Source organism: Indicator indicator, chromosome 2 (assembly GCF_027791375.1).
Source record: "Indicator indicator isolate 239-I01 chromosome 2, UM_Iind_1.1, whole genome shotgun sequence".
Classification (NCBI taxonomy): domain Eukaryota; kingdom Metazoa; phylum Chordata; class Aves; order Piciformes; family Indicatoridae; genus Indicator; species Indicator indicator.
Window position 1 is genome coordinate 34,448,275 of NC_072011.1, and position 72,089 is coordinate 34,520,363.

Sequence of the window (72,089 nt, forward strand, 5' to 3'; positions counted from 1 at the left end):
TATCTAAGTTCTGATATATGCAGGATTAAAGAGTATAAAACCTCTTCTTGGAGTTTCAGTATAATATATGTAGGATTAGAAATACTTGTTGCCATAATTGTTTATCCTCATTTGATAAGGATGCATTGTTGGGATACAGCTCCACATTCTGGGCTTATTTTCAGGCTGCAGATTTAAAATGCAAAAGGATAAAACCTAAAGTGTTTAAATGTATTGAATGTAGATAAGGGGACATGACAAGGCAGATTAAATAAAAAAACGCAAACACACACTTGATTTCATGATGGAAAATTTGATTTATTTAGGAAAAAATGCTAGGTATTTGTCAAAGAAAGAAGTCAAAGCACGTAAAGGAAAGATCAATGTAGAAGCTGTTGCAACATTTTCATTTTTCTCATTTCTAAAGAGGATGACACTGGGAAGTAGAATAGTGAATATAAGGAGTATAAAATCACTTGGGGGTTTTTTAATATTCTAAGATTTGGTTGGAGTGAGGTGTATCTCACAACTCAGTATTTGGCTGTGTAAAACATTGTCTCAGGAGCATCTTATTTGCATTACAGACCGAAGACAAAAATCTCTATCTGTAAATAGGGCAGACAGAATGTATGTTCCTCTGCTTACCAATTCTGACCTTTCTAAAATTTTAAGGGTGATGAAATTTCACAAAAAGTATTTCTATGAACTAATTAGGTGGCATTTATATGAACTAAAGGTGACATTTGGATATAACATGCTAAATGATACTCTTACCATAATATCCTTAACTGACGTTGAAAACCTGTTAGTATTTCCCCTTGTGTCAGTGCAGGAAGATCCTGAAATAGGTTACGGTCTGTGTTATGTGGATATGTATTTATTCATTTGGCTTCTTCAGAATTTCCACAAATCTGACATTAGCCAGAGTGAATAGGTGGAACTCTAAAAGCTCTTCCATTTGAAGATGTAAACCCAGTGACTTCTCTCAAGTGGATATGAATTTATGTTGTCTTTTTGCCTTCTGAAATAATAAACTATTTTCATATATATGGGAATGTTAACATGTCATATTTAGCTGTTAGATGTAAGTATGCAATATATACTGCAGAGCCTTTCATGTTAATTCATTGTAGTCAGCAAGGTGTTACTAATATAAAGAGTCAAAGAGTAAACTGCATCGACTCCCCATGTGATTAATTTGATCTGGTGCAGAAGCAGCAGAAGTGGGGACAGATCTGGTATCTTGGGGCTCCTCATCTGTTAGTTCTTCCCCAGACCCATCTTTACCCTGCCAGCGCAATGCTGGTTTTGCTAAAAGAACATGAAATCCATATTTGTTAAGTTTTATTAGAGTGTACTTTATGGCTAATGGTAAGACAACTAAAGCAACTTAAAATGGGAGAAAATAGGAAGGAGCAAAGTACATTAAGTCATGTCATAAGAGAAGATCACTTCCTGAGGGCAATTCCTCTGTTTTGGAAAAGCATTGCTAGTATTAAAGATGACAAGTGATGACATCTGATTTATACCGTAACTTCTCTGGTATCCTTACTTCCCATGTTTGTTGTTAAAGGGAGAGATAAAATATATGAATTCTCTGCTCCAGTTCATCTAAAGTTCAGGAAGATAGAAAGAGCTGTCATTTCAAAGAAATTCTTCAGTCCAGAGGTGCACTGAGACCATGGTGTACATCCTGTCAAAGGGATAATCTCACATTCTCTTTTTTGTGTTTCTCAATTTCTTTCCAAATATATAATTGGTTTCTGTAGCTGTTCCCAAAACTTGCAGCTCTTCATGTCTTGTCTGATTTTCCTCTTGTGCAACCAACCAAGAACACTGCAGGGACATAGAGGGTCTAGTGACAGGTCAGTGGTAGTTGATCAGGTGTTTCATTTAGGAATGTGGGGAAAGATGTCAACAGGAAAACAACATCAAGGTGGGGAATGATGCTTTTTTGTCTTATCTGCTCTCACAGCTTCAGATTTTTTCCAGCTCTGACAAAATAGAAAAATTATTCTAGGGACCATTTTGAATGGTGATGATTTTTTGGTAATTCTCTTTTTCTGAGTTTTCTCTTTGCTGAGATTACTGTTGGGAAATTCTTCATATCTTGGAGTTTCTTCATCATTAATGGGAATTTGCACATTGTCAGAGATATGTAACCTTGCATGCCAATTACACATGAAGAATTGTTAGGGAAGCATTAAGAGCTTGAAATACAACTGCCACAGAGATGTGTGAAGAATAGAGTTAGTAAATTATTTACACATACAGAAATGTGTTTCAGTATTTAATAATGAGGCGTTTTCAAACTAAGTCTTAAATTTCTATTAGATATGAGAATGACATCACCTGCTTGGTTTTAAGGAGCTATTCTCTGTCACCTCTTGGTTACTGCACTCTGTTCCCACATACTTCTGCCAGCAAATTGAAAGTGGAAATCATTCAGTATGGTTTGGGGTTGTGGTTGGTGTTCTGTATTTATTATTTTTTTCATAGACCATTTCCTATTATCCATTTCAAAGAATTTTAGTCATGTGACTAAACGTTGTTCTGTATTTAATACCTAAGCAGTTGTGTAGTCTTGCCAAGGTAGAAGTTGCCACCAGTTCATAATGCCCAGATATCAACTTAGTTGAAGTATGAAATAGCTGGTAATGATAGCTTTTGGATTTGAGGAATTTATCAGATTGTTTTTAATGCTCCATGCTAATTTACAGAGTTTGCAGGTTAAGCGTCATTTCACAAAATCCAAAAGAAGACAGTAAAGTTAATTGAAATGCTTTTAGATTTGAATTTATACCCTTTTTAAAAAATGCACTGGAAATGAGAATGAATCATATTACCACTACAAAAAATTGCTGTGCTCTGACTTTCTTCTTACTAACATATCATTACAAAGTATATGATTATATGTGATTTACGGGCATTATACATATATATATACATATATATATATATATATATATATATAAAATATTTCACAGTTTTAGAAAAAACAAGGTGATAATTGAAGGCAACATAATCACTGAAGCATAATTAAGTTTTTATATAAAATAAACTTCAGTAGAACTGGAGGAATTTGCTGAACTGCAGTTTTTCCTAGCTGTTATTAATTATGAGTGCATTCATAACTACAGAATGTATTCTATTTCTTAGATAATGTATGCTGCTAAATACGCTATTCTGAAGGTAGTAGTATATTATTAAATATATGTGCCTAATACAATGTGATAGATTCAGATGACTAGCAACTGTATTGGTTTTGAAACTATTAGACAAATCATGTAGTTGATGGGTTTTAAAAGCTTAATCCAGAGACATATATGAGATTTGTTGGAATACTGAAGAGATGTACATAAGTACTTTCCATCTGTAGTTATGCTCAGAAGCAGCCAAGAATTGGCTCTTAGAACAAACCTGTGACTTGCTCTGATTTTTTCTGGCTGATGTAACAGTTACGCTGATTTCCAGTCCAAAGAGTGAAATATGAACTAGAAATTTCCCAACCAGCTTTTAATCTAAGTCTTGGGATATTTCTGCTTAGGGAAAGTAAAAATACAGTATTACTGTGATAGTAACTTTGTTACCTTTCATTCTCCTGAAAATGATGAAGCAGAGGCAAAGAAAATGGCTGTGAAATTTAAGGTAATGTAAAGATTGTAATTTCTTGTTTGATGTGATTCTCATCACTCCTGCAATATTTTTCCACTTGCAAGTGATGCAGTCCAATCTCATGGCAATGAAAGCTTTCAACACAAAATTATTATCATGACTCTTGGTGTTCATATGTGCAGGATAATTGTTAGATTAGTTTCTAACAGAGTAAGTGGGATTTTTTGTCCCCTCTTGGCTACAAGCTTCCTTGTCATTATCTGCATGAACACAACTCAAAGAAAAGCTTTTAAAACTTTTCTCAAAATGGTTATTTCCACGTATATGGCATTTGGTGCTTGAATTAGATGTTACAAATCAACAGAGCCAAGACTGGCATTTAGTGTCCAAAAAAGGTGGTTCAAATGCTCAGTCTAAGACAATCACTGAACAGATTCACTAGTTATTTGAGAAGTATCCTGGGTAAATTTTGAGAATTAGTGTTTGTGACAGTCTTCTCAGTTTCCACATGGCACTGTGCTTCACAATTTAACTCAAAAAATCTTTTCCCTTATGAGAAAGGTGTAAAGTTAGCATTGTTGCTTGATTAAAAATGAGAATTGGCTTCTTCCTTCTGGTTTGAAAGGAAAAGTTGGCTTACATTTCATTGATTGAGAAATTATCACACACAAATATTTTCCCAGATATAAAACCTGTCCTTCATGTTTCTTGTAGAAATTGTCTCAGTGAAGCTCACATAAAGTCTGATATTTAAGAATTCCAGTTAAATATAGTTTATTAACATAGAGATCTCTTGCGGCTGATGTTACTACAAGTCCCACTTTGAGTTTTAATTCTCTCCTGCACTTAATCATGAACAATAATTAGGCAATTGCTCACTGTTTCTTAGCAATTTCCATCTTCTGTAAGTGTAATTGTTTTGCAGTGTCAATATGAGTTATTAAGGATGGTTAACAATAGTTACTAAATATTAATACAGTAAACAAGGAATAGATCATCTGAGCAAGCAGGTTCTGCTTTGTTTCCTACTTGTGCAGTCTCAGTTTCTGCAGAGATAGATGGTGAACATTATAAATTCTGAATAATTCTTTTTTTTTTTCCCAGTAATGTCATGTGAAGGCAAGGATACTCTGTGGTCGCAGCAGCATCAGCAACTTCAAAGTAGTATTAATCCTGTATTTCAAAATACAGATACCCAGGTATGCTGAAGTCTTGCTACTTTCTGTCTGTCACGCATTCTTGTGTTACCACAAAACTATTTGTGCATCTATGTGGTGAAACAGACTGGAAAATGGATTAGTTTTTTTTTCATTCCAAGAGAGGTAGAAAAAGGAAGATACTGCCAAGAGATTGCCTAACATTTTATACCATAGTTTAAATCTTTCAATGCAGAGATTGCCTACTGATTATAACCTCAATTTGACAAAAGCAAAGTTACAAGGCTTAAAACATCATTCAGAATCATCTTGCAGAAAAATGTAAAGTTAAAAAGCAGTTAAATGCTATGGTACAAAAATGTAACAGTCACACTGTGAATAATTCTGCTTAATAGTAAAGCAGCTGTTGACTCAATGAACAGAAAACTGTCTTCAGATGTGAAATGTTACCAGCAAGAATGGAAGTGAATGACGCCGTTCAAAGCTTTGTAGTGCTCATAAAAATGTTAATATTTAGGTACCAGCAATTAGTACTTTCTTTTACAAATAAAAATAAATAAATAACAAAAATATTCTATTATTAAATAAAGATATTTCTCACTTCAGCATCCTCAGACTGTACTTCCATAGTCAGTAATAATCAATTTGTGCCCTACAGTATCACCCAGAAATACAGGTATAATTGCACCAAGAAAAGGCAAAACTCTTTTCTTTGTCTCTGATTGAATTTGTCAATGCATGTGACAGTACAGCCAGCATGTAGAAACAAAGAGAAACTCACAGAAGCAAAAGCAGAAGGTTAAAGATATTAATTCAGAAATGAGCATTTGTGGATTTGGTTGTAAAGCGAAAGTCAGCATTGAACACATAGCTCGGAGAAAGCCACATAAGATTGCTGCATGAAATGTGAAAAATAGTAAATGAGTGTTGCAGTGGAGTAAGGGCTGGGTGGTAAGGCAAGCTGCGTCAGTGCCATGTATTTCTTGGGTTCATTTCAATACTTTGCCATGATCTGTTGTAGCTGCCATTTGCCTGTTGATCCCACTTCAAAAAGCAAGTTACAGTCGTGCCTTTTTCCTGCAAAGTTCTAATGATGTTATTATTCTGTAAAAGATGGGGAAGCTGCTCCTTGTAGTTATGTTCTCCATTCTGGAGAACTTGGAATAATCCGAGACCAACAGTTCACTCTGGCAGAATATGTAGCAGAACAAGTATTTCACCTTCATAAAATCCTTACAAGGGAAGATGGTATTTTCTTAACATGCTCCTTGGCATGCACGGTGCTGTGAAACTTAAAGAGATTTAATATGAGCCAATAAGGCATATGAGGAATAAATCTTCTTTCTGTAATATTGTAAATGGATTGAAAAGCTGATGCTAAGAATTAAAAATCAATCATTTTCATAAAAAGCAACTATAGCAATAATATCAACTCATGCTGTCAGGTGAAAAGTAACACATAATTTTTCAATCTTCTGGTGCTTTAGTCTACTTTAACGCAAAAGGTTCAATACACTGATACCAGAAGTGGACTTGCTTGTGTCAAAACAACACTTCGAAGATAAACTTGTATGTCTTAATTTACATTTCCATTGAAATTTTCAGAATTTGAATGTCAATTTTTTTCTTCTGGAACTAGCATTCACAGAAAATGTGTAGAACAAGCGTTTTTGCACAGGATTTGCGTTGCTGATTACACTAGGTATGGTTGGGAAGAGAGTTGTTGGTTTGTTATGGCAGATATGATTGTTCATTTGTTTTTGAGGGTTTTTTTTGGTAAGAGTTTCAATTGCATGTAGTAGAAGAAAAATGTGTGAAAGTGAGGATAAGAGCACTGATGCTAATGTAGTTGAGATACCAAAAGGTCTTTGGGATGGACTCAGAAAGTCAGAAAGTTTTGTTTTGGCCTATCTGTTGATGAATTTTATTTTGCAGACATGAAAACATGAAGCCTACTGCGTTTAAGCTACGTGGAGTATTCATCATCTAGCTAGACCAGTTAAAGCAGGTCAGAGCACCTAAATCCTAAGTAAAATAGGAAAACAAACAAACAAAAAAAGGTTATCTCTGTGTGGAAGAAACGCTAAAGCTGCGTGTTTTTCATCTTAATATGTTTAACTATTTTCTTATACTTGATTGCCAGCAGTGCTACCACCCAAAAAGCTGGCAATAGCTAGAAAGAGCTCAGTGGGCTTACTATAATTTTCCAGTTTTCTGTATGGTCTAGCCCCTTAAATTCCCTGTGGCTGTTAGAAGTTAGTAAAGATGTTACCTTGCTATCCATGTATGCACTGTTCCTATCAGCAGATGTGCACTTCAGGATGGGATATAAAATAATCTCTATTTCCCCTCTGTTTAGAAGCCTTACATCTCAGGGTTCAAGCATTTTTTTCAATGATGTTTTTAATTCTGTGAATTCCTTAAAGTGTATTAGCTTAAATTTCCCAGACTAATGAAACAAGCCCCTCAAAGTCAGGGAGCTGGCTTTGTAAATGAGAAAACAGAAATAACGTTACCTTTTTATGTGTTGGATTGGCGCTTCTCTAGAGCTACAGGGCTGAGCTTTATTTTCATTTTTATGAATAAAAAATTGAAATATTTGCCCAAGGTCGTAAGTGTGTAAATCAGTGGCCTAAAACAAGAAGGGAAAAGTTAGAAGATTCTCAGAGAAATTGTCAGCTAGGTGACGGTCTGGTTGAAAGCTTTCTACTGTTTCTGCTTCTTCAGCAATTTTTTTGGTGTTTTTTTGTGGGTTTTTTCTGTGTTTTTTTTTTGTTTGTTTGTTTGTTTCTTTGGGGTTTTTTTTGCTTGTTTTTGGTTTTGGTTTTTTGTTTGTTTGTTTTTTTCATATCAACTCACCTGATTTTTATAGCTTCCTTTGGAAAGAAATCTTCTTAAACATCTAAGTGACCCTGGTACTTTCTTGTGATCCATTGGGATGTGTAGCTCTTGCTGAAGAGCCTTTACTTGCCAAGAGGCACTAATTTATAATTTCTGTCCTTCTGTGAATATAGAAGAATTCTTGGGAAGTTAAATATCTTGTTACGAATTATCATGCTATTATCTGAGAAAGTATGTGCACTCCCTGCAACTTGGATTATATCCCCTTGTCTTAATTATTAATTTTCCAAGCAGGATTGGGAAAAAAACTCCAAATCCCGGGGACTGAAACTTTGGGTTATTTTTTCTTTTTCTTTTTACTTTTTCTTTTTTTTAATAGGTGTGTGAAAGCAAATAGTGTATGTAGTTTTCTTTTGATGTGTTATATTATAAAATATTAGTAATCTGTAAATAGCCCTGAATCGATTCCACAATTCTTGGACTTCAACCAACACTGATTCCTATGTTTATTCTATAAAGGCTTTCATAGTTGTAGTTCACAACTTACAGTTCATCACCAGGTTCATGCCCTTTATAAGGGATACATGCAGAGATAAATAATTACACTCCATTCACTGGAAAAGTAAATGAGTAGAGGTAATGTATTTTTGCGCTTGCTCATGCTCTCTCTCTCTTTAAAGGCCAAGGCAAAGGAAGGCATCTTCTCTGTTCTTTGTACCTTGGACAGGTGGTTGTTGGTCTCTGTGTCCTGACAGTTAGAGGCGACCTGCTGCCCTTCTAATGGCACCTGGCAGTGGAAAGTGGGGATAAGAGCAATATATTTTGGTTTTCTTGGTTTGAGATTGGTGTTTGCAAACTGTCTCCATGTCTTTTATAGTGTTTACTTGCCTGTGCTTCCACCTTTGTGACAAAACATTTCAAAACACATCATTTAAATATTTTAAATTTCCACTTAAACTTGCTACAGATCAAGAAAAAGTAAAGGAAAATTCTGAAATCATGTTTACAGAATTGGAAGGGGAAACAAGGCAGAGAGATAAAGGATGAAAGAAAACACAGACTTTGTTACTGCATTTGTATTACTACGTCATAAGCTAATTTCTTTTTACAAATGTAGCATGAAATGTGATATTGTGGGGTTCAGATTGTTGCTTGCTTTTCTTTGCAGTGTTCTTGTACTATCATATCCTGCTTATTTTGTTGGAGGGCAAAGGGAGTATTCTTAACTACCTTGACTTACCACAGTGGGTTAGTGAGTAACCAGGTTGGTCTTGGGTTTGGTATGAACATCCTTATGGAAGAGACTGGCTAGATAAGAGTGCTACAAAGCATAATCAGAGAGAAGAGAAAGCAGAGAGTTTTAGAGAGAGAATGTGTCTGAAATCAAAGCACATTTCTCAGAAAACATCCAGGTAGCGCAGGTAGCCTGTAATACTGGAAGCAAGTGCCTGTAGTACCAAGGGTAGGGTGAGGGGAGTGTTGGGTTTTTTGAGGGGTGGTTGTAGTTTGTTTGGGAATAAAAAAAAAATTTTTTCATCACTTATCATACATGTAAAAGCTATGCTTTATGCTGACCCTTGTACAAAAATTAGGATTTTTCTATCTAATCAATTTTATAATATTCCTTTTTTTCTTACATCTAATGGACCATTTCAACTGTCTCTTTAGAAAATGCTGTCCTTTTCCATTTACTTGCATTGTTTTATGACTTCAGAGAAAGTAAAAGATGAGGAAAAAAGCCCCAATCCAAAAACCAAACACAACAACAAAAAAAGCCCACTCAAATTTATATTAGCAGAAAAGAAAAAAAAAATCTGTCATCAAGTAGAGTGCTCTGCCTTTTAGACTGCCATAACTTTTGAGCCTGGCTCATAACAGTATCCTTTCATCTTATCTTGTAAGAGCAAGAGCAAGGTTTGATATGTACATGAGGCAGTCTTTAAGCTGCCAGGGTTTAATGATCATCCCAGGGATGCTTGGAACAGGGAAAATTCCAGAAGTTGTCATCCTTTATAGGAAAATACTTTGTAAATCATCCTGCATGCTACTTTTTATTAGATTAAGTGTATAATCAAAAAACATTTTCAGATCCAAAACTTTGATTGCTTTGAAGTCACAATTCAGAGGGAAAGTTATCTGATTGTTTAGAGACGAGGAGTAAAATATTGATGGGAATGCTGGTTCAAGCAAAGTGCATGGGTTGTGGATCATCTTTTCCTTTAAGCTCCATGGATATCTCTTGGAACTTGTAACAAGACAAATTACCCAAAGCAAAGTGTGCTCAATCTGCCTTTTTTTTTTTTTTTTTCAAATTGCCTGTCTCAGTTTCTCCATTTATCTCTACTAGCTTTTGAGGAGATGACCTTCCTTCAACCTAGATCTGCTAGAGCTTATACACAGCTGATACTGTGTGAATGTAGCTAAGAAAGGGTGATTCTGTGCTAGTGATGCTCCTGTGACAGATAGGGCACTGTGCTTAGCTTGTCTGTGATTAGTCTTCCACTTGGTGATGTTCAGGGCAGTTACAGGGACAAATAAAGCAGAACAGAGGTTACAGCTGGAATACTGTTAAGAGTCATAAATGAGACTATGGAACAGTCTCCTATAGACATCAGATTTGGCTTAGTTTGTCAAGGACTGAAACACACTTGGTGGGAGGAGGAGTGGGGGTGTGAAAAAAGGGGAAATGTACCCATTTCCATACAGGGCTGACAATAATTTGTTCATTACTCTGGGATCTTTGCTTACTTCAGCTTGTGTTTTCTGCAATAGATGTTCCTGTCAGGAACATGAATGAATGAGTTTCTTATATAGTTAATGAATTTAAAGCAATTTTAAGCAAACTGCTTTTTCTTGATCTAAGAATTAGAGAAATCAGAAGTAATTCCCTTTCAAGAGATCTTGTGAAGTATTGGCAGGGGGAAAGAAAAAGATGAAAAAATATATTTTAAAAAGTGGGGTTTTTTTTAACTGTATCTACAGATTCTATTCTTTCTGATAGTTGAACAAAAGCTTGTCTTGAATTTTTTAAAAAATATTATGAACCTGTCCACTTCTTGCTAACCAGGTAAGCGATCTTGTGAACAGTATAGATATATATCCTCCAGCACAAGTGCAACAAAAACACCCAACCTTGTTAATTTTGTACAAGACTAATGCAAAGGAAAAATAAATTATTCCCATTGCATTTACCATCCCATCTCTTCATGGTGTTCCAGAATTAAGCTAATCTGTCTTGCTGTGGTAACAAGCAAGTTGCATTTATCTTGATGCCAAAATATGTAAGTGATTGGCAAGATTAAAAAAAAAAATCAGTCTGTATTTTCCTTGTTAAAAGATGTTTAGGCTTTGTCAGCAAACATGCTGTCTGTCATTAGTTATCTGGTGGTATTTATCTCTTATTTCAAACACTCTTGTAAATCATTTGATCAGGATACAACTCTGCAGGGATTATTAGCTATTCTGTCACACCAGATGGTTCCTCCTCCTTTTTTTCTTCTTGGATGACAATCACAGGATGAAAATGGCAGTTCTTGCAAGATGCCTTCTAATATGTAGGTTTTGATTGGCTTCTCAGGAGGTTGGGCTGGACATGCTGAAAGAATTTCTGAACCACTCTCATAATGGAAGTGACTTCCTGGTCTCTTAAATGCAGTGTCACCTCCAAGAGCCCTTCAGATGTGAAATGATCTGCATGTTATGTTTTGTCAGAGTCCAAAGATGCAGATTATTATACAGCCAGAAACTGCAAATGTGTGGTGTAAATTGAATGTGCTGCATCACCATGAGGCATGTGGACAGCTGGATAGTCTATTACGATGGCTGTTGTGTTTTACATCAACATGTGACGCTCGATTTGTACTAAACAACTTCAAGATTTTTTTTAATAACAAGATTCAAAGTAGAGGCAAAGGGAAAGAAGATGTAGGTATTTTGATTTTAAATTTGAAACAAAAATTTGCTTTATGTGACTTGTCTCTATGCTAATTTTCTCTAAATTTTTTCTAAATTTTGGTAGGTATACTTAGGCTATAGTTCTGTATTGCAAATAGACAATTAGGGGTTCTTTATAGCCTAGTAGGCTTTCAAAGGCATCCCAGAAGAAAAATGTTTATCTTCAAGTGAAACCTATTTTTGTTTGTTTGTTTTTTGTTACAGTATAGAGTTTCAACTTCAAGTAAATGTGATGTGTAATATTAAAGATTGTAAAGTGTGTGGTAGCTGAGCACGTTAACAATGGTAACAGGAAACCTAAACAGAGAGCATATCTCTTCGTCAATTAAATGAAATGTTGTTACCTAACCCTACAAGTGGACTTGACAGTCATTTGTAAAATACCTGCTTGCTGATTTTTGTCATTGATTATTGTCTTAGATAATCAACATCATTGTCTTGATCACTAATTGTAAGAAAACAAAACAAAACAAAACAAAACAATAAAAGAAAACAGAACCACCCAACCAAGCAAACTCAAAAAAAACCAAAACAAACCAACCAACCAAAACCTAAAACAATAAAACCAAACCAAGCAACTGCAAAAACCCAAACCAAACAAAAAATCAAACCAAACCAAAACCCAAACAAAACAGAGATAAAAAGAAAACCACATCTCACCTGCACAACTGTTTTCCAAAATATGTTTGATTGTATGTGTTTTTTTCCCCAAAATGATATAATTTTCTACATAAATTGATACCTGATTGTAACTAAAATGCTGAAAGCTCAAAAAATCATTTGAAAAGGTAACCTGCATCTGCCTGGATTCTTTGAATTCCTTTGACAATGAAAAGAATTTTAAGCAACCCTCAAAATGCAACATTACCAGTACACTGATGTAAGAATGTAAAGAGGAACTTGGGTTTTGGTGATGGAAAAATACGAAATCAGAGAAATTACAAATAATGCATTAGGAAGAATTATACCAATTTCTAATTGTCCTTTTATGCTTTCCTTGCTGAAATATTAGTGTTTGACTGTATGTCAATGTAAGGTAAAAATTGGCTATTTTTCTAATTTCTGAACAAGTGAAAGAATCTTTATATATTAACAAATGAAGTTTTTCATTATTAAAATTTTCAGAAGACTTCAGTTAGTCTTTCATCTGGTCAGATAGAAAAAAGCACTTATAATGATAAAAAGTTTAATTTTTTGATTCTTTTACTTTATTACTTTATCTATATTTTACTCTTGATATTAGCTATTTTGAAAATATTTTTTTGGCCCTTTTTATTTTAAATTCTTGCAGAATTCCCAAGTAGCTGATCTTCTGGTCCTGTGGGTGGAAAAATAAAGTTAGGAAATACAATTAATCTGGACATAAGAAATTTCAGCAGTTCCCTGCAGAAGAAAAGCTTGATTTCTTTTTAGAGAATGAGCTACAACTCAATATATTTGACTTGCAGTGCAATGTTGTGGAATATGACACTACCAAGTGTGTATCGACCTTCTCATTTTACCAATTCTTGTAGGAGAATTCAGCGAACTAGTTTTTTTAAACCAAGAGATAGAGGTGGATTGGAAAGTGTATAGATCGTACACTATGATTTATGGGGGGGGGGGATGTTGCTGTGTTTAAGAAAGGCAATGAAAGGGAAATAAAGAAAAAAGTAAAATTTCTTTGTGAGGCATTGTTTTGGAGCACCTGTGTGGTTCCTCGGTTGCTGTGGATCTAATCTTGGCATGAGATTTACTGGTTGGTGTGAGGAGCTCAAAGTAACTGCCATGCTGTACAGACCACCACCAAGGTTTGCAGAGTTCTTGGTGCAGCAGCATTATTTCAACAAAGCCTACAAATCCTTTCCATTGCCGTTCAATGCAAATTCAGGATCATCATAAACTGTATTCTTGGCAATATTTGGTTTATTTTTTTTTCTTTCATTAAAAAATTTAGCATCTTAGAGTGAATAAATACAAATATCAGGCAATAATCTGTCACTCCAGAGCAACAGAGTATGTTGGTGGTGAGCTATTTTTCTTGTAATCTCATGTGAATTTAAGTTTTTTTAATAATCTCAGATTTATGAGAAGAAACTAAGAGTAAAGCCCAGCAAATCTGCCCTGTCATTTAGTAAGAAGTCAGAGAGACTCTTAGAAAGGCCATAAACAAACTGAAAGATACTTTTTCGGAGAGTAATTTCTCCCTTCTCCCAAAGAAGAGGGAAATTCATTAAAGTATATAATGCTTCTTCTTTAAAGTATATGATGTTTCTTCATTAAAGTATATGATTTTAAGAGAAAAGGTTGTGTCTAAAGAGCCATGGATTGGTTGCACATTCTTTTACTGGAGAGAGTATCATGGGTTTGCCAAGTCATTTGAATGCTAGACAGTTGTGAAAAGATAGACTTCTTAAAAGCAATTGTCAAAGTCATGTCAATTATAAAATTCTGTTCAAAATGTACTAAAACAAATCTCTGTTGCTTTGAAACCCATTTCATTTAAATTTGCAAGTAAACAACCAGCAGCCACTCTGTGCCTGAAATAAGAAAACAGTTCCACCTGGTTGAAAGCTTATCCCACCTGGGAGCTTGCATTTTTGGACCCATCATGTTTCCTTACTCTGCTTTCTTTCACAGCACAGGGTGGTATCCTTTTAATATGTAAGATTTTTACATGTAATACATATGTAAGTGTTTGAGGCATCAGCACCCTTTCCATAATTTCAGACTTTCTTCATTTTAATTTACCAGCTTATTAAAATGTTCTCAGTTGTTCCTTTTGTTTGCTGGGCTGAGAAAGAGCTGTTCTTATACTGTGCAGCTGTACAAGTAACAGTGCCATGAAAAGGTCGGTAGTTTGAAGTCACATTGTAGGGGAAAAACGTCTGTAGGTGGAATTTATCTTCAGTAGGGTAGAAAGGCTGTCCTTGAAAATTGCTAGCTATTAAAATGGTACCACCTCGTAGTCTGAACTGATATTCTCATTAAATTGGCTTCCCAAAAGAAAGCTGTACTACTCAAAGGAATAGATAATAACAGAAGCAGTTTCCTTTGTACTTTGCCGGACTTTCTTCCAGAATAGGGTCAGTATGGATCAATGAGGAATGCTTACTTCTCATTTTACATTGTTTTTGCTTCATGGCAGTTGACAGTGGACTTCTTTCATTGACAGTGCAGAATGAGATTATGACTTGATTCCTAAACTGGAAAAAAGCACATACATAAATGGCTGTTTTAGAAAGATAAGTAACTATGAAAATACAACATTCAGAGTTGAAGCAGCTAGTACGATATATTCACTTGGCTTACAGCACTGTTTATAAAAGCAAGAGGGCATGAAATGCTTGATGGCTGTTGGAGCTGAGCTATGCCACACCAAGGTGTGCAGATGAGGGGAAGATGTCTACAGGACCACCAACACCCTTCTGCTGAAAGAAAGGTGGCATGAGTGGGGTTCAGTGGGTGGTATTGTAGGTTTGTGCTCTCAGAATAATCTGATCAATGCAAAGACAGTTTCTTTCCTATGGATAAGGATGATTAAGGAACAGAATATCTTTGGAATAAGGAGGGACTTGGGAGCACATGTGCAGAGCAATACCTTGCTCTCCACCCTGCTTCAGGGCTCAGTTCAACAATGTCCTGTCCGTGGCAGAGTTCACGACAAAGACACAGTTTAGTTATGAATCATGAAACCAACTGATTTCTCCACAGACATGCTTACAAAGGTTGGGTGTTTTATGATAGAAAACATTTCATTATACCTATATGTGACATAACCTTGTTTTCTTGTTATATGTTTCTAGTGTGGGCATTTCTACTCAGAAATGGTGCTAACTAAACAATAGCTAAACAAATCAGGTAGAAATACAAGAACTACTGAGTAAGCTGTATTGCTTTAGCAGACTTGATAGAAGCTTTAGAAGTTTCGCTTAGCAATCAATGAATTTCAGAGCATTTTCAGATGGCTGTAAAAAGGGTGATACTTGCTGACTTGGGAAATCGTCGTATCTTGACAGTATTACTGCTTTATAAGAAAGAAAAGGCCAAATTTTCATTCGAACTCTTGATTTAGTTTTGAGTGGAATCCAATTTGACTAAAGTTATCCGTCTGGATGTTGGATGTTTAATGTAAATTAGCCATTGGGCTTTTTCCTATGATCATGGAGAGGGGAAAGCTGCAAGGGATGATTTGCATCAGACCAAAATAGGTAGTTAAGTTATATGACATTCTGGTGGGTTGAAACTAACCCCCCCCCAACAAACTAGAGAATTACCCCCAAAATAAGTCACCAGCTCAGTTGGTTTGGAGACAGAATGAAGCTATATTTACAAAGCAAGCAAAATCTAGAAATAAAATGCAATGAATATGTACAAAATATATATACATATATTTACAATTAAGAAACAACACCTTGAATTGTAACCAGACCCCTCTGGATAGTCCAGGGGGCTGCTTGTAACCTCCCCTCTCCCTCCTCCTGCTTCTTCTCTTTTCCGGTACCTCACAGACACAATATAGACAGGCAGGTCAGGAAAGAGAGATCAGGGAGCAAGCCAGGCAAGCTGCAAAGAGAAATGAAGATGAGAACGGGATAGTTTGTGCAGCAAACTTTATCTTAGTGAATGAATGGAAGGATGTAGAGAAATCAGTTGTTATTCTTTTGTATCCAATGGCTAATTTTCTTTACCTTTTACTATTTTTCCATTTGAAGTCTCTGGAATTTTCTTATTCCTGTTTATAATTTAAGACACTAGGCTAAAGCATCAGCTTCAAGCCAAAACACGTATCAATAACACTCTTCACAATATTTCTTATGTCCTGTGAAACTGAGCCGTATGGATATTGCTAAAGAAGAAGTTGCAGTGTCTTTTAGAATTGATGCAGTTACCATTTTCATAACACTGGAGTGGCATTATTCTTCCTGAAGTCAGTTAATCCAGAAGTTACTCGTACAGACCCATTTTCTGTGAAGAAAACCCAGCACAGAAAATTCTGCTGGGTATTCTGCGCTGGCATTTCTTTGTATTAACACAAGATTACTATCTGAGCTAAGCCTTCGGGTTTTAACTCCAGCTTTGACATCATTCCTCTTACTCCATTTAGAAAAATAGCTGAGCCTTCTGTCTCATTTTCTGTAACATCAGCAAGATTCATAATTTCTGTAATTTCATTGTTAGCTTGTAATAAATCAGGACCTTACTTGACTCATCAACCCAATGAAGATGATCAGAATTTTTGTCTGTGAAGTCTTTATTAAGTAATTTAAAATCTTATACCAGTGAGAGCCATTGGTTGGGCTAATTGTATGCTAATGTTGTGTTGCCTTCCAGAGGCAGCAACTGTCATAAGGCAATGTTGCTGAAGGTCTTAATTGTCTCAATACATCTTGGTGTGCTTTAATGCCTTTAACTTAATTATGCAATTTAATACTGTTATTAAATCTTGAATTGCATTAGTTCAGCATAAACAAAGCTAATGTGGTTATGTGGCATAGGAATGAAAGCACCTGTATTTTTAAGGATTATCTCCTAGCACCGCAGTTACTCAGTAAATGTCTGGTTCAGAAGGTTCACAAAATGTTATGCTTATATGTTCCTGGGGGCCAGTAAAGACCTTACATATAATTTATTACTTACAATAAAAGGTCAAAAGCCACAATTACAAGATGCCTCAGAAAGAGAATATAAAAAATTAAGCCCATTGCCAATTGCCTGAGTGCCTTCAGAAGTGGAAAATATGTTAAATAAATCATATTGGTAGGAAATATGCTGTACTCTGTATTCCAGGGAAAGATAATAATAAACAAAATCAAAGCCATTAGTCCTTGCCAATTCAACTCGGGGACTTTTCTTCGTACCTTCATATTTGGTTATTGGCTTAAAGATGGTTTATTATTTTAATTTCTTTACAGAACCTAACTAGGTATTTCAAAAGTTTAGTATTGCTGGCAGCATTGGTTTAGATCACTTTGAGGTTTTTCTGATATGGTTAACCTTCCCTTGAAGAGGAAAATGAGGTTTTGGTGTACTTTCACCTTATCTTTCTTAAACATTTAAAAATGTAAGTTGCCTCAAGTCATCTTATAAAAAAAAAACATTGTTTTCTTTGCTTCCAAAAACATCGGTATGAAAACTGTATATCCAGGAAAAACAGAATCATTATGCTTTAGGGCACATCACTTCTACTGTGAATGTATAGAAACAATACTGCTGCTCTTTGATTGCAAAGAAAGAAGGAAATGTATATTAGCAAAAAGCATGGTTATCCCAGCTAGTAAACAAGGCTGGGGTTGCTATCAGTTCTCAAGGGAAATGTGTACTTCTATGTTTTGTCTAGATGACAGCACTTCCATTTACTATAATGACCTGTAAAATCACAGAATAGCGAATCAGCACTGCAACACAGGATTGATTATAGAGAATTGGCCAGAAGTGCCTGTTCTTGCCTATGGAAGTGAAAGCTTACATGGAGTGCACAGATCCTCTGGGCCACACCGATTCCCTGTCCTGGTGTAGGGTGTAGGTCATTCCGTTCCTGTCATAGGTACATCTCATTAGAGCTTAATCTCATATATCACCAACTGAGGTTTTATATTCCTGGAGTTATTTTTAGTATTTTTCTCACATTAACTTATCTGAGTAAACCTGTATCAACAGCAAATGTTGATTTCTACTGCCCTCAGTAGTAAGCAGTTGCAAGATTTTTTCAGTACTCAGTTAAATAAATCCTGTGCAAAGCCAGACCTGTGTTGTCTGAGCAGAAGAGTTAAACGGTGGTAGGAAAGCCATTAACTTATTTTCCCTTGGCTGTCTGTCTAGTTTTAGCAAATTATTGGCATCAGGATGACATAGTATACTTCGTAAATTTGGGAATCTGATTTGTTAATTGAATTGTGAATTTAATGACAGAATGTGGCATGATACAGGGGTTTCATGTCTTCTCATGTACTGTTCTTTCCTTTTTATTCTTCATCCCTTTTCCTCACCAGCTGAAAGCTGTTTAGTTTTTTAGTTTGTATAAACATTCAAACAAAATACAAGGTATTGTAGGGAGAAGAAAGGCTGAGCTGCTTTTTCCAGTACTGAAGTTCTGTGTACTCATCCAATACGAAATTAACAACACATCTTTAACTGTAGCTGTGCAGAAAGCCACACTGCAAGAGATTTGCAGAGGTTGACAGCTGCAGTCCCAAAGCTTACTTGTGATGTCCCCCATAGAGGGTTAGGGGTATGCCCCCACAGGGAGCACTTCTCTCTGGTTTTGGTCCTCAGCTCTGATGCCTGCGTGGCTGTTCACAACACCACAGAATCTAACTGTGCTAAATAAGTTACATTCTTAGCAATGAGAAACTTTAGGTAAAAATAAAAAAATCAGCTTTTCCTACACTACTTTATGCTATGCTGACATTGCTGTAGCTTGTAAATGGTGCATTAACTGTATGCATTCAGTCTGGGGTTTAAGTACAGTTAGGCTTTCATATAAAGTGCAGGTCTCTGTCTTACGCACTGAGACTCAAAATGGGCAACCTGTTTCTTTGAACACTGAGAGCAGCAACCGCCAGACCGTGCAGTGCTGCCTTTGCTGGATAGTGAATTATCTTCATAAAGCCTGGGGTTGTTGATCCTTGCCAGTTCGTTGTGTGTTTCATACCATTTGGAGCTGTAGCCTGTGGAAGTATTTAGAATATAGCCCACTCAAAGAGCAACGCTCTGGGGCACTGGTCTGTGGGCTGGAGCAGCTGAGCTGCTGCAGAGTCACTTGCATAGTGGTACAAGGGGACAGGGACAGGGTTTGTGGTTTTTCTATGCCAGCTCCTCTCTGCTGCTCTGTTACTTGTGCTGCTTCCTGCTCCAGCCTGCGACCTCCATGGGCTGCCATTCTTCAGGATGAACCTGCTTCAGCCTGCGCTCCCTGTAGACTGCAGGTCTTTCAGGCAATGTCCGCTTGCTGCTGCATGGACTGCCCGGAAGGGCTTTGTTCTTTTCTAAATGCACTTTCCCTGAGGCCCTTGCCTGTGGCTGCAAGGCTCTGCTGTGCCCTGGAGTGGGTACCTTGGAGCCGTCTGGTACTGGCTATGCCTGGCACATGGCAGCATCAACCTCTCCCCATGGAGGCTACTGTGCAGCTTCTCACACCCGCACCTGGGCACAGATCCTCCAAGACAGAGGCAAATTTAGGCCTGTTAATTGGTTTTATTTAGTTGTTTAAAGTGACTTTTGTACTGGAGGTCGCATCAGTGCTGCCATGTTTGCTGGTGTCCCTAGGGCATGCAGGAGCATCTCTCTCTCCTTTGCAGGGAAAGGGACCATTTGCAATGTAAGAATTTAAAATTACTCTTTAATTTAAATAAGAAAATTAAAAACTGATTTCTTCAGCTCCACAAATAGATTTAGTGAAACTTCTTGGATAAAGAGGTTTAGTTCCAGTAGATGCGATTACAACTGTTGTGTCAGAATCTCTTGGCTGTGGGTGGAATTGAGCATTTCATATTTCACCACTTTTTTTCTTTGCCCTGTAGTTGTTTTTCTTTGCCCAGATGCAGGTTTGTATGCTGGAATATGAAAGTTGCCCTTAAGTCACTTTCTGAGTTCATTTAGAGGGTTAGGGTCTGCATATACATACTGTTAACCTTCATTTGGTGAGTGAATTTTGATAGGAGAGTGAGGAGGATTATTGCACCACTTGCCAACAGTTTATCTCTTATCTCTGTTTACGAACATCTTCATTAACCCTGTCATTTCTCCTCAGAAGTTTCATTAAGACATTTGTTGGGAAGTTTTGTGTGTACTAGATATGAAATGTTTAGAAAGAGTTTAGAAGGAAATTCATGATTACTGAAATTTTCCTCTATTGCCTAACAGGCATAGTTAGGAAAGGTCAAATCATGGGACATTTCCTACCTACCTGGGTACCCCAGTAAACAGGCAGCACATTTCCATTAACAGACTTAGCATCCCTTTTAAGGAAAACTCTATCTGCTTCCAACCATTTCTGTCATACCTCAACTTTTCAGAACTCTTTCCTACTTCTGACTTGTGCTGACTGTGATTTGAGTCAACAGTTTTTGCTTGAAAACTAGATTGTTTCCTTTTGTCAACAGTACAAGAAAAATCTCTGTTTATAAACACTCATCCTGTAAGGTAAAAACACAGGCTCTAAGAATGTGAAAATAAATAATAACAAAAAAAAGCTATTCCCAGCAAGAATTTTTATTTTTTACTGGGTATATCATGTTTTCCCTTTGTATCAGTGCTGAGGTGCTTTTCAAGTATATAAACATTGCATTTGCAATCTCTTACCATCCAGCTCTGATCTTGTTCCATAATTCTTCTAATGAGATGTAGTGAAAGAAGTGCAAGGCAGAGACACTTCTTTCAGCTTGCAGATTTTTTTATACCTGTAGCTCAAGTCAAAATATTTCCTGCCCTTTAAAGCCCACTGGAAATAGAAGCTACAAAGCTGATACTATAATATGCGTTTGGGGTTTTTGTTTGTTGTTGGTTGTTTTGTTTTGTTTTGTTTTTTCAGATTTTGTAAAGTCATCACTTTGGCTGCCCAGGGAGATTGTGAAATTTCCTTCCTGTGCAACCTGTTTTATCAGGAAGGTTGGACAAGATGATCTCCAAAGGTCCCTTCTGACCTCTACCATTCTTTGATTCTCTGACCAGGATTATATGCATAAAACTATTAAAGGGCCTTCTATCTGCATAGGTACACTTATAGATATTTTCAAAGAAGATAAAGATGACGTATAGTAGTGTCAGTTTATTTTTTAATAGATTATTTTGATTTAGTAACCAAGTCTCCCAAATTCTTGAGAACTTTTCATTACTCACAGAAAGACAAAAATTCCTCAAAGTTCATTAAGAGGACCCATAAGATCATCTTAATCTGTTGTAAACAGTCAAGTGAAATACCCACCTTATTATGTATGAAATTTTACGTTTATTTCTGATAGTGAGTAACCCATTTCATGATATGCCTCTGTATAAACACAGGAGCTCAATTTGTCAGTGCAGAGTCAATGCATACAGATTCATGTTACCAAGTAAACAAAGCAGAAATTACTGTATACAGAGTTTGGCTTTCCACAGAAAGTGAAAAGCTTTATATAGTTCTCCTGTATAAAGGCCTTTCTCTAGTCTCAAGTGTTTTCTTATAAAAATAAATAAAAATATAAAGGTGGCACACAGGTGCATTTCTTGTTTTAAATAAGGATTCTTATTAATATACGAAAGGAATCATACTAGTCATAAAATCTGATTTTCAGTTCCGTACCTGCCTGTCCAGACAGGTATTTTAATCACAGATATATTTGTAATACTGTAAATCTCAGTCCACTTTATAATCTGCTCATGTGCACAGAGCCTAACTCAAGATCCTTGGTCATGCTGCTTCTCAAACCATGCCCAAGCTAAAATCCTGCTGGTCTCACAACATAGTAACAGAGATCAGGTGCTGATGATTTAGAATCACCCTGAACATTAAATTTTCTAGCATAGACATAGCAGTTGAGATCAGAAGTGCACTCATGCTGATAACTGGGGTGGGATTTTGAGGGGTTTGTTGTTTTGGTTTTGGGGTTTTTTTTGACAAGTGTCCCAGAAATAATAAAGGAAGAGCAATGCACTGTGTTGGCACAGGAAAATGGGTCAAACCACTGTTTCCCAGTTCAAAACACAAATCAACCAGGTTTGCATTTTACTTGATTTTATCCCATGTACTTAAGTAGTTAGTAGCTACAGTTTCCGATGTTTCTTGCAGGTCCACCCTCACATTAACTATGAACATCTACCTTCAAATTCTTTGTGTCAATTAACAGCCTTTCTCCCTTTTCTGAAGGAATCAGATTGGACTGAGGTGAAAAGATGTATGGGGATAAAACTTTGACATGGTTACTTCAAGTAGTGCTTGATATTCTGCACAAACTGAATTGTCAGCTGGGTTTAATTGCTTTTTGTAAAGAGTAGAGTTTACTAATTTTGCAGCCTGGTTTACAAACAGCACAAACTTATTTGAGGAGTCTTACTTTATCATAAATTAGGGCAATGAAAGCCAAAGGTCTCAGTCACAGCCTGTTAAGGAAGTAAAACTGGATTCTTTATAGTAATGGCATAAAATTAAAATATAGTAGAAAATTACTGGGATGAAATTTCTTTATCAAGAATAGCTTGAAAAGCTAATGTAATAATAAATTCATTTATTACTAACTAAAAACATTTTAACTTATTAAGAGGGAAATTATTAAGCATCATAAACATTCCTGGTTTAATTGTCAGAAACTAATTCCTCAACTGAAAGAAGGCTTAACTAATAAAAAGAGACTTCCTTTTCAATTGTTTTGCAGTCTTAAAATTTTTAAGTAGACTTAATACTGATTTTGGTCATGAAGGAGATTTTTTAAAATTATTTTTCAGTCTTGATAGTCTGTTTCAGAAATATTTTTAATCCTTCATACTTTCTGTATAAAAAAAATTAAATAGTTGATTTCTGAAGAGGTGTTTTTCAGTGTAATCATTGTTGATTCACAGATAAAAGTATGGAAGACTTCCACCAAGAACCTTTAAGGACATCAGCTAATAATTGGTACGTGCTGTGGAAATTGTAGTTTTAATAGATGTGACTGGATTACTGAGGTGTGGCTTCACTGTTGCATCGCTGGAGTAAAGTACTGAAACCTTGATGACTTGATGCTTGATCATGTGTGTGTTTCCTCCTGCTGTGCTTCCTGTGAGTTGTCTGTCTGGGAGGAGGAATGAGCATTTGAGTAGTGGTGTATGGGCATGCTAGAAATGCTTAAGGAAGTGGATTTGGAGTGATGGTCTCTCATCTAAGTGTTGATCTAGGTTGAGAGGGTATCAAAGCCTACTCTTATGAAAGGGTTTGCCACAACAATGTCTCCAGGCTCCTTTCAGTTAAGAACTGCATGACACTGTTTGTACAACAAATAATTGTGTATTCCTTTGTTCCTGGCTGCATTTCATCAGATCTGCACACAGTCTCACAAATACAGCCTCTCTTGTCATCATTTGATGTAAAGGCGTGTTCAGATTCACTTCCACCGTAATGCATTACTCTTGTTGGCTGTGCAGTTAGTGGAGGGAATGGCTGGCTTCCAGGAGAGACTTTTACCAGAGGAGAGAGTCGCCTTTGTGATTAATGGCATATCAGAGCCGTGTTAGAAGGGCTGTGTTGGTGTACAGCAACGTACATGGGTAGTAAATGTGTATGTTCTTCCATTCTGATAATGAATTGGAGTATAGTTTTAGGCTTGTTTTTTCATAATCTCGGTCTTGTTGTTGTTGTTCTGGGTTTATTTGGTGGGTTTGGGTTTTTTTTCACCTGAGGAACTGAGCATCCAGGATAGTCAGTGAGTTCTCTCTGTGGTCTGCTTGCCTCCCTTTTATAACACCTGGGAGCGAAATCCTTTGGCATCCTGAAAAAGACTGGGACACTGAATAAACACATGGAACATCTGTTATTCAAAATCACTCTACTGTGTTTAAATTATTCAAAGGGGTCTTGAGGCTTTAGGCTGCTATGACATGCAATAAATGGAGTAGTAACAGCACATGGATCCACTTGGCACTAATTATATATAATGAAATAGAAAATGGTTGTCAGTAGTTAATCCTCCTACATCTCTGAATTCAGAGAAGTGTGTTGTTCAGGTTTTTAATTTTTGGTATTTTTGCTTTGTCTGTAGTTTTGTCAGGTTTTAAAAGCAACAGTATATTAATTGCAGATGATAATATCATATATGGAATACATTAGGCAGATTATTATTCTAGCTTTTTACATTTTTTTTTACATGAAAATTAATATTCCAAACCAGCTTTCTATACTGTTAACTTTAGAGACTGCATAATCTGGAGAAGAAAAGGAAAGACCAGTTCTTGGTTCTACCCCTGTGTCAAGCTACTCTGGGTAGAGCTCCCTTGTTGACTCAGCTGACTCAGCTGCAGACTTATTTGTGCTGTCTTGGAGAAAGTATTCTCTTCACCTCCAATTTGATCACTTGAGTTTGAAAAATCATCTCAAAATACTGTGATCAAATATAGCCCTTTGGGGGTAGATGTGAGCAGCCCAAAGGCTTGTCAGTACCATTTTACTGCCACTGCTCCAGATCTCTGTGATGCTTAGGTTCTTGAGTAATTCTGTTTTCAGCTAGGTCTCTAAGATTTAAAAAGTAAAAATAAGAGAATACCATTCAGCAATAGAAAGTATTAGTAGTTTTTGTTTTCTCTTGGTCCAAAGGAGGCTTTTTGACAGTCATGTCTGTGCCTCCCCCATGTGTCTATAATCTAATTATTATTCTTCTGTTTTGTTCACAGCTTACATGCTGACACACTACCAGTTTTGTTTCCAGAAGAGGAGTTCACAGAACTACACAGTGCCTGATTCAACTCGCCGCTTTGATGTTACTCACTGGACCATGTAGGTAAAAGTCAAAGAAACGTATGTATTCATGTTATATCTTTCCACGTATTGTATATGTTGGGAAACAGCTGATTTTTGCTGACAGTGCTCACTTGGCAAAGTGAGAGTTTTTTGGAATTAATGGACTACAAAATCATTTATTAAGGCCCTCCAACTTTGTGATGTGTTTTATCATCAATGGACATGCAACTGTAGTGTCTGTCATTCCTGTAGGTGTACCTGTGCTAACTTAAATATCAGATACAGTGGTGCAAATTTCAGCTTGGGCACAAAACCCAGCAGAGAAGTTAAGTAAATTCTTAAGCGATTGGCAAACCTTGAGCTTCTTGTTATTACAACTGCACAGCTAACAGAATAAGAACTAGCCAGGGTAAGACCTTGGACGGACAGGATTATATGAAGGAACCTTTATACTTTCTTTAAAAAGGCTAGAAGAATATCATGGTATTTTTACTCAGGATAAAGATGTTTTCAGGATATTCCTATTGCTCATCTGCACAAATTTTCACATTTTTTATGGGTTTCAGAAAAAGTAAAAAACGTCCCTGATATTCCACCTCCAGAATTTCCCCACAGGATAATTCAGTCTTGCTACAGCAGAAATGAAAATCCAACAAGTTAGATTTAGTTCTTGAAAATTATATTTTCCCTTCTGGTTTTGATATGCTAACTGGATTTAGTTTCAAGTCATTCCCCTCTGTGAGAGTAAACCTAGGCAAAGAACTAATTGTTCTGATTAAATTGCCAGCATTCATTATCACTTGACTGCTTTCTCCCTTGTATGTTATGCTGTTTTGTGTCTCAGTAGCAGTAGCAGTTAAAATAATTTACATGAATTGGTAGGCTGCAGCTTTTATGTCTATGTTATAGTTGGTGTCTCTTTTGCATTCCTTGCATAGTTCTGTAAAACTTCCACCTTAGTTTGCATTTCTAGTCTTGTGGAAATGAACTGTAAACATGCATATGTAGCAGTGATTTAGATGGCTTGTATGTATACATGCTGGTACACTCTCCTTACATAGAAAAGAGCTCTTCTTATATACTTACTTAGAGGCTGTGGCACTGACAGTTTATTGTGATTGTTTCTGGAGTGTCTTTTGAGATTTCAGCCACTCAGTTCTGTCTGGAGAAAGTTCCTAACCAAATCACCCCAGGAAAGCATTTTCATAGCATACTGGCTGAATCTTTATGGCTTTAATAGTAAGAACAGCTGTCTCAGATTATTCCTGAAATGATGCTTACATTACACCCTTTCATACCCTGAAATTTGGCTATAGTATCTTACACACTCTTACACAATTGGCTATATTCAGTTGCAGTTGGTTTTGCCTTTCATGTTGCATTGGCCATATTCCAGCTTTACTTAGATGTTTATTGAGGTATTTTGTGTGAGGTGAAAAGTTGTGGGATTAGTTTTTGGGCTTGTGTTGCTATTTCTATACTGGAAAATAGAATCATAGAATGCTAGGGGTTTGAAGGACCCTCCAGAGATACCAAGTCTAACACCTCTGCAGAGCAGGACTGCTTAGGGCAGGTCACACAGGAACATATCCAGGCAGGTTTTGAAGATCTCTAGAGAAGGAAACGTCAGAACCTCTCTTGGCATCCTGTTCCAGTGTTCCACCGTCCTCACAGTAAAGAAAAATTTTCTCGTGTTGAGATGGAATTTCCTGTGATTGAGTTTACATTCATTGCCCCTCATCCTATCATTGGGTATCACTGAAAAGAGACTGGTTTCATCCTCCTGACCGCCACCCTTCAGATATTTGTAGACATTGATACGGTCCCCTCTCAGCCTTTTCTTCTCCAGACTAAACAGTCCCAAGTCTCTCAGTCTTTTCCTCGTAGGAGAGATGCTTCTGTCCCTTAATCATCCCAAGTAACAAGTGCTAGGACGAGAGGAAATGGCCTCAAGTTGCACCTGGGGGAGTTTAGATTGGATATTAGAAGAAACTTCACTGAAAGGATTGTCAGACACTGGCAGGTGGTTGAATTACCCATCCCTGGAGGTGTTTAAGAGGCAGAAATGTGGTGCTAAGGGACGTGGTTTAGCACCAGAGTTGGTAAAGTTAAATAATGTCTGGTCTCAATGATCTTAAACAATTTGTCCTAGTTTAGAGCAGGACAGATTGCTGATTGCTCCAAAAGGGGCAAAAGAATAACGCTCACACAAATGGAATGGATAGTAATGGAAGTTTTAAATGGAAAAGCAATTCATATACTACAAAAACTACAAAGCATAGTGGTGAGCATAGCAAAACATAGCAAAATTCTTTTACACCAGACCAGAAAACCCAACACTTCCCTTCTCCCCACGTGGGGTTCACCAAAACCCCCAGGGCTCGCTCTTCCCCACCCATTGCTAGGCTGGTTTAAGGCTGGCCAGGCCTGAACTGTCCCTCCCTTTTTACCCTGGCATTAGGCCTGAACAGGCCAAGATTGTGCAGGGGAAAAAAAAAATTACTCAGGCCAAAGAGGCCTGGGATACTTCCCCATCATTACCAGATAAGGGAGCCAGATTTATAAGGGTGCAGGATTTCTGGGTAGAGATATGCTATTTCCTGTGTCCACCCACTGACCTGGACACTCGGGACACTGAGGTCTCAACTCTGGCTTCTTGTTTTGGAGGCTCCCAGCCCAAATGGCCACACAAATCTATGATTATTTCAGGAGAAGCATCACAGCTTAGATCTTTGTCTATCTGTGGCTAGTATGTTGACTTAATGGTTCATCCATGAGGATAGCACACTATCATACTTAAAAGATGATTAATGTCCAAAGTTGCTTTTCTAGAGACAATTTCCTCTTTTTCTATAGTTACGTCAATGAGTCTGTGCAATACCTATCGATGATGAGAACACACAAACTGGGGTTCAATTTATTCATTCACAGTTGTTTAGTTATTTGTAAATAGATTATTCTAATTGCTTGGAGGAAAAAAAAGGTGACACTAACTGGTCATTTATAATTTGCATCCTGAAAGAAATGTACCTTTCATAGTATTTAATTTTTTTTTAAGAATTTGTGATTTGAATGAAAGATAGAAATATTTACATATTTAAATTTACCTATACAAAATACAACCACTCTCAGCTGAAACTCCCTCTATGGTATAATGCAAGCAATTCCTTTTCCATTATATGCATTAAAAATTAAAGTGAAATGCTTATGGCTGAGTTTCATTTCTTCAAAAAAAAAAAAAAAACAAACCAAAAACTAAAACAATACCTTTACCAACAAAGACCTTTCAATACCTTTTTTTTTTTTTTAAGGGAAGACTATTAGTTTTTAGAATTACAAATTTCTATTTCCTCTGGTGTTTTAAGAGAGTCTTGGATTTTCTTGTCATGTACTTCACCAGATTTATCGTATTTAACTTGTAAGGGCTGACTAGTTTGCAGCAGTAGGTGGTATGTGAGACACAGACACAGGGTGAGCTTGATTTCCATAACCACTTCAAAGGAAATGCATTATAAATAAAATACTTTTCTCTGGGGACTTTCAAAACCATTCTGTTTATAATTTAAATTACATTAAGCTATATAAAATAGTACAGTAAAACACTCAAGGGAAAAATACTTCATTTAAATTTTAGCATTACATTATTTCATTAATTTAAAGCATTTTACTCTTTCTATAATAGGTTTTTTTTCATTTAATGTTTTAATTTAAAGTATTGTCATTATAACAGGAGTCATCCTTTTATGTTCCAATCAATCATTCTAGTTATATTTGCTTACCTTCCTTCATTTCTTGCTGCTTTATTCCTGGTGACTGACCTTGAGCATCAGTGTGTGATTGAAGGTTATCATTGCTGTGTTATGCATGTTCCACTTAATCAAACTCATACTGAAACACTGAGACTTTCAAACAGCCTGAATCAAAATCAGAGTGTGAGGCTTTCTTCCACTGGAATATTTTAGAATCTGCTTCTCCAAACCATGAAGCTTACTCTTCCAGGATGCTTGCAGGGGAAACTGTTGAGCAGAGGCTGCAACACTAGCAAGATAATCCATTAGTCTCACTACTGCTGTACTCATGTACATGTGTGTGCATTTTGCATATCTGCAGATTTAAGGTCATACATGTCGTGCATGTGTGTGCATGTGTGTGTATGTGATTTACTGGTATATGGTTTAGTTTCTTTTCTTGCTATAAATTTATACCTATTCAGTTTCATATTGGAGTCCGATAGGATATTCTACTTTAAGTCACATGAAGATAATATGACTTCCAGAAGAGGGAAAATATTGGAAAACTGCAGTAAACTAATTGCAAGAATGATTTATTCCACATTCATTTTTCACCTTGTGACAAGAGACCATACAGGCTGAACCAAATCAAGTTATAGTTCTTAACAGCATGGAAGACAGTAAATCTGTAGTGCCAACCTCCTCTAATATTGACAGCTTTGCAATATAGGTTTCTGTAGAAATAGCCTAAGCAAGTATAAGGTTGCAGAAGGTCAAACAAGTTGTATAAATAGAAGCAGGTCAGTTCCATATTCAATACTTATTCCCACTTTACTTCAGAGTCAGCTTTAAACCAGCTACTAACCTCAAATTAATCCACATTTAAGGTCTAAAGAAAGCTTTGTGTTTCATAGACATTGATTTCAAGTGATTAAAAGTATTTTACCATGGTAAAATAAATCTTTGTAGCTTAAATGTTAAGAATATTGAAACATAAAAAAAGAAAGAAGCTAAACACAGATTTTCCTCTGATATATAAAATGTTTGCTATTTTTTAAAAGAGCACATTTAAAAGGCAGTAGTAATTAAAACTAACACTGGATCGAATAAAAACTTGGTTGGTCTGCAACTTTCATGTTAGACTGAATATACCTTGTGGGGCAAATAGGTAGTACAAAATAACAAAACTTAAACGTGTTTTTCATTGACTGAGAACCTTAAAGTTTTATGAAAAACATAGGAAGACTTAGTCATAAAAGTCTAAAGAAATTACTTCTTCAGTGTATTTTCTAAGATTTTCATTTAGGCTTACATAAGTTACAGTTTCACTGTATATCCTTATGAAAAAAAATATTTTTTCTTTCTATGATTCTTTTATTTTCTCCTCCAGTATTATTTGTCTGTGTTTTCAAAGTAGCTTTTGTTCCTACTATGAACAGTCATCATGTGATTAAATAATAGATATAATGGACTCTAAGGAGATACCAAATTTAATATACTGTGGCAAATAGGAATTGATCTGAGTTCTTCTGTTGCTTTAAATTTTCTCCAAACTGGTTACTAGAGGATGAAAAGCAAAGTTTTGAAACACAATTTGTCAGTCATATATGCATTAAATGGATGTAATGTCTGTCTTCAAAAATATTAAGCCAGATTTTTAGGCTGTGTTACTTTGAATAATTTTTGAAAGTACACATTCACTTCTGAAACATCAGTGGATATTGCATGGCAAAGTTCCCCGACAAAAGAAACAACAGGTGTTTCATGTCAGTCATCTTTCTTTCATGTGAGGAACATCAAGTTGAATATTGGCTGCAAGACACTGTCTTGTTTTATTCCTTTTGCCATGGAAAATACTTTGCCTTGTATACCAAGATATTATCTACTGCATCCTGGGGAGAGGATATGGATTCTTAAATTTCTGATCTTTTTTTTTGCCCTAGCCAATGATTCTTTGAGCTTTATTTTTTCTTTCTTCACACTGCATTCATTGCTAGTCATTTCACTTCCTCTAAATTGCAGGCAAGATTGACTAATTATTATTATCTTTATGCATCTGTCTTTTTGGGACTGTTTGGATTATATGACTTAAAACTCAGTCAGGATTAAGAAAGATTTAAAGTACTGACAAATCCAGTTTCTTAATACTCTTCTTTTTAAATGGGGAAACTGCAGAAACCTAATGACTACCAAGCCATGCATCCCTTTTTCTGCCTAGCCAACATGTTTTGAATTAACAGGAGCTCTATTAGCAATTTTTTTGTTATCTATAATTGCTGAAGAGGCCTTTGGGACAAACTGTTTCGAATAGCTACCAAAAATATATAGGCTTGTGTAATGCATTAGATGTTATTAAACGCTTAAATTAGATCCCTAGGGTGCACATGTACAATCATTATTACTTGTAATATGTATCAACAATTTTAACTCTAAAAATTAAAGCACAAGCTCTGTAGTAACCACAGTCATTAATTTGTTCAGACAGTTTCTCAGTACACACAGGAATTTTTTTGAGATGGTCAATAATTAGTGGCATATTTGCTGATGCTTCTCCCTCTTTTTAAAGATAGTTTTGGGGTTTGGTTTGGTTTGTTTGTGGGGACTTTTTGGTTCTGTTTTGTTTCTTTTTTCTTGTTTTGTTGCTTGGGGTTTTTTAATTATCTCGGTGAGTCTGATTACCTTTCAGCAATTTAAAGAAATGAAAAGAGCAAATCTTGAACAGCATAGAAATGCCTGTATTCTTCTGGGCCCTTTCTGTTAATGCTGCATGCATAGTAGAACAATTCTGCTGGGGAGTTTCTATCACAAACTAAAATACATGGTCAAGGAAATAGAGCTTCAAAACCTTCAAGACAAGAAGGTAGAGAGCTGCCTTGAAAAGAGAAATATCTTTAGAAAAATCATCTCAAGTTGCTAGGACTTATTTCTAAAGGGAAAAAAAAAGAGAGAGAAAAGATATTATTTTTAAAACACATAAGGGAGATAGGACTTCATCTTCTAAAAGTCCTGTGGAGGACCCCTATATGCTAAGCTACACAGAATTTAATCTGTCTCTGAAAAATGAAAGGATGAGGTGAATCTGCCAGAATTGAAGCCTCTGCTTCCAGGAGTCTAGTTTTTTTTCTCTGTTAGTGATTAGATCTCAAAGTTACTTTCTCTGGCTATAAATAGCTTTAAACCATTGCTTTAAAGAATTGTATGCACACTACTCATTTTCTCCATGAAGTAGTGAGGAGCTTCCATTATTTCAGTGCAGGGACCAAGAGGATTGTGAATCAGGTATTTGAGAAAAACACTGTTCTTGACTGGTTTGTTCTTGCTCAGTCCTTTTTCATTTAGCATACTTGCAGCACAAGTATATAATACTGCTTTGATTTTCCAGTTCAGTTTCTGGTGTAAAGATGCCAAAATGTAGAGATATATAGTTTTTATATATCAGATTTTTAAAGGTTGCCTGCAGATTAAGCTAAAGGGGTTCCTTTCCTTATCTATGCATTTATATAGGTATGTATTTGTTTTGTTGCATTTGCCCTCATGCCCTCCACTTCTGTGAGGCTCAAATAAGCATATGATAATGGAAATACAGAATACCAGCTGACTGCTTTTGGTCTTGTCTGCTCATGGTCTCCTATTAACAAAAAACAGCTTTTGTATGAGGTTTCTGGAAGTATCTAAAGGAGGTTAAACTTTCAGCAAGAAGTTTTATGTAATAAACTATTTTTGAGCATTTTCTGATCCAGAATACCAAACTTACTAGATGTTAATAATGGTTGTAAACTGAGCTGTAAGCATGGGTTGAGTCAGAGAGAAATATGTGATTTTTGAGCTTTGTGCCAGTGAGAGGGACATGAACTCAAGATTTTTCTGCCCCACTTACAGTAAGCTGAGTATCAATAGCAGCACTATTAGACTGGGAAAAGTTAATTTCCCACCTTTGTGCAGATGCGTGAAAAGCAGGGTGGTCAGCATAGCCCACCTTACCTATTTTTCATCAGAAATAAACAAGTACATTATGGATGCAAGCATCCTTTATGTGTGCAAACATCTCTTAGAAAAATGTGTGCATCTGGCTGACAGGGACTGAATGAACTTATAGACCAAGGAGACATTTATATGATACTGTTAATTTCATAAGAGTGCAGGTGACTTATGTCTTCAGTTTCTGATGATGACTGGATAGGAAGCATGGATAAAATGTGTGAGACTGCCAGCTCTGATAAGATCTCAGTAGACAAAGACTTGAGAGCACAGCTGTCTGAAGGCAAGCAGGACTCTTTTTATCCACAAGTGCAGATGGAAGGATTCACAGTTAGAAGAGAAATGCTACTCTTTTACAGTACATTTTTTCCAATATTTATTATTAGTGATGGATTTTTTTTCATCAGAACTCTTGTTTTTGATGATATAATTGATTTACTAGAATGAATCTAGTCAGCTGACCACAGAAGTTAATGAAATAGTGGAAATGCAAACTCCTATTCTGACCATGTCTTCATTTTACAGAAATACTTGGGGAAAAGGATTAAGGCTTAGTTATGAATCATTTTCATGGTTTTTCCTCTTTCCCTAAAGTATTTAATGATTGCTTTAACATACATCTGCCAAACATTTTTCCTGACTCTAGAGATCGTAATTTCAAAGGAAATTTTAACATGTATTGCCCCAATGACATTTTGAAGTCATTAGATGTACAAAATCTTTAGTCGAAGTATAAAAATATGCATGAAAAATGAGTAGTGGCATGTGCAAAGGGTACTAATGAGAACTTTGTACCTTTATCAGATATCCAAAATGTAGAGGAAAATGAAATTTTTGCAGCCTCACAGATTAGAGTGGCTTGACAAAGTGAAATGATGCTGTCTCGTATCTGTAGTTTAAGGAAAAGACAGGACAATGGTTTTTGTTTGCCATTAGCTGTAGCTGGGGGCTGCAGAGGCTGGGGCTGTGTTTTGATAGTGTCACTGTAGCAGCAGGACCAGCAGTGATTCAAACTTGGAGGTGTTGTGCCTGCATGTATCTGACATTTAGTTTTTGAAGACTCCAGGATAGTGGACTGTTGAGATACAGAGTTCAAGGCAGAATTGTCAGGAACTGTTTTAATTAAGAATTAGATTTTGGGTACATTTTAATACTACTGTGGGTTCAAATTTTCCTGGGATTCTGGTTCTTCTGTGACTGAATGTCTTTAAAGAAACACAATGTGATTACTTCAAAGAGCACAGATTCACCACACCTGTAAACTGAGTGGTGCTGCGTATGCATTTTACTTGGAATGCGTCACAGGCAGCTTGGCTTTTAAAGACATCTATCAAAGTGCTAAAGGGATTTTATGTATGAACATGAGGACAATTGTCTATTTACCATGTTTACCTGTTAACTTGATTTTGTTTGTTTTTTCATTGGTGCAGACTATGTCAGAGAGCCACAATGATCATGCAAAATAACAGTTCAGCCTCGCCTGTGTTTTCAAATGTGAGCTCCTTCTGGAAGAGAGATTCACATGAGCTGGGACTCCTTGATGAAGCAGCGTCATTCATTGGCAGCTATGATTTCCCTCAGACCACAGAGAGTTTTCCCTTCTCGTCTGTGGAATCAACAAACATGTCCCTAAATGCTACAAGCAAAGACCCTCTGGGTGGACACACTGTCTGGCAAGTAGTTTTGATTGCTTTCCTCACTGGGATTCTTGCACTGGTGACTATCATAGGAAACATCCTAGTGATTGTTGCATTTAAGGTTAACAAACAACTGAAAACTGTCAACAACTATTTCTTGTTGAGTCTTGCTTGTGCCGATTTGATTATCGGTGTTATTTCCATGAATCTTTTCACTACGTACATCATCATGGACCACTGGGCTTTGGGAAACTTGGCCTGTGATCTTTGGCTCTCCATTGACTATGTTGCCAGTAATGCCTCTGTCATGAATCTCCTTGTCATAAGTTTTGACAGGTATTTCTCCATCACTAGACCACTTACGTACAGAGCCAAACGAACAACCAAAAGGGCTGCCGTGATGATTGGTTTGGCATGGATCGTCTCTTTTGTTCTTTGGGCCCCTGCCATCTTGTTTTGGCAGTATTTTGTTGGGGAGAGGACTGTGCCTCCTGATGAATGTTTCATCCAGTTTCTAAGTGAACCTATCATCACTTTTGGCACTGCCATAGCTGCCTTTTACTTACCAGTCACTATTATGAGCATTTTATATTGGAGGATCTACAAGGAGACTGAGAAACGCACCAAAGAGTTAGCAGGGCTACAGGCTTCAGGCAGTGAAGCAGAGGCAGCACGCTTCATACACCAGACAGGCAGCTCCCGCAGCTGTAGCAGCTATGAGCTGCAGCGGCAGAGCATGAAGTGCTCCACCCGAAGGAAATACAGACGCTGCCACTTCTGGCTTACTTTGAAGAGCTGGGAACCCAACACAGACCAGGGGGACCAAGAACACAGCAGCAGTGACAGCTGGAACAACAACGATGCTGCTGCCTCTCTTGAAAATTCAGCCTCCTCTGATGAAGAAGACATTGCTGCAGAGACCAGAGCGATCTACTCAATCGTGCTGAAGCTTCCTGGTCACAGCGCCATTCTCAACTCCACAAAACTACCCTCTTCAGAAGATTTGCATGAGTCAGGGGATGAACTGCAGAAATCTGACACAGAATCAAAAGAAAAGAAACCTAAAAAATTGCATCCTTCCAAAAGCATTCAGGATGGTGGAAATTTCCAAAAGAGCTTTTCTAAGCTTCCGATTCAGCCAGGATCAGCAGAAACAACCACAACTTCTGATGACATCTCATCAGTGACCAAGGCATCTGCAGCCCTGCCCTTGTCCTTCAAGGAAGCAACTCTGGCAAAAAAGTTTGCCTTGAAGACCAGAAGTCAGATCACAAAGAGAAAACGTATGTCACTTATCAAAGAAAAGAAAGCAGCACAGACACTCAGTGCCATTTTGTTTGCCTTCATTATTACCTGGACCCCATATAACATCATGGTTCTGGTGAACACCTTTTGCAGCTGTATTCCCAAAACTTTCTGGAACCTGGGGTACTGGCTTTGCTACATCAATAGCACGGTGAACCCCATGTGTTATGCACTGTGTAACAAAACATTCAGAAACACTTTCAAGATGTTACTGCTGTGCCAGTGTGACAAACGAAAACGTCGCAAACAGCAGTATCAGCAAAGACAGTCTGTCATTTTTCATAAGAGAATCCCTAGGGAGGCCTCATAGAATAGTATTTTTTAAACAATTTTTAAAATTAACGAAGTGGGGACATGATGGGATGAGATGAGACAGGACAGGACAGGGTGGTATGGGACAGAACAGGATGGGATAGGAAGGGATGGGATGGAATGGGTTGGGGTCAGAGGTTGGTTCCAGGGTGCTTATTCATTTTAACATCAAGACATGAAAGCAGCTGCCAGACATGTATCCTTTTAATAAATCCAGTTTAATATAAAAATCAAATCTGCATTCAGCAAAAACTTATCAACATTTTTACTAAGGAATAAAAGACTTAATAAAGTTTTCCTACAAATTTGCAAAGAGCTGTACAGCAATTATAATCCCATTACAGGTCTGCTCAGCTCTTTGATTAGATCAACTCTGGGATCTCAGGTAAGCACATCTAGCTAGCCCGACTCTTCTGTTTCCAAGGAATCCAACAACTTTCAAGTCAAGTCACATACAGGTGTAGCAAGCTAGCAAAACAGGATTATGAATTTATTTGAAACATTGTATAGGTTGCAAAATTGCTTCTTCTTGTCCAGATAGAGCTTCATGTCTACTTATCTTCTGACATATGGTTAGTTGTACCCCTGATTCCTGATTGCCGAGTATCTGTGTGCAGCTCATGTTGTATATACGTGTGTGAGTATGTATGTATGCCAACATACATTCACACCTCTAAAATATACATATACCAGGAAAGAGGTGATCTATTGTTCTAGGTTTTTACAGCAGCCCCCATCACAATTACATGTGAGTGAAATGTACAAAAATGAATAAATGAGAAAATCACGTTCTAAATATATATCTCATTATTTGCCACCTGAAACTCAACTCTATCTTTGAAACCAAAACACAGTATCCACATGTCAAATGGAGAGGATGAAAGTGTAGCCTGTGAGCCTAACAATCTCCAGAGACTTATAATGAGGCACATGCACATTAAAACCTTAATCTTGATCACAATCTCTCTCCCCAAAGCGATCACACCTCTTTAAAAGATAGGAAGGTAAAAGGAATTGAAGGCTTCATTCAGGGCAGAGTATGAAGTTTATCTTTGTAGGGTGTAGGATGAGAGCCCACATCTGGGCTGCGCAGTGCTGATGCTCAAGAGGAGTTACTCAGGAATCAGGCAGATACAGATATTGGCACAAGCTCTGCTGCATGCTTGGCTGGCAACACTGCCGTCAGGGCATGCGTGGATGCTGCAACACCTTGGTCTGAATTGCGTCATGTGGATGCACCACCCTTCTCAGAGCCAGCTCAGATCCGATGCACAGTATCCGTACGGCTTCCAATGAAAGTCCAACTTGTAATTTTCTGTCTAAACTTGGTGAAGCTCCCCCTGCTTGTGCTGTCTGCCCAGGTGATCTTCAGATGCAAAAGATTTGTGTAAAAGACATGCTTTATTTTTGCACATGAAGTAAACTCACTAAAAAGCATTTCTTTTCCAGAACTGCTTTTAAAAAATCATCAGGAGAAATGCACCTAACTCCGCTTAGTGCCATGTTATTTGGTGTTGCGAAAAACGTGATATTGCCAATTTGTAATCTGGCAATTTTTGATAAAGAAGATTTTAAAAGGGCTTTAATATTTATAGCTTAGACATGACCAGTATTTCCTGGTATTTGTGATGTGATCTGCACCAAATACAATTTATAAGAATTAGAGATCCCCTGGGGAAAGAATTGTACTTTAGACTATTGTTCTAACTCTGATTTAGTTACATGGTGGAAGATAATTTTGTATTCTCCTTTGAACTGACCAAAACTTTTTTTATTGCTTAGACTCTTGTTTTGCTGAAAATGAAACAAAACAAATACCTTCTTTTACAAAAGGGCATCAGTGTTGTGAACACAGAACTGATGTTAAAGCTGCTTTTGTATTCAGTGTGAGATGGTGTTTACAGATGATTTTGACAACAGTGGAAATATAATAAATGGTGTCTATGTATCTGGACTATTTAATTTCATGTTATGTTCATACGAAGAAATATTTATACATACTTCACCAAATGTTTTATTTAATGTTGATAAATATTGCTCTTCAGTCTTCAGCTGTAGTGTCCTTTTAAAGTGATTCGTATGGGTCTGCTTGAGAAATGAATTGAGTGTACCTGGCTTTCTTGTCACTAAATCAAATATTGTGAACATAAAAATCATTCTCTTGTATTAGTTGTTTAAAATGTCTACTTAAAGGTAGTCTTGTAAATGGTATTGCAAGTCTACTGCAAGTACGAGTTAGTAAAAATCATGAAAAAAGTTAAAGCTTCATCTGTAAGTTGAAAGTGCATTTTGAGCTTAAGATACCCAGAACTGGTTTACCAGTTTGGTAGCCAAATGCCATCAAAGTTTTATATGGCATTCATGTTGCAAAGAAAATTAATAACCTTTTTTTCTAGAAAGAATCATATATTTGAAAGATATTCATTACTCAAGTTGACCTAATGTTTTAACATTTAAATATATATCTGTCTTTATATATATATATATATATATTGCCATATTATTATCTTCTGATATCTAGAGTAGTGCTGTGCCCCTAATACACAAAATGTGAGAGCATGTAAGGAAGCCAGAGTTCGTCAGGGGGATTTATGGTATATTAGGATTTATTTTACTATGGGAAACTATTATTTTTAATGAAGTTAAGCTTCCTTGAAAGCAACTGTTACCACTGTTTACATGATAGTAAGAGTTAAACCCTTGAATTGTTTTAACAGAGAAATAAACAACCTGTCTTTTGATGTGTGAACAGGCTTTAAAATGTTATTTACAGGCATCATAAAATGTGTATGTATACACATATTGTAGTGTAGATTGATTTAGTTATTTATTTAATGGAATATGCACTATAAAATATTAAGAATTTGTCTGTGTTGCAAGTACATTTGGGGTCAAATTAATTTGTATTTTTTATGTCTATGTGTTTGCTTTGAACCCATGCACACACAAAAATTTTAGCTTTATGCACAATTGGATATGTTGTGTATGAACACAGGCACACATGAAAGGTTGCAGAGGAAGAACAATGCAAGACCACAAAGGTACAATCTGACACAGCACTACTTTTAAGAAGTACAAATGATGTAATATTTCATTTATTTTGGGGAAGAATAAGTCAGCAACATGACAGAAAGCATCATTCTGAGGGCAGAGAAACAGTTCAGTCCTATTAACACTGGATCAGGATCTGCATATGCCAAAGTCCTTATTGGCAGAAATGGTCTGTACCAGAAGAAATGTACATCAAACCTGACCTTCTTTGGGTATCTGGAGATGACCTGCCCCTAAAGATGCTCTGCCAAGCCCCCGCTAGTTTGAACTTCATCCAGTTCATGAATCATTACATATTTTAATGTATTTGAAAATTTCTAAAAACGTATGTGTTGATTGTGGTAACCGAATATTCTTTGACCCATGTAGCTCTACTGTCCCTTTTACAACTTATTTCCAGCTTCCATGATTTTCTAGGTAATATATATATATCTTTCATCTTTTATGTATTTACCCATGCAAGTACCACTGCATTTGTTCCTGGGAACAGAGCAAAGTGATACATATTTATAGATTGCTTCTTGTTAACCCAAAGGATATGTACAGATGTCTGGTGGAGCTGAGGTGTTCATAATGATGGCAATCTTCTGTCTCATGAACTGGACTCCCATTATACCCAAGCACTTCTATCTGGAAGCATAGATAAAATGCGTATGACATTCAGTTTTTCATAGAATTTAAAACCTTATGTAGTTAGATTCTCTTCCTTGTGTCAGGCATAGATCATTTGTGGGTTCTGCACTGTTCTATTTCTGCTTTTAGGAGCTGCCAGACAAATATTGAGGAAAATACTAATTTGTAATGTCTGGTAGTTGGGTATTTTTTGTACTTCAGCTTTTAAAATAAGCAGACAGGGTGAGGCTAATCCAACCATACAGTTTATGGGAAAGAGATTAGTATGAATAGTGATGTTTGGAACTTCGTACTACGTTTATTCTGTTTCATGCACTGTGGTACCACATTTGACTGAGATTGACCATCCCAGTATTCGATGTCACTGACAGGTCTTCACAATCTTAATTGGTAAACTCATTACCTATGCCACAGTGGCATTCAGCACTTTGACTACTTTTTATCACCTACATTGGATATTCAAAATATAACATAGGTTGTAATAATTTTTTTCTCAAGAAATATTGTTGCATTTCCAGATACCTTCATAAATGTGCTTGAGGATTTTTTTTTGCCTAATTTTAAATATTAAAATGGTTCAAGGGAGTTTCACTTAGCCCTCTAAGAGGTTGTTTAATAGGAGTACAGGTAAGACAGGATAACATTAAGATAAGTTCTACTTATCTCATGGCTTACTCCAGCATGTATTGTGTGGTTATGAATATTGTACCTATACATCTCTATGCACTATGTATATCTCAGAGGGATGACATATGTATGACATTAGTAGTGTGCATGTACGTATAGAGAGAGGCACACACATCCAGAGCAACGGATATGGATGTCTATACAAATTTACTGCTGAAATTGTCAGCTATAGCAAACGTTGCCTTTGGTGCCTCATCAGTTGTAACTGGACAGTGAAACTGTGTTTAAGTCTGTTCTTCTTAGTGCATACTTTTCCAGTTGCCCTGCCTTTCTTTCTGAATGTGGTGTTTTCAGTGTATTGAGCTGGCTTTTCAGACACTACCCAAATTTGGAAATGCATGATGAGATTTCACTTACTAAGCTATTGCATCAGTACCACTCTAGGTTTAACTCCACTAGCTTAACCAAAATCACTGGCTTTGCTAAACAGAAAATAAAGGCCTGTTTTTCTAACAGTAAATTCTATCTAAATCCACGTAAGAGAAAACTCCTCTGTTCATGTGAACGTCACTATCAGTTTCTCAGCATTGGTACAGGAATCCACACACTATTAAAGCAATTTGAGGCAAATCTCACAAATATATAAAAGCAAAATACAGCAAATTACCACTGCATATTATTCCAGGTAAGAAGAGCATTCCTTCCTTCAGAAATGAGAGAAAAAAGTTACCGTCCTCTCTCATCCTCTTTTATTGCTCTACCTTTTCTATTGCATGGAAAAATACTTCCATTTGCCAGCCCCACAGGCGGAATTGTTCAAGCTTTAAAAACCTCATTGCCTGGTAGGACTGAGAAATGCACAGTGTATCTGGATCATTCACCCTTTTCTGGTTTTATAAACAGTAAGACCTTGACTGAGTTTAACTAGGATGTATGATGCCGGTCTCAGAGAAGGTCTTCCAAAAATGGTGATAAAACCATTCAGCTCAACTGTGATGGGGAGAGCTAACTTTTTTCCAAGCTTGTGAAGCTATACAATTTATGTAACTTGGCAGAAGGTGTGGAAAGAAAAACAAAACAAAACAAAAGACATTTTAAGTTTTTATAGATGTGAACATCCTCCTTGCATAAGGGTGAATAAACACATGTAAACAGTGCCCAAAAAAAGTTCAGCGTATGAATGACTCTGGAAGCCAAAAGCAAGCATCACCATTACCAGCTACTCTGCTGGCATAGCAGCCTGACATCTCACTCAGGCCCCTATGAAGAGATCCTTATTTTAGCAGTCTAGGAGTAACTAACTAGACATTAATATGAAGACAAGATTTGTTTGTCTCAGGAATGTAATGGGAAATTCTTACTCTCTCCCACGACTAAAGTTTTTCAATACACTATCTGAAATAAAAGAGTGTATGAAATGCTTTGGTAATCATTTCTTCACATGGGCTAATAATCAGAAAAGCACAGGATGTTATTGTACAGAGAGAACTTAAATTTATTTTTCAAATCATTCATAAAGGCATAATTAATTTACTTAAAATACTCAAAAGGTTGGAAAACTTTTACACTCTCATGGAAATAAAATATCCAGTCCTCTGGAGACTATTTGGCTTCTGAACTGAAATTTTTGGGTAACAAGGCAACCGTATTCACTCCTCAAATGCTACCTAGTCTAGAGATATAAAAGGGATAAGGAAATGGCCTTCATTAATTTGGGCTTAATCAGTCCACTTTGAGTATTACCATCATTATGGCACAGACTAATTAATATGATGAGGCTAAAAAATGCAACCCAATTTACTTTGAATCTTACACAGTGCTGCACTCTCATTGCGTGGATATATCACAAGAAATAGACCTGTACAGTGTTTCCTGATGCTTGGTATTTTGCTCATTACTTTTTTTTTTCCATATGGATTCAGACCCCTACTATTGAATATACCTATTGAATACACCTATTCAATACACCTATTCAATACACCTATTCAATACCTATCTATTGAATATAGCTATTCAGTACCTCATACCATCAATATAGAAGTATGCCATGTTTTAGCACCTGCAAAATTACATGAAATGAGATGTTGCTTGAGTTAGGCAGCTAGTGATGTGATTTTTTCTGATTCAGAAATACATTCCATGTGCTTGCCTCATCTCTTTATTTACAATGTTTATTTTACAACTGATATTAGGACAATACCTTTCCACTGTTTAGGCTGTGGAAGTATCTCTGAGTACATACTTTGTTCCTTTTCTCAGAATCTGTGGTTTCTTGACCATAGCCTAATCCGAACAAAAACTTCTGTGTATCAGGACAGAACAGGCTTTATCTACTTCTTTGCCCATGCACTTCACTGAATATCATGGGAGGGTCCTTTCAGACTTGTTTTCAAAACATTAAGTAGCTGCACATTTCCCCACAATTATTGACAGATGACTGAGGAGACTTAAAATTATGTGGTTTACTCCCTGCTCTTAGACAGGAACTATCAGTATAAAGAACTACCACACCACTGAATGTAAGAGAACCTTTAAAAGATATGCACATGCCATTTTTAAAATACTCTGTACAGTGCGTATTAACACAGTATCCAGCTTTAGAGGTGAAATGTAAAGCTATTGATTCACAACTGCTCTCATAAGCAGGCTGCATAAGGAAGGATCATTGAAATCCATATACTCAGTGCTCAAAAGTGCCTATTCAAATGTTAAAGCTTAAAAAAACATGAATTGCTGTTCACTGCCTTCTGAAAGAACTAAGGAAATACTAAATATAAACTGAAGTTTAGCAGTTTTAATCTGTGGACATTAGAAAATGTCAGGGAAGGAGACTTTTTTTTTTTTTTTTCCACATTAATTATCCCTAGGTTATCTAGAGGTGCTCCCTCACCCAGCTGGCACTCAAGTTCTGCCTCAGTGTTGGTCACATTGTCTTCCACCAACAGTCGTGGGACTCCTGCCTAGCAGAAACCTGGAAGTGAGCTCCTGTCCCTTCCACCCTACTGGTGGAAGTTGTTAATAGAAAGAGGCAGAAGGTTCCTGTGTCTATGTGGAGATAGTGGGTATTTTTGTGATAGAAGTAGAGATTACATTACAGGAATCTGATGAACATATTTTACATGTTTCCTGATAGATTTTTCTGTTCCTATTACTTGAAAGCTTTCGGTGTCATTCCTCTGATTATGGAGCAAAACAAGTTCGAGAGACAATATCTGGATAAATATTTTTAAGGCTTGAATATTTTAAATAAATTGACATTTTCTTGGTTCTTTTTGATTTGGAAGTACATAGGCAAATTACACCAAGTAATTAAATGGCTCAGAGATTGGTTTCATTAAAAGGGATCTGTGGTTTTACTCCTTATCAAACACTGATTTTCTTCATCCAAAACCAGTGGAACTGAATAAACTGGTTAAATAATTTAGAAGCAGTAAAAAGGAGACCATCACCTTCTGCTTCATTAAAAAAAAAAAAAAATAGTGCTTGCGCATTAAATCAAAGTTTGGTATCTATTTCTGTGGTTAAAGCCATCCATTCCATTACTATACAAAATGTTAGCATGTTTTAAATTATTGGCCAAGTTTCTTTTTTTTTTTTTTTTTTTTTTTTTTTTTTTTTTTTTTGCTAAGAGCTTCCTTGCTGTGAGCAGTACTTCTGCTGACTAATTAAATTCTGTGTATTGGTAAACTCTCAGAAAGAATGATTTGTTCTAGCTCCTACTGATGGTGGTTTGCAAAACCCTGGCACATTAATTGCAAGAGTAGAGGTGGGTGGTGGAGAGGTATTGTTTTCCTTGGTAGCAATATTTTAAAGGAACCTTCCATTTCTAAGATAATAAAAACAAGAGTAAGAATTGATATGAAGAGGAAGGATCCAAAGCTTTTGTAGGTGTCCTCTCTTGGAATTATGACCAGCACTGCAGTCCCGAGGGCAGAAGTTGGATGGCCATGTGTTGGCAGAAAAATGAACATGTTTGCCCAGATCACATGTCCTACAAGAACTCACATTTCTCCTTTTATTGCATGGGTATTAGTCCAAAATGTGCTGTCAAAACTTGGCTCCCACTGAAGTATTGCACTGGAACATTGTGCTCTTAAAAGATTTTCTCCTGCCAAGATGCTTTAACCTTTTTTGTTGGTTTTTTTTTTTTAACTCACCACATAATCCTAATCAGGTGTCACCTTCCCATGTGGAACTTGCCTTGCAATATATTATTGTAATATACAAATGACTTTTACCCTGTATGCCCCTGATAACAATTGCATTAATATAAGCTGATAAACTCATTTCTTTAGTTGCTGATCATAGAATGGCTTGCTAGTGAAGATAAAAAGTAAATTATGTGATATAAAAGTCATATCTGATTGGCACTGTGTGCCAAGCAGTTGATGAGGTAAGGTTTACATAACCACTAGATGTTGCTTGAACTTTTGAGATATGTTTCTATGTTCTTTTTTTTCCTCCCTGAACACAGATCAATCTAGAGGAAGCATTTGAAAGTCTTCCTCATGTACAGGCTTTCCTTTTGGGAAATTGTCTGGGAAAACTCTTTAGATGCAGATTTGTAGGAAAAAATTTTTACTCCATTCTTGTACCACAATATTCTTTGGCTGCTATCAATCAATTTACTGATATGGTTGGTTGGTGAAATTGCTCTGTGCTCTCTTAGCAGCAGCAAACACCAGCCTTTTCTGGGGGCTCATCCAAGCTCAACATTGAGCTGCTGGGAAGACTCCCACTGTGCTTCTGAAAGGCACCTTTTCTTCCAAGCCAGGCAAAAGGTAGCCTGACCCCTGCACAGCATAGGGCTGCACTGTGTGCCCCCCCCTTCATCCGAGACCTCTGCCTGCTTGGCCCACACCCTCCTTTCACCAGGAGTGAGCCTACTAAGAAATACCCTGGGAGAACATAGAGCATGCATAACGAGCCATCGTTGGCCATGTATTTCTTTACAGTTCCCTTCCTCCTCTCTGCTGTCCAATGACAGCTTATTCACACAACAAAAACAGTGGCTTCTGAAATAATTTCCAGCTTAATTGCAAACTGCAGTGGCCTTTATTCCCAGTGGCATTAGAGATAAATGGAAATGAGGGATTGCTCATCTGGCCCATTTATGACTACTTTTTTTCTCTTCTTTCTCATTTAAATGATGTACATATAATATTTATTTGCTTGGGGTAAAGATGCAGGTTACTGAAGCTCCATTCTGATAGATATTTTAGCATGTTCAGAAAAGAGACAATGTATTCTTTCAAACTGAGATCTCAGATTTCTTTTTCCTGTCTTACCAAATTTATCACAGACAGTTTAAGACTCACCTCTGGCTGCACAAGTGTCTTCCTGTATTTTTACAATTGAGCAGTTTTCTCACATGCCAGTTAGTTCAAATCTCTCAAGTCTGTTTCCTTACTAATGCTTTCTGAATTAGAAAGCCCAAAGGCTTTTGACAGTGCACAGACTGCTTGCACCAGCTTTGGATTAACACAGTCAAAGGTATCCAGCTGCAGTATGAATCTTCCTCACCTTACCTTTATTTTACAGCTTGAATTAGACCCTTGACGTTCTCAATCATCACACGCTCTCAGACAAGAGGTTTGGTCCAACGTTTTATCCTCATAAAATTTAATAAAGTAATCAAGTGCATATAATTTAGGTGTTAAAAATACCAATCCATAATCCACCTGGTTAAGTTTAAAGTACCATATCAAGTACATTTCTCTCTTATTTATGGAAGCAAATATCTCAGTGCATAGCCGTGACTATATACATAGCCTGTAATGAAATGTAATACAAAACAAATACTCTTCAAATATTTCATTAAATAATGCAACTAATTCATCCTGGCTGAACAGACTTAGTTTAGCTCAGTCCTACTGCTAAGCCATCTTCAAAATTCTCATTAGCATCAATGGAAATTAAAGCAAGAGCAGATAAATCAGTCTCTTTTTATAGGACAGATAAATAATGCTTTGGGTTTGTATTTCTAGTTAATAAATGTAATCAAATTACTTTAAATATAAACACTCGAAGCCTGTTCTGTGCCCTCAGGGAACCCCTCTCACTATCCTAGTGTAGTAAAGCTGCATATAGCAGGATATATTCCACTAATACAGTCAAAAAATATGGATGTGCAAAACTAAACAGCTTAAGAAAAATTATACTGTAAATTATGTGATTGAGTGAAATTGTATGTATATTTTTCAGGTCTTCAGAACAGTTTTAACTTATTTCAAATTTTTAAGTTGAAATCTATTCATATTTGGAAATTTTGTACAACCTTGTAAAGTTAAATACTATGTCACTGTAATTTATTTTTGTTGTCATATATTGACACATGCTCATTTATATATGAAGTGTACTGTTTATCAATTGCTTCTAAGGCAGCAATAAAAACATGAAAGTTGTTCTCATTTTGCTGTCACACTGTCTTTATATCCAGTGTATATTTTTCAGTTTATTTTAATGCTTTTAATTTCCAACCATATGGAGTGGTTGTGTCAAGCTTTTCCCTAGGTCCAACCCAAAGGCTAGATGTGGAACAGAGGGCAAATGTATTTTCTCTATGTCAAGGAGCACTTGTTGCTGTGAAAAGCAATAATCTACAAGTTTCTGAGTGTCATATCTATAGCCACCATAAAACAGGAGTAACTGAGGAATAGATGGAGGAGTTTCCCATGATGATCCAATTTCTTTTCCTTCTCTGAGGAACATAAATATAAAAGTTAATATTGACAGTACAGAGAGCTAGAAACAATAAATTTTGCTTTATACAATGGCATCTGAAGTAAAGTATTAGAGGAAATACACAAAAAATCAAAAGGCAGACCCTGGACATTGACCACGTGTAATAGAAAAGGGGGAAAAAATATCTGTTGTGAAGTGGGCTTGTTTACTTTGTATAGTTACTACAAGGGTGGACTATTTTCTTACTGGATGTCCTTTTGGTATCTGATTGTCATGAACATTTCTTTTCAATTGCTATCAAATTTTACCTGTTCATCTTCCTTCCTGGCATTCCAGGAATGGAATAGCTTTGTTCTCAGATTTTGGGAATGAATATGAACTGTGGATCACAGAAAAACTCAGGCAGCTGGAGCACAGCTGGATGAAGCAAGCCTCTGAGGGTGCCACTTCTACAGATCCAGCCAGCTTGTGCTAGGCTTGAGAGGGTCACCGGAGACAACACATACTGGCAGTTACTGCTCATCACCTGAAAGCAGTGACTCTCCACCCAGATTAAGAATGCCTTTTCAGCTGATACAAACCCATTCACAGTGTAAGAGAGAGGAGGGGAAGGAGGAAGGGAGGGATGAGGGGAGGAAGGGAAAGATGAGGGGAGGAAGGGAAAGAAAAGGAAAAGGAAAGGAGAGGGGAGGGGAAGAAGAGAGGAAATGGAAATAGAGGTTACAGAAGCATCAGCTGAGATGTGGAGTCTGCTGCTGGTTGCTGTTTCTCTTGAGTCTGGGACCTCCTCACAGCAGCTTGTGTGGCTGGGAAACGTGCTGGTATGCCAGCCCTATGACATGGAAATCATTGCTGCTGCATTCAAACATCAGGTGCCTCAAATAGGGCCAAACCAGTTGTAGCTATAAGTTAAAATCCTGAATTAAGGTTTTAAAGATGTTTTGCAGCAATTTTAAAGTAACTCAGGATTGGGAGTAAAGCAAAATTCTGATACAGGGACCTGAAAACCATATAGTCCAGTTCAGAAGCCCTAATACAATTTCTCAAAACCTATTCATTGCTAATTCTCTGAACATCCTCAATCCTTCTTAATGCAAAAGGCTCTGTGCTGCTGTTTTATTAAATAAAACCTGTCCCCGTGACTTGTAACCAGAGTAATGTCTGCCACTTTGGCAGCTAAATACATCTGACTAAGAGGAATATATAAAAGTACTAATCCTTTTCTTCAGCCATCTCCTGGTGAGGCTTTTAAAATGGAAATTTAGTTCTGCTTCATTGTGCAAATACCCATATGCTGTTTTTTCAGCTTTTCTGTCAGCCAACTGATAGAAACCTTCAGAGGTTTTTCAGTGTGCTGCTTAGTGCAACTAGATGTAGATCTTAGTGAGTTGTTTGTATCTACTCTGAAGCTACATACTCTGCTGTGAATTAGTAAGTCAATGAGAAAGCACAGGAAGTTGTTGGCTTATTGAAAATGTTTCCCAGCTGTGAAGATTCTGAAATTCTTTGCCAGAAACCTTTTCTCTACCTACAGGGTATTGTTAACCTTGTTGGGTCCTTTACAGAGCAGACCAAAGAAGAAGAGAGCCACAAAAGCCATCAGACAGCTATCCCTTCCTCCTCTAGAGAATAGGTTCATAGGCAAATATTTCAGCTGCTGCTGAATATTATCTAGAAAACCACCCAGGCTCATTAGTTAGGTATAACAACAGTTGACCTATTGTCATGAAGGGTGCCTAAGCCCAGAATTGTGCCCCAGATATTGCCAAAACTTGTCCCAAGATGTTTTGGTCACATCCCCTCTTCTCCTTCCTTTTTGGAGAGGGTGCTGAGCCCAGAGCTGAGTAAACAAAAGGCCAGGCATCAGCCATCCGCGGTAAGCAACCCAACCTGCCTTCTTTGGGGTACACAACACCACACAGCCACCTGATGGGATAATCATGCTATTCCCGCGCTCCTTCCAAGTTTGGGCATAATTCTAGCCACACACTTGGTCATAGGCTAACAGGTCTAATCAAGGTTGCCATTGGCCCAATTCAAGGCTCAAGTAACATATAAGCGTTCCTCAAATTGTAAGCAAGTCACCCTTCGCTTTTGCTGTTAAGCTATTGCTTTGGCTATTAAGTTCCATCTATGTGCACACATACTACTGGCCTCTGCAGTCCGGAGAGAAGCCAGCAACCCGGGAAGAGCTGCCAAGCCTCAGTTTACCCGGAAGCCCACAAAGAGTACTTCGCTTTGCTTTTCCACAGCTTCGTGTAGTATCTTCCAGTCTCGTCGGTAGGAAAAAGCAGCCATTGTGCCTTAAAGGGTTTGATATTGGTAAGATTTGCCATTATGGGGAGGGAACTAGCCTGAACCTCAGCAGTTTCAAGTGTCTGCTACAGGCATAAACCGCAGACCTGCGAGCCAAAGCAGCCTTTGTGTGTTATCTCACAAGGCAGGCGCGGTCCGCCGCATCCGGTGTGACTCCACAGGTGCAGGAGAAGGGAGATACCGCCTGTGCCACTCCACAGCCTTCTAAGTCAAAAGCTAACCCCGGGCGATTCAGAATCGGCACCACCTATGAGCGTCCCGTTCAGTTTCACAAAGGACTGCCTTGTAATTCTAGAAACGGCAAAGCAGTCGCCAAGAAGATTCAGCTGCTTGCTCATTTCGAGCTGAGCCAGGGGAAAAGCCGTCTGGCTCTGCGCCGTCCCCCACTTCACTAGCAGCTCCGGGAGGGAACCATACCCCGAGGGAGCCGCCCGAGCCCATTCAAGGGAACTTGCCTGATCAGCAGAAGTCTACGCCTCACCACCCACCCGGCATCTGTGGGAGGAGAAAGCTGTCCCCACCGCTGTGTCCGGAGGGACTGTCCCGGGAGCCAGGGCCGGCCCTGCAAGCCCCTGAGCTTCAGCAGTGACCAGCCACAGCAGCCCCACCAGGTCCCCTTTTCCCAGGAATCAGTGTCAGCAGGAAGCCAGCGTAGCCATAGCTTAGCAACTAACTTAGCTACAAGCAAGTAACGCTGTTCACGTGTTTAGCACCAGCTAAGGTTCTGTTTAAATCTCTGTCCTTGGCCTGCGTGGTATTGCAACCTATGGTATAAGCAGCCACCACAGCAGTGCCTGGAGTCATAATTCATGATCGTAATTGATTTAAGTTTCTTGAAAGGTTCCTTTAGTTGTACGTGCTTGACACACTGTCTCATAGCTGTATAAGCAGCCGTCAAGCATCTTGTCGAGTCGCCACCTGGTGGACGAGCGGCAGAATTGCAACCTCGGCTCTTAATTAATGACGATCTTTGTGCTTTTCTAATTGGGTTCAAAATTGTTACTGTAACAATTTTTGGACAATATATTCACGACCATGCACTAGAATCTGCATATAAATGTTGATAAATTGTTATTAATAATTTTGAATATTCATTAAAATAATTTTCATATTTCAGATTTTCATAATCATAAATTAATAACCCTCTTCATTATACCTATCAGAAGACAGTTACCTGACTGCCAGATCATGTAATCTGCATATGATTGCTATCTTCAAGAATTTCTTCGTATTGCAATTGTTCACCATTTAAGTACAGTGAAGAAATTGAAATATTTTTTTAAACCGGCTTCCAGCTATTGTAGACATTACACAGCAGCCTAATACTGATGATAGAAGGGATAAACCAACGGATTAGACAAATTATGGGCAAGTTAAATTTGCTATCAGTTCATCCACTATTTTTGCGAAGTGACAAAAACAGGACAAAAATATTTAATAATCCTGAGATATTGCAGATCAATGAGTCTGAACAATGTATAGACAAAATGTAGTCATGTTTAGGGACCTGTCCATTAAGTGATACTGTCATTAGTGTTTGTGATGGTTTTGTTATGCAGCTGAAACGATCATGTGGTATTCTTTTCTATTCACTATTGCATGCCATGTAACACTGAATTTTGTTCTGCATAAAGTTTCCTTCAAAAAGCATGCTTTTCTTCAAAAATAAAGCTTCTGCTATCCTATCTGTTCCTTCCTAGTCATTCCATTGTGAATTTGCACAACACTCAGTCAATCCTTAGGCTAAAAGACTATTGCCATCTCTTGACCTCAACCTTGAAAGTTCAGGTAAGCAAAATAAGCTTTCTTCTATCTCTTCCTTACTTTCAGCTTTCAAACTTTATCACCTGTAGTTGAGGGTCTTTGAACTTACTGTCAATCAATTACTATTCATTATCTACTTATGAAATCTTCAATTATACCTATACTTTTCACAGGAGTTACCAAAGAAATCTTAATATACTGTGTTTCAGAAATATCTGAGACTTCATACCTTCAAATGCTAGGAATCTTTAATGAAACATTATTCAGCATAAATGTGTATACAGGTTTTTATTTTTCACATAAAGGATGAATAATTTTAATTCTTTGTAGGCAGTGTAGCTAGTGAGTGGATGGCAGCATTGTCAGAAAAAGTAGGAAATACTTGGTTTCAGTGAAATTTCCCTGGGGACAGCAGGAGGAGGGTGAGAGAGTAAGTACTGACAAGAATAAGAAAAAGTTAGCCTGCTATAGCAAAAAAAGCCCCACTGACACCAGAGTGATTTAGTCTGGAGAAGAGGGCTTCAGGGCAGCCTTAATGTGGTGTTTCAATATTAAAGGGAGTTTCTAAGAAAGATGGAGGGAGACATTTTACAAGGTCATATAGTGATAGAACAAGAGGTAGCAGTTTTAAATTAAAAGAGGGTAGATTTAGGTTGGATATCAGCAAGACATTTTTTTACTATATAAGGAATGGTGAGATACTGGAACAGGTTGCTGTGGTGGTTTGGCCCTGGCTGTGGGCCAAATGCACACCAAAGCTGCTTTATCACTCCCCTTCTTAGATGGACAGGGGAGAGGGGAAAATATAACAAAAAGCCCATAAAAAAATAGAAGCAATTTTAATAATGCAAAGCAAAAGCAAAGGCTGTGTGCGGAAGCAAGAGCAAACAAAAATGTTAGTCTCTACTTCCCAACAAGCAGATGATGTTTTGGTCACTCCTGAGAAGCAGGGCTTCAATACATGTAAGCGGTTGCTCCAGAGGACAGACGCCACCAACTATTAGCTTATATATCGGAGCTGACATCTTACGGTATGCAGTACCCCTTTGGTCAGTTTGGGTCAGCTGGCCTGGCTGTGTCCCCTCTGAAGATCTTGCCCACCCCTCAACATACTCTTGGGGCAGAGAAGTGTTGGAAAAGCATAGCCTGGGTGCTTGGCTCAGCAGTAGCCAAAACACTGGTGTGTTATCAACACCCAGCTACAGTGCTGCAGAACACAGCACTAGAAAGATGCTCCGGGGAGAATTAACTCCAGCTCAGCCAAACCCAATACAGTTGCCCAGAGAACTTGTGGATGTCTTATCCCTGGAAGTGTTCAAGACCAGGTTGGATGGGGCTTTCAGCAACCTCGTGAAAGATGTCCCTGCCTGTGACAGGGGGGTTGGACTAGATAACCTTTAAAAGTTGCTTCCAACCCAAACCATCCTGTGATTCTATGCAAGAGACAGCCTGTGCTTTAAAACCAGTCAAGCAGAGGATTTGAATCAATATCTCAGTACTCTCATGTAAAAACTCCAAACATTGTATTAGTAGATAATCTGGTAAATATAAGTCTGTGTATCCTATTTATACTTTAAAAAAAAAAACAATTTAAAATCCACTTTTCTCCTAACGAAGAATAGAAAATGCAACCGTGATCTCTCAAATATTTTTTTTTAGAATGTGAGGAAATTTCCAATAAGATCTATGGGAGTATGTATTTTTATTTTCAAAAATAGTCTCAGCACAGGAAAGAATATTTCACATTATTTTCCCATGTTTCTGATTTGAAGACTGAACACAATAATGTCTTTTCATGAACTCTCAGAGAACTCCAGAGAATGTTGAGTCATATACTCTCTTACAAGGAAAAACAGAAGGAGATGAGTCTCTTTAGTCTGGAGAAGAGGAGACTAAGGGTGACCTCGTTAATGTCTATAAATTTGTAAAGGGTGAGTGCCAAGAGGATGGAGTCAGGCTTTTCTCAGTGATGCCAAATGACAGGACAAGGGGCAATGGGTGGAAGTTGCGGCATAGGAAGTTCCATGGAAATGTGAAGAAAATTTTTTTCTCTGTGAGGGTGATGGAACACTGGAACAGGCTGCCCAGGGCGGTTGTGGAGTCTCCTTCTCTGGAGATACTCAAAACATACCTGGATGAGTTCCTGTGTGATCTGGTATAGGTGATCCTGCTCTGCCAGGTTGTTTGGACTAGATGATCTTTCGAGGTCCCTTCCAACCCCTAACATTCTGTGATTCTGTGATATACTTCTACATTTGCTTGTGTTACCGTAATTCTGCTTAAGAGGTCTGTGCTTAGACTTGTGTAATGATTTTCATGTGCATCCCATTTTATCTTCTGGGCGAATCATTGTAATCACCAGTGTGCATTATCGCCAGTCTAAGGTCATTTTCATAGACCCTTTGTGAGTTCTTAATATAACATTATATCTTCCTGTTACTCTCTTTCTGTGAGCCATTTTGTAAATTCTCGTGGAGCAAGGATGCTGCACTCAGATAATGTGGTGAAATCCCCTAACGTGCTAAAGTTTTAAGCTCAAGACCTTCACTAAAATTTTCAGCGGTGGGCTTGAGATAAAGTTTTAAGTCTGCATTGTTATACCCATTGAAAACACAGATATCCTATTATACTAGGAAAAAAACCACTGCCTGTGTTTCAAATATATCCTAGCATTTCATGTCTTTTCTATTATTGTTCCTACTTTTCTCTTTCACCTTTGTAATGCAGATACACTTAACGGATTAACATGTGCTCACTACAACTGAAAACCTTCACAAAGGGGACCTTATATATGTGGAGCTCCATGAAGAGTATCAATGTCCTGCTACAGCCCATATTTTCAGCCTTATTTTCCATTATTTCAGTTCTGTCAGCCACAGATATGACTGGCAAATAAAGTTAGCACAATTATTGCTATCTTATTCCCACCTCACCACTCTTTAAAAAAAAAAAAAGTTATATACAGTAACCTACCATAACTTCAATACTTTATGTGAGACAGGGACCAAAAAAAAAAAAAAGTAAAAATGTCAGGTGGGGAGGGGTAAGGGGGGATTAAAAAAAAAGAGGAAATGATTAAGAAGAGGAAATTTTGCTTTATTTTTTGTCCTTTGGTGTAGAAATAGCCGTAATTTTTTAAATATAATTTTTATTAATTTCCTAATCCCTGGGACTGTGAAGAAGTTTGCCTCTTAATCTTTAAGACTTTTAAAAAATATAATTAGAACTATTTGAAACATTGTCAGATTCTGTCTTTCTATGCTTGCATAGATATTCCAGGAGCAAGAGGACAGTTCCCAAAAGAGGATCTCTCTATTTAACCAGAGTTAAGGCTAGTTACATCAGTGATTAGATTAGCCTATCACATACTTTGCTTTCCAGATTAATTTCTCATGTGATTTTCAACTAGTTTAGATAACAGTTAAACTATTTTTGTAGACTTTTTGAACCATGACTGTGATTTTTTTTCCTAAATAATACATTATGCCAGCACCTAATCAGAGCAGCTGAACCAAGGACTGATCCAATGACAGATTTTGGAGGAGTAGAAAAGAAAGTGCGGAACTGTCTTGATTTTCCCCCAGTTTGGCATAAACAGGTGCTGAAAATGCTCAAGGTTTGATACTCTGTGCAGCATAACCTCTTCCAGACTTTGCAGAATTGAAGAAAACTCCAATTTTACTCCATACCAAGCCAGAACCCCCAGAGAGAGATGAATTCCAGGTCGTACTTGATACACACTTTATCTGCCATCCATTTCTGTCTCCTCTGGGCAGTACATGTTTCCATTATTTCTGGGCCTGCATGAACATGACTGCTTGGGTTCTCCTTGCTGCCATTGATCTCTTCAGGAATTAGCAGCTTTAATGTATTTGTGGGTCTGGAGTAAAATATTTGAAAGGAGAACAACTATAGTGGGAACTAGGTCTCCAAGTCATGGGGCAACTGGGACAGTTAGTATAAACCTATGATTCCAAATAAGTTCATAGTTGAAAATGACAGTGATCTATGTTATCAGGGAAAAAAAGTCTACTTTACTTTCATATTCTTTTGAATTCTTGGTTTATTTCTTGTGTTTTGCAGCTAGCCACTATTTCTTTATGCCTGTATTCCACTAATTTTGTTATAATTTACTAAGGAATGGTATTTGCAAATTTGCAGAAATAGTCATTAATGGGAAATAATGGGAAGAAATATCTTAATATGTGACAACATAATCATCTGTAGGTCACAGGAGTAGGTCTATTATGTATGCCAAATTCCAAGACAAAGCTTGGTTTCCAAGGCTTCACATCAAAGTATAATTGCTTTGCTTGTGTCCATTGTGGGATTTTTGGAGTAACTGTGTTTTACATGTGAAACTCAAGAGATGTCTAAAGATCTAGACTCTACAAAGCTGTGGAGGAAGCTCAGTGACACCTTGCTGCAAACTGAAATCACTACAGTTTTACACATATCTAGTATTTTTCATCCCAGTAAAAATATCCAACTCAATGCCTAGTAGTCTAACACAGCACAGCATATTTTCTGTTCCTGTCAAATAGTTCTGTCATGCAGGTGACTCTTCAGTTTCCTGTAGTAAAGTATGGCTTTTGAATTACTATTAGTCATTTAGGCAAATAGTGGTTATAAATTTTGGTTTTGGGGGGTTTTGTTTGTTGGTTTTGGTTTCCTTAAAATCCACAATAACCCACTAAAAATTAGAATTCTCTATAAAATTTCATAAGAGTAAACTATGAATTTCTATCTCTAAAGAAACAGGCAAAACTGGTGAAAGGCTGCTGTTGTCATTTTGTTGCAGTTGTGTCTTTGAATATTTTTTGACGTATATTGCATAGGTTCAAGGGAAAGAGAAATTCTTCCATTCTGCCACCTGCAAATACATCTGAAGAGGGCCATAAACTCCTGTTATGTTGTAAGGTCTGAAACAGGGCTGTAAGGGGCATCTGCTGGTACTGCAGATGACTGCTGAGCTGGAAAATGCCTAAAGCCAGCTTTCAGGGGTTATTGGGACATCTGGTTCTTAGTCTTGTTCTCAGACTTGTTCCATAATAGAGTTCATTGAATCAATAATTCTTTGCCATGTTCTTCATGTGAACCTCCATGGAGGAATGAAAACTACTTAGGAAAGCCTCAGTGACAGTACTGAGAATAAGAGTGGCCTTCCAGGAGGTGCCATCCACTCAGTAAATAATTACAGTCAGCATTGTCACTGCATAGATGAGGACATCCTTAGATTTTATCTTTGCTTAGAGATGAATTGGATCTATTTTGCCAAGCTTTTTGGTTGATGTTTCAGGTAAAGAAAGGAACTAGAGCACTGATAAAAATTATATGTAAAATTAATCTCAAAGATTAATTTCCATTTTTTTAATTACTAGTGTTTACTTGGCTTTCAGTTAGCAAGTTTTTGGTGATATCATGAAAAGTCTTGTAAAATGTATATCAGTCTGTTTTCAAAACAGGCTGTGGTCAGGCTGCCCAGGGAGGTTGTGGAGTCCCCTTCTCTCCATAGAGACTTTCAAAACCCACCTGGATGCATTCCTGTGCAGACTACCCTAAGTGATCCTGCTTTGGCAGGGGGGTTGGTCCTGATGATGCCTTGAGATCCCTTCCAACCTCTGATACACTGTGATACTGTGACTATGATAAACTGATAACTAGATCTATAGTGTAGTCACTCACAGTGTGCTTCATATAAACATCTCACACCTGGCTTAGAATTGCTGGATCTGGGATAATTTAGAGAGTTCTGTTCTAGTTAGCAGCCTACATATCTACCCTACTTTGCAGACAGGGTGTGGAGTCAGTGTGTTAACTGACTGTGGGCTGTGTATTGCCACACCCATCATTAACCTCCAGTATCATCCAACTAAAGCTCTTTGCTCAGGTAAGTATTAAAGCTTCTAGAGTTTTAGTTGAACAAGGAATGTGAAATGAACTGTCAGCACTGATTTGCATTCCTTTTATGGGGCATGTGCACTCAGCATTTCAACGATGGATTTTGGCCAAATGAAATTGGGCAGCTATTGTTCATATTTGACATAAGAACAGAAAAATATATGAAATACTTTATAGCTATACTTAAAGGTAAATACAAGATGAACAAACATCCCTTAAGAGTCTTTAGTGTGGTAATAGTCTGGAATAGTCCTTTTAGTTTAAAGTAACATGCTCTGCCAACCATACTGACGTTGGCCATATTGAATTTTAAATTATGTTGATTACTCTGCAATTATGTTGATTACTCTGCAATCCCTCAATCCATGGAGGTATTTGTAGGCTTTTTTAAGGCTTTCTTTGGCTCTGAAATGCCAACTTCAGAGAACAGATAGTAAGGCCTAATGTTTTTCTTTCATATAATGTATCTATGCTCTTGAGCATAGCCAGTATACACTTCTACAGAAAGTAATTGTTATCTCTGTCCAGAGAGCACATCTGAGTTATTCCAGCATGAAACACAGGCTGAGTAGAAGATGGCTTTTCTGGAGTTTCCAAGTTTGATTTAGACAGCTGATCAACTAAGCAGCAATGACAGAAACCACACCTTCTAACACAATTCAGAGTTGGCCTGCAGTAGGGTGTTACTCTGTGATCTTATGCACCCCAGAGTAATATATTTTCCTGCTTGTGGTGCGTTGAAAATTACGCCCCCAACATTAAATTTTGCCCTACCATCTCAGTTGGAAGCAAATGAAGCTGTATATACAAGCAAAACTACAATCTACAATGGAATGCAATGAATATGTACAAAATACACAGTGTTTACAAATATTTACAGGTATTTACAATTGATAAACAGCACAAGAAGCCCCCTGGCCAAAGACCAGGGGAGCTACTAATAAATTCTCCCTCCCTGCCTCCCTTCATTAACCCCGTGTACACAAAAGAGACAAAGAGGAAGAGCAGAGAAGTTGTCATTAATACCAGTCACAACAAAGCAGTGCAGTCAAGGTCAAGCAGAAGTGAGTTAATATCTCCAGCCCAAGGAAGCAAGAAGAGAGAAAGATTGTTTTCTACAACTAATTTAAGTCTGTTATTTCTCCAGTGGATTGTTTAGAATTTATCATTATTTCCCTTTTTACACCCAATAGAGATTTTTTTACATTTTACCACTTTCTGTTCAAGATCTGTGAAAAAAATTTTAAAGGCATAGCCTAAAACTACCACACTGCTTTTTGGCCTTTATGTGCATGCTGGTTGTTCATCTATCTGACTGATGAGGAGTGCAGTTTGGTATGCAATTGGCATGCACAAGTTGCAGCCTTGCATCTTCACTACCTCCATTTAGTCCCCTCTGGAAGAAGGTGTCCCTTTGTGATACATGCAGTCCTATACCATGATATGGTTAAGCTGAGCTTCAGCATAAGAAGAAGTTCCTGTATGGCCCTTTTCAAATTAGAAAAGCATCAGTGTTTGATTTATTGGCCTTCTGTGTTTTTTTTTCCTGAGGGCTGAAAGTACTTTTTAGCATTCTCAGAGAGACTTAACTCTTGTCGATTCACATTTTGCGTATAAACAGCCCATTTGTCTTCTGACTCTTTTGATAAAACAGTTGTTGATATCAAATGGCCTCTCACTGTAGAAATTTAATTTCTGAGGAATGTATTTACCCCTCTCACTCTCATTATACGGGAATAGAACACTTGTTTGTTTCTCCCAGGGTGAAAATAAGGGAAAACTGTGGTCATAAAACAAAATTAATATGTAAAACAATCTTCTCTCTACTGAACTTTCCTGCTCTCTAATGTCAAATTACAAATTAAAAATTCAGTACTCAAATGTATTTATATGACATTGTAACACTTTTAAACTTAGGAAAACAAAAACTAAACCACTGCTTTGCTTAACTTGGAAGAATAAACTTGGCCTAAACATTGCCTTTGAGGCAGGATTTTGTTGTTGTCGTTTGTCAGATTTTGTTAGGACTTCTTACATGCTGATACTATCTAAAGACATGTAAGTTACTGCATGATTTTGTTTGTAAGTGGAGAGCTGCAGGAATCAAGAGGCAGAAACTGCTTCTGTAATGAGAAATTCTACCAAGAGAATTCAGGTGTCAGTAGCAGGTGTCAGCAGGGCACTGGGCATGGACATGATGTTCAAATTACGCTCTTGCAGGACAGTGCTGGTGCATGACAGTGTCACTGTATCCACACTTATGCAAGAATCTGTCACGTTTCAGTCCCGTAGATACCATTCAGAACAACCTGCTCTGAATTAAAGCCATAGAAACATAAAAAGGAAAGTAGGCTTTACAAAACTGTGATGTGTCAGCAGAGCTTGCCATCAGAAAATGTTTAGAGATACAAAGTAAAGCTGTTATTTTACAGGGTTTTGCATGTTACAGACATGTTCAAACTACTTATTAGGATATTCTGTGAGCCATTTATAGTAGGTCATCCCTGGTTCTAATAATAAATCAGTGGAGGGCTTAAAATTGATGTGACCTCCTATCACCATTGCTTTTTACATGGTGATTAATTTTATATTATTATCAACTTTTTTTCCCCCCACATAAAACACAAGAGAGCAAGAAAATAACATTATAACCAGCAGTCACAAATGTCCTTATTTTTGTATTCATTCACCTTACTTAGTATGGCAGATTCATTTCTCACTCTGCCTAGGAAATTCATGACATGATTAAAGTGAATATATGCATTAAAGACACTAATCTGTGGTAGATTTCTCAAGTAATGCTTACGGTTATAAATGAAAGCTTATTTCGCTGAAACTGAACAGGTATTGCTTTATATGGAAAAAGAGAGACAAAGTAACTCATGAAGATTATATGTTGTCTGTAATAATAAAGATATTAAATTTCCTGCTCTCAGGATTTATCAAATTATGTTTAATATATTCCAGATGTTAAAATTATTCTTAAGAAAAAAACGTATGAAAGAGTTCTGTCTTTCCAAATCCATCTATTAGTGTCCTTTCAGTTACTGATGAACTGCTTTGTGTCTATGTATATATTTTAGATAAATATTTTTGAAAGAAAGTTATTTAGGGATTATTCATAGTTAATTATATTTTTTCAGCTGTCACTGGGGGAAAAACTGTAGTTTTCAGAAACAAGTTATTGTCGACCAACTATTTCATAACCATTAAGTGGTTTTAAAGGCCATATGATGCAACAAAAGATGTTGGTGGTGGGGTTTTTTTTTGCTATTGCACCAACTACAATATATCAGATAAGTATATAAAATACTTCCTGCCTCAAATTGATTAAATATGAAATAGTTACTCTTGACTTCTAAGTCACACTCTAGTTACAATCTTTTGGCAAGGACTCGAGCCCTAGCATATTAAAACTTAAATAACTCTTCACTGCAGAACACTGACTATTGCAAAATGCCTTTTTGGGTGCTGTTCTTTTGAGAACTTAAACTGTCAACCAAGCACCTTTCTCAGTATATAAGAATGGCACCTAAATGGGCACCACTGTGTGGGAATCTTTTTAAAAGAGCCACCAGGAAATGCTGAGAAGTGAGAGGAGATCTGTGGCACAACTTTCATGCAGTGTAAAATGAAACATCATCTTATGCTTGTGTATTATCTTAGTCAGCATCCATTGTCACACACTGTAGTTGGAAGAAAAGTACCTTTTGCTTATTGGTTAAAGCATTCACCAACGTTTGAGGAAGATCATTTAGTTGAAAGGAACCCATGATTCCTGCTCCCACAGAGTGTCCCAACAACAGGGATGAAGTACTACCGTTGGGGCTCTCCCAGAAGTGCTGCCTAAAGCACAAAAGCTCAGCAGTGCCTGCAGAGGTAGAGCACCGTGACCTTCAAAGACTGTGGGACTCCCCTCCCCTCTATGTAACTTGAATATTTTTATGTAAATGCAAAGGTTCGCTGTTTGTATCACCTTTGTTTTATTCTGCAGCTATTTTTTGTGAGAACTCTGAAATCCTGACCCCAGGGCAAGGTGTCAGAGAAGGACAAAGAGAAGGCTGCATGTTATTCCCTCTCTTTACTTGTTTTGGGGAGGTTGTTTATTTGCGGGACAGTTTGATGTGGCTCTTAGGAGAATTGTGGATTTCGGTGTGTTTGTTCCCTCTTTAGTACATCATTTTGAACTAAGTGGCACATAGTAAAAATTACTGAATTATGTGTAGTGTCTATATAACTCAATGTTGTGAAGAAAACTTTCAGTCAAGTGTGCTTTTAATAACTGGAAACTGATGCCAAAATATTAATGGGTTTAGAGGATTTCATCCTCTCAGGTCTTCAGGAAAGTAATTTTTTTTTCTATTTTCTTCTTAAAAGCTTTTCATTTTCAAATATCTGTATGTTTGGTACTTTAGCTGTATTTGAAGGATTTTTATGCTTTGTCAGCTCTCAATAAAAATGAGTATTTTTTTATCAAATGACCATATTATCCCTTTACAACATTGTTCATACAGGGAAGGAAGAGAAGTGGGAGAGGCAGCAGCATAATAACTGAGAAGAGAGAGGTTAAAATCCTTAACAGTTAAGGCTCCATGAATTGTTTCAATAAGTATGTTTATACCAAACTCGAAATCTCAGTAAATGAGGTGGAAGATTTGTTTAAGGACTTATTTGACTTATCCCCAAAAGGCTTCATTTCTGCAGAGATTGATGATATCTTTGCTTGTTGAAGTGTCAGGGAGCATTGCAGAAGTGAATGCTGCCTGTGGTAGAAGGGCTTTGGTGTGCGCCTGAGGGAGATTTCTTGCATCCTGGCACTTGGCGTTATCAATCATTGACACTCATGGGCTTGGTCAGAACTACATCTTTTTCTGAGTGTCCTAGGTTTGCTCCCAGTTCAAGGATTTTGTCTTCCCACTGTTTATTTATGTTAGCTTTTTCTTAAGAAATACTGTCTCCCACCTCTTTCTTACCTTGAGACCACTCTCTATATATTTCACCCTTTGTAGAAAATCAAAGCCTCCTTCTTAATTGCCATAGGTTGATTATTATGTGGTGAGGGCATCCCTGCCCCAGATGTGGTCACATTGGCCCTACTGCTTGCAAGACTTAAAAAGATTACCAAGGGATGACTAGGCTGAATGCTGATCACTCCATGCTTGAGGAGTACACAGCAGCAACCTACACTGATTAAACTGCTCCATAATTTGGGCTACATCTACTTCATCCCCTCCCTGAAAGTGCAGTTCTCCTTTCCCACGCATGTGTTTTTTGAAGACCCTGTGATTTTTCATGCAGGAGGAGTGAATTTAAATACAGCTGTGCCTGTGTTATTTACTCACAAACAGAGAGTGAATCAGGAGCTTCCCTTTTCTGGAGATTGTCTCTAAATTTAAGTTTTTACTATATTCTAGTGTAATGATTTTCTTAATTTAAGTGACTTCTCGTAGTTTGCAGTGTTTTGATGATTGGCCAAGTATTATATAAATCACATGATCTGCAAGGAATACTTCTTAAACTGCCCTAAAACCACCCATGAAATACTGATGGTTTAAGTGTCAAGTTGGGATTCTGAGGTGCTTTTCCCATGTTATCTTTGTCCTACTCTTGCAGCTTAGGAACATGTAACATTACATGGCCAGAGATCCGCTTTAAGTTTCAAGAGAGCACAGCTTTTATAATCCCTGTCCATTCAACTCTGCTATGAGAGATAGTGGCCCTTCTTTCTGAGCTACAACTGAATGATCACATCTTTAAGGCTGAAACTACATATAACACCATCCTCAAAAAGTGAGCTGGGAGTCACTCTACGTTCAAATAAAGATAATGCACTCCTATGAACAGTGATAGTTTCCAGCTCGCTCCTCCTCTGGTTCATAGGTGTCAGTATTGCTACAGTGACAGAGTTAGAGTATGTGGCTAGTGACTTGAGGAACAGGAAGCCCATGGTTGCCTTGATGTAAATGAATTGTAGCTGCTGTGCAACTGCGCTAGAAATTTATAGTCTGAATTTATAGAAGGCTGACAGACCAAGTGGTCTGCTGCTGAAGAGAAGTCCTGTTTCTGCTCGCCTATTTCCAAGGTTCAAAGCCATGTGACATAGTTTACCCCTTGTCTTATTTCTAAAGGTAGAGGTTGATTTCTGTTGTACAGGATGTATCACACACCACAGCAATTAAACTGGTGTGTCACCTTTTGGTTTTTTTGCACTCCAGAAAGAATGAAGGATCCTTTCTTCCTGATAAATACAGAGTTCTGAGGCTGAATGAACAAATGAAGCTCTGCACTTTCACTGAGGACCATTAGTATTATTGCTGGATGGGTTTCAAAGGCAAACATCTGTTTGCATATGAGTGTAGAGTAAAAGTGATTGTAACTGCATTGCATGTGACTGTGTCACTCGACTCAAAGTATTCACGTTTCTGGTAATGTCTGCAATTCTTCAGTCTTGGGTCTGATTTGGAGTCTGACTTGTATCTACAAAATCTGTAGAAAATTTTAAATTGTCTTCATTTTCTATTTAAAAGAAGACTTAGTACCAAAAATTAATTTCATCACCACTTTTTTATTGATTAATAAGTATCTGCAAAAGCATTGCACATTACAAGCTTACTAATGCAAAACCAGTAAAGATTCCACAGCAGAGACTGAATATTGAGCAGATTTCTCAGCAGAGACCATGAGAAGATATTCCTACTTCAATATGTCTCTCTGCCAAGGAAGTGATTACAGAATCTCAGAATGTTAAGGGTTGGAAGGGACCTCAAAAGATCATCTAGTCCAAACAACCTGCCGGAGCAGGATCACCTATACCAGATCACATAGGAACTCATCCAGGCAGGTTTTGAATATCTCCAGAGAAGGAGACTCCACAACCCCCCTGGGCAGCCTGTTCTACTCTTCCGTCACCCTCACAGTGAAAAAATTTTTCTTCATGTTTCCATGGAACTTCCTATGCCTCAACTTCCACCCATTGCCCCTTGTCCTGTCGTTGGGCATCACTGAAAAGAACTTGACTCCATCCTCTTAGCACTCACCCTTTGCGTATTTATAGACATTAATGAGGTCACCCCTTAGTCTCTTCCAAGCTGAAGACACCCAGCTCCCTCAGTCTCTTCTCACAAGCAAGATATTCCACTCCCTTAATCATTTTTGTGGCTCTGTGCTGGACTCTCTCAAGCAGTTCCCTGTCCTTGAACTGAGGGGCCCAGAACTGTACACAATATTTGAGATGAGGCCTGACCAGAGCAGAGTAGAGGGGGATGAGAATGTCTCTTGAACTGCTAATCACACCCCTTCTTGGCCTTCTTGGCCACAAGAGCACATTGCTGGCTCATGGTCAACCTTCCATCCACTAGGACTCCCAGGTGCTTTTCCCCTTCACTGCTCTCCAACAGATCAGTTCCCAACCTGTACTGACACGTGGGGTTGTTCTTTCTTTCCCAGGTGCAAGACTCTATACTTGCCCATGCTGAATTTCATTGAATGATACAAATTGTTTTTTTACCATAAAGAACCGTTTTGTGCTATTGCTTTGTTGTCACAAGTGTGCATGCATCAACTTAGTCTTCAATGCATATTAAAAGCAATAGTTATCCACATTTGAGGCATGTGACTGAAAACTGAGGCAGTCGATCATGCTGGTTGGATTTGTAGTTGTATTCTGATTGACAGGGAGAAGTTCAACCTTTCATGACATTATGGCTGTTCCAGAAAGAGCCTACTGAAGGAAACGCTTTACCTTGTTAATTAATGTGTAGTTTAGCTATATCATACTCTATGGTATTTGTCTGCTAAACTTAATTTCTCATGAGAAAGGGGCAAAATGTTTATTTTTGTCCATGTAATATTTCAGCAACCCCTGGCACTCAGATCCTATGATTGCATATCCAAAAACTTTATTTACGGTTAACATAGTCTGAAAAATAGCCATTGTCTCACTGTTGCTGATTGCTGCTACAGGATATGAAAATAATATTAGCTATCTTTTTTTCCAGTGCAGTATTAGTGAACCCTAAAATGCAAACTTTTTCAAATTAAATAGCTGCTGCAAAATGCTGCAGCTTAAAAAGGGAAACTGTCCAGAATGTCAAAGCAGGCACAACTATATCCAGGAGCAGCCTCATGGCTTTGCAGGAAGGTGCAGAAGACAGGACTGACTGCTTTGGTTGATAACACACATATTTCTGGCAAAATAAAACTTGATGTTTTACTGGACCCATCTGTCCTTGAAGCAGAGGGTTTTACTGACTCTTGAGGAGACACAAGGTGGCATGGATGGAATTCCTGATGGGATGTCATTATTTCACTTTTCTGAGAAATTTCAGTGATCATTCATTAGAGATCATTGTAATTTTTTGATCCATAGGCTAAACTGATGGAAATGTTTTTCAGGGTCCTCTCTTCATGTACAATATTTTCATTATTTTATAAAATTTAAGAGGTAGGAAAATGTTAACCAGAATAAATAGATTTTCTTTTCAGATCGAGGACTTAAAGTCCATTTGGGAGATTTCTCTTAGGAGAGTTGTTCAAAGCGTGATGCTAGATATTTCAAATTTCATAGATCTCATTTGTATGGCTCAGAAATGATAACATTACATTTCCTATACTAGTAAAGGCAATGGGTGTAGGGTTCTGAGTTCATGGCTTGTTTTTCCGTTGTCCTTTTGGGCCTCTTATATTTGTGGTTTCTCTAATACACAGTTATCTGTACACAGTCTCAAGATTAGGTCTGAAGTAAGCTGATTTTTATCAAGCCACTAAGTAATTCTGATGACTGTGTCTGACAATTTTAGTACTGCGCTATGGTAGCAGATGTATGTAAGTCAGGGATTCCTCTATCACCAGCATACCAAAAAATGTCTTGGAACATTCTTTCAGCACATGCCTCTTAAAAGTAAGAAAGGGAAACCCTTGCTTTCTGTGCAATAAAAAAATAAAAGAACTGTTACATGAAATTAGAGGATTTCATTCTGGTTTCATTCTGGATTTGTCAAGGCTTTGTATGAAGCAATCACATGGGCCTGTCATGGCATCACGATGGGTTTGTGTAGAAAACATGCTGTTGACATTGCACTGTTCTCCTTCACTCCAGAGGGAAATTTGTGACAGGTTCTTCCTCAAATCTGTTACTCTATTGTGGACATTTTAGCCAGGCGAAACTAAGAACTCCCTGTATGTACAACGTACTTGGTAGCAACAGTGCTCTCTGTGTTCTTGGTGCTTTTATTTCACCTCAAAATCCAACATTTTCTGACAGTGTGAGTACTGAAACAAGGCAGTATGTTATTCTTTATCATTTTCAGTGCTCCATGAGGAGTAGATAATCCTCAATTCAAGCAGATAAGCCTGAAAGGGATTTCAGCTGCATGTCTTTAGCAAAAATATTGGAAAAAAATATTTTTTCCACCTGTTTTCTTTTTTAATGGTGGCAGGTTTTTTAAATAAATAGTTTGTATTATCAATACGAACAAAAGGGGTTTTTTTTATCCAGCATGACAGACATTCTAGCTGGCTGATCTCTCAGTTTGGTGCAACATACAGCAAGAAAAATAAAGTCAGAGCAAGGCAACAATATGACAATGAATCTGTTCTCATCCTCTGAAAAAAATAATATCCTCTGTAGGAAGCATCATTTCATAAGCAAAACCAGATTGCAGAAAAATGCTCCAGCACAAATGCATGCTCTTATATAGGCATTGCATCATCCAGGAAACTCAGAGTGACAATCCTTTACAATTAGAGATTAAGGTAGTCAGTTAATCGACTGGCTTTTGCATTAGAAACCTCCTTATATGCCTTAATAAATAATTAAGTCAAGAATGGATTTTGAAACCTAGACACAGTTTGCATAATTGATTGCTATCCTTGTGATGCTCCTCTCTCAGGAAGAAAGGCACTAGTTACTACAAGAAGACTGAGAAGACTTCATTTTACAGATTCCAGGGGGTTTTGTCAGTTATGTAGCCTGGGAAATACAGAGCACCTTGCGAATGTTTTGGTGTACTCACAGTAATCCTTGTAGCTCATTCTGAGGTCATTAGAAATTTTAGCTCTTGGTCTTTTCTGAATAGCATTCTGAAATAATAAGAAGGAAAAGAAGAGAGACAAGTTTGGTGCACAGTTCATCAAGGAGAAAGTGTAAGTGGTACTGAAATCCTCAGCTCAATACCCTGACCACCTCAATGGCTGCCTTCAGTGCCTGATGGTCTTGATAAAATAGCTGACTGGCTTTGAATCTCTTCTAAAACTTCTATTTTAGGCCAAGGATTCTTAGGTGCTCACTTTTTGAAAACATATTTTTACTTTTTCCTCTTATGGCATATTAAGCTCCTTATAAAGATTTTCAAAGTCTCCAAATTTTCCTTTTACTTACCTTTCTAAAGGATAAAGGATAGGAAGAAATATGTGGTGGAAGCAGACGAAGATGGGTTTTTACATTAGAAGCCTTGTAAGGTAAATTGTGTGATGTCTTTTGTGCTTCTACAACTTGGTTAGACAAGTAAAACTGAGGAGAGAGAAAGCCAAATTCATACTGAGTCAGAAACACTAATACTTAAGGGAGTTGTTCTATGCATGGCATGTTAAAAGAATAAATTATTTTTTTCCACATTGTAATTTTTAGAACTCCTACTTACATGGGTAGTGCTTTCCCATTTGTTGTAAAGAAAGAATGTTTTAAATGGTGGTACTGGAAGGAAGGTGAATAAAGATCCTCTGCAAGGTATTTTATCTGAGGAAGGCAAAAAGAATGGAATCGTGTTTGGTGGTTTGTTTAGTTTAGTTTCCTCCTTGTTAGATATTTGCAGATGAAATTGCATTATGGGACTAAACTATTTTAAAAACATAAGTGCAATTCCTTTTCTGTTAAATCCACCAAAGGCATAGGAGGGTTTTTTTCTCCAGAAATTGAGCAAAATACCTACTGTCAGGACCAAATCACCTAAGTGGTGCTTGAGTCCAAGTGCTGTGTTCCAAAACCAGCACCTACACTCCACTCTGGGTAGCATATGATGCATATTGCTATACAGTAAGCTAGGCACAAAAAGGGAATTCTAATGAAATATTTTCCTCCCTCAGTGGAGTGTTTTATGATGTATATTCTCTAATATTAAAAAAGTGTGATCAGAATGAATCCCATCTCAGAGCCTCTTTATCATATTGCCTATGACTTGTGATAATAGCAGCCAAAATTATAGCCCTAGGAATATAGCAGCATTTCAATATCTGAAGGGAACCTACAAGAAAGCTGGGGAGGGACTGTTTAGAAGGACATGTAGTGATTGGACAAGGCACAATGGTTTTAAATTAGAGCAGATTAGATTTAGGTTGGACATGAGGTAGAAGTTCATTACAATGAGGTTGCACAGAGAGGTGGTGGAAGCCCTATCCCTGGAGACATCAATAGTTAATATTCATGGGGCCCTGAGCAACATGATCTAGTTAAAGACGTTCCTGTTCACTGGAGGGGTCTTGGGCAAGATGGCTTTTGAAGGTGGCTTCCAACCTGATGCATTCTATGATTCTATGAATTCTTGCAAGGAAACCATCCATTTCAGTGAAAGAAACTGCAGTCATTTCAATAGCCTGGCTGCCTTACCCACTGAATCCTCTTAATATTTCTTTGAGCCAAGATGTGGAAGGAAGATGAAAGAGGGAAAGAACAGAGAGGCCAGTGTAGTAAAACATGCTCGTCTCTGAAAGTTGCTAGCATATTGCTAAAAGAGTCTTTCAGATGATACAATGCTATTAAAATACATAGAAAATAAAATTGCTTAAACTCCTGAGCTAGTGTTCTGTGGAGGAGTACAGTGCAGTAGCACAACATCTCCTCCCCCGCTGCCCTTGAGCAATAACTATGAGACTCTGCAGGCTGAGGGCAATGTGGATGAGAGTATTGTAGAGGAACCAATCAAGGAGATGCAAAGATGAAGCAGCCCCCCCAAACCTTAAGGACCAGTACTACAAAGAAAAAGAGAAAGGCTATAGTTATTGGAGACTCTCTCTTGAGGGGAACAGAGGGACCCATATGTCGTCCCGACCCATCCCATAATCCCATAGGGAGGTGTGCTGCCTACCTGGAGCCCGGGTGAGGGACATCACCCAAAGGTTACCTAAACTAATCCAGCCCTCTGACTATTACCCATTGCTGGTAATCCAGGCTGGAAGTGAAGAAATTGAAAAGAGCAGCACCAGGAAGATTAAAAAGGAATTTAAGGCCCTTGGGAAATCGATTGATGGGGCAGGAGCTCAAGTGGTGTTCTGCTCAGTTCCCTCAGCAGCAGTGGTGTACACTGAGAGAAACAGGAAAACCCACACCATCAACAGTTGGCTTAGGAGATGGTGCCAGCAGCGGAATTTTGGCTTCTTTGATCACGGGGCAACTCTTACTGCACCCGACCTGCTGGACCAAGTTGGGTTGAATTTATCTAGAAAGGGTAAGAGGGTGCTGGCACTGGGGTTGGCAGGACTCATTGGGAGGGCTTTAAACTAGGTCTGAAGGGGGTGGGTGTGGAAACCAGTCTCCCTGGAGAGGAGGGAGGACCACACAAACTGGTGAAATCAGCAGCCCAGCTGAAGTGCATGTACACCAATGCACGCAGTATGGGCAACAAACAAGATGAACTGGAACTCTTGGTTCACCAGGAGAACTATGATGTAGTTGCCATCACAGAAACACGGTGGGACGATTCTCACAACTGGAGTACTGCACTGGGGAGTTATAAGCTCTTTAGGAGAGACAGGCAAGGGAGAAGAGGAGGAGGGGTGGCCCTGTATTATTAGGGAATCCTTTGATGCCTCAGAACTTGAGGTTGCAGAAGAAAGGGTTGAATGCTTGTGGGTTAAAGTCAGAGGGAGGCCGCACAAAACTGACATCCTGGTTGGAGTCTGTTATAGACCACCCAACCAGGACGAGGAGGCCGATGAGATATTCTATAAGCAGCTGGAAGCTGTCTCAAGATCATCAGGCCTTGTCCTTGTGGGGGACTTTAACCTACCAGACATCTGCTGGGAACTTAATTCAGCAGAGAGGAGACAGTCCAGAAGGTTCCTAGAGTGCATGGATGACAACTTCCTGATGCAGCTCTTAGGTGAACCTACCAGGGGCAAGGCTCTGCTTGATCTGCTGTTCTCAAATAGAGAAGGGCTGGTGGGAGATGTGATGGTTGGAGGCTGTCTAGGGTGCAGTGATCATGAGATAGTGGAGTTTTCAATATGCAGGGAAATAGGGAGGAGCAGTAACAGAACCCTCACTTTGGACTTTCGGAGGGCAAACTTCAGGTTGTTCAGGCAACTTATTTGGAAAGTTCCCTGGGTAACATCCCTTAAGAACAAAGGAGTCCAGGATGGTTGGACCTACTTCAAACAGGAGCTCCCAAAGGCACAGGAACTGGCAGTTCCCACATGCCGTAAGACGAGCCGGCGGGGAAGACGACCGGCCTGGATGAGCAAGCAGCTCCTGAAGGATTTAAGGGAAAAAAAGAGGGTTTATCGCCTTTGGAAAGGGGGGGAGGCAACTAGTGATATGTTTAAGGATGTTGCTAGATCATGTAGAAGAGGCAAAAGCACAGTTAGAAATTAAACTGTCCGCTTCCATGAAGGACAACAAAAAGCATTTTTATAAATATATTAATGCTAAAAAGAGGGGCAAGAGGAGCCTCCACTCTTTATTGGACGTGGAGGGTAACATTGTAACTAAGGATGAGGAGAAGGCTGAGATTCTAAATACCTCCTTTGCCTCCATTTTCAACAGTAAGGTAGGAGGACTTCAGGATAACTGGCCTCCTGAGCTGGTTGATGGGGTCAAGGAGCAGTGTTGTACTCCTGAAATCCATGTGGAATTAGTTCGAGACTTGTTGAGTCACTTGGATATTCACAAGTCCGTGGGACCTGATGGGATTCATCCTAGGGTGCTGAAAGAGCTGGCAGATGAGCTGGCCAAGCCTCTCTCCATCATTTTCCACCAGTCCTGGCTCACTGGAGAGGTCCCAGAAGACTGGAAACTGGCCAATGTGACACCCATCCACAAGAAGGGATGGACAGAAGAACCTGGGAACTACAGGCCTGTCAGCCTGACCTCAGTGCCAGGGAAAATCATGGAGCAGATTGTCTTGGGGGCAATCACTGCGCACCTGAAGGATGGCCAAGGAATCAGGCCCAGCCAACATGGATTTAGGAAGGGCAGGTCCTGCCTCACCAACCTGATCTCCTTTTATGACCAGGTGACCCATCTGGTGGACGTAGGGAAGGCTGTGGATGTAGTCTACCTGGACTTCAGCAAGGCCTTTGACACTGTCCCCCACAGCAAACTCCTGGCCAAGCTGTCAGCCTGTGGCTTGGACAGCAGCACTCTGCGCTGGGTTAGGAACTGGCTGGAGGGCCGAGCCCAGAGAGTGGTGGTGAATGGTGCCACATCCAGCTGGCAGCCTGTCACTAGTGGTGTCCCCCAGGGATCAGTGCTGGGCCCCATCCTGTTCAATATCTTTATTGATGATCTGGATGAGGGGATTGAGTCCATCATCAGTAAATTTGCAGATGACACCAAGTTGGGAGCAGGTGTTGATCTGTTAGAAGGTAGAAGGGCTCTGCAGAGGGACCTTGACAGGCTGGACAGATGGGCAGAGTCCAACAGGATGGCATTCAACAAATCCAAGTGCCGGGTGCTGCACTTTGGCCACAACAACTCCATGCAGAGCTACAGGCTGGGGTCAGAGTGGCTGGAGAGCAGCCAGGCAGAAAGGGACCTGGGGGTACTGGTTGACAGCCACCTGAACATGAGCCAGCAGTGTGCCCAGGTGGCCAAGAGAGCCAATGGCATCCTGGCCTGCATCAGGAATAGTGTGGCCAGCAGGAGCAGGGAGGTCATTGTACCCCTGTACACAGCACTGCTTAGGCCACACCTTGAGTACTGTGTCCAGTTCTGGGCCCCTCAGTTTAGGAAAGATGTTGAATTGCTGGAGCATGTCCAGAGAAGGGCAACGAGGCTGGTGAGAGGCCTTGAGCACAAGCCCTATGAGGAGAGGCTGAGGGAGCTGGGACTGTTTAGCCTGGAGAAGAGGAGGCTCAGGGGTGACCTCATTGCTGTCTACAACTACCTGAAGGGAGGTTGTAGCCAGGAGGGGGTTGGTCTCTTCTCCCAGGCAACCAGCAGCAGAACAAGAGGACACAGTCTCAAGCTGTGCCAGGGGAGGTTTAGGCTGGAGGTGAGGAGAAAGTT

The 72,089-nt window shown here is 38.1% G+C and overlaps 1 protein-coding gene across 2 annotated transcripts; it reads left to right on the forward strand.

The window, feature by feature from the left end:
- The first annotated feature begins 24,868 nt into the window (after positions 1-24,868).
- Positions 24,869-35,891, forward strand: CHRM3 (cholinergic receptor muscarinic 3). Of its 2 annotated transcripts, none has more exons than XM_054396663.1 (2): positions 24,869-24,966; positions 34,070-35,891. In XM_054396663.1, exons 1-2 carry the CDS (start codon positions 24,869-24,871, stop codon positions 35,889-35,891), a joined length of 1,920 nt encoding a protein of 639 aa, XP_054252638.1. The 2 variants fall into 2 exon arrangements, with proteins under 2 accessions (XP_054252638.1, XP_054252647.1); XM_054396672.1 differs by having other exon boundaries at positions 24,948-24,970.
- Positions 35,892-72,089: the final 36,198 nt, after the last annotated feature.

What these genes read in the sequence shown, in the direction of transcription:
- CHRM3 (XM_054396663.1), top strand. Translation starts at nt 24,869, where the DNA reads ATGCTGACACACTACCAGTTTTGTTTCCAGAAGAGGAGTTCACAGAAC. An exon ending in GATGTTACTCACTGGACCAT is followed by an intron (nt 24,967 to 34,069) that starts GTAGGTAAAAGT and finishes TCATTGGTGCAG; the next exon opens with ACTATGTCAGAGAGCCACAA.